The sequence below is a fragment of the Cololabis saira genome, chromosome 3 (assembly GCF_033807715.1).
Source record: "Cololabis saira isolate AMF1-May2022 chromosome 3, fColSai1.1, whole genome shotgun sequence".
NCBI lineage: Eukaryota > Metazoa > Chordata > Actinopteri > Beloniformes > Belonidae > Cololabis > Cololabis saira.
Genome location: NC_084589.1, coordinates 46,815,310 through 46,887,398, shown reverse-complemented (window position 1 = coordinate 46,887,398; position 72,089 = coordinate 46,815,310). Strand labels below are relative to the sequence as shown.

Genomic DNA, 72,089 nt, shown 5'->3' with positions numbered 1-72,089 from the left:
CCGGCGCGGACCCCGTCTTTCCCCGGCGCGGACCCCGTCTCTCCCCGGCGCGGACCCCGTCTCTCCCCGGCGCGGACCCCGTCTCTCCCCGGCGCGGACCCCGTCTCTCCCCGGCGCGGACCCCCTCTTTCCCTGGCGCGGACCCCGTCTTTCCCCGGCGCGGACCCCCTCTTTCCCTGGCGCGGATCCCGTCTTTCCCCGGCGCTGGCACCATTTCATGAAGCGAAAGCACCAAGACAGACCTCCATGAAAATATTCAATTTTAATTTCTTCCGCCAACGCTACTGCTTTCAGTTTGAGGATGGTCTCATTCACGTCCGCAACTCACAGGGGCTTCACACGCCCCCTTCTCCCTTTACCGTTCTCATGGTGGCCGTCCACCTTACATTACCGTAATACAGGTAATAGATACGGCGCACCGTTTCATTGGGTGGCCCGCACATTTATAAAAGTAAACAAGAATTTTATGTGCGCCTTATGGTCGCGAAAATATGGTACATAGATGAAGGGGAAGACCAAAGATTCAGGACAAAGTTTAAACCTCACAAAAACAATCAACAATGGGAAGCACTTTAGACTTGTTAAAATCCAATCGTTTTGTCCCTTTTTGTAATTCCAGAACTCCCACAAGAAAATGTTTGTAAGGTGGAGGAGGACGGGGTTTTCAGTGACCAGCACCTGGATAACCTGGAGAGGATCTGCAGCCCGGACCAGGAGGAACCAGGGCATCCACAGACTACAGAACTGGAGGAAGACTCCAGCGGTCAGGAGATGAAGCAGGAGGACGTAGAGGTGGATGTCTCATTGGTCAATGTCGCTGATGTGAAAGTTGAAAATGGTGAGCCAGGACCAAACTGTGGCCAGCTGCTGTTGCACACTTCTATTGAAGCTCAAAACAAAGATGAGGAAGGGACTGAACGTTTACGCTCAGACTTCAGTAAAACTGCAGATCCAGAGCCAATGAGACGACACGGTGACCACGAAGATGCTGCTGTCCTATCAGACAGTAACTGTAAATCAAAGCTGACCAGGACCCACACGGGGAAAAAGTTATTTTCTTGCAGAACTTGCAGGAAAGAGTTTAGTAGAAGTAGTACTTTAGTGGATCACATGAAGATCCACACCAGCGAAAGGCCGTACCTGTGCAACACCTGCGGAAAATCGTTTACTAAATCATCAGATCTTAAACGCCACATAACCACGCACACGGGCGAGAGGCCCTACATCTGCAAAACCTGTGGAAAAAGTTACAGGCTACGTTCCACCTTGGTGGTTCACTTGAGGATCCACACTGGCGAAAGGCCGTACCTGTGCAACACCTGCGGCACGAGCTTTATTAGCTTATCAAATCTTAAAAGCCACATAGCCACGCACATGAACCAGAGGCCCTACATCTGCAAAACATGTGGAAAAAGTTACAGACTATCTTCCCACCTGGTGGTTCACTCGAGGATCCACGTGAGTGAGAAGCCCTACAACTGCAAAACATGTGGAAAAGGTTTCACACAAAGTGCCAGCCTGGTGATTCACTCGAGGACCCACACCGGTGAAAGGCCGTACCTGTGCAACACCTGCGGAAAAACCTTTAATAGATCATCAAGTCTTAAACGGCACATAACCACGCACACGGGCGAGAAGCCATATTTGTGCAAGACGTGCAACAAAGGTTTTAGCCGCAGAATTGATTTGCTGAGTCACATGAAAAATCACCCGGAGGAGAAGTCTGGTGACTCGTGACAAATGAAGCTCATGTTCTCGTCCTCCGGGGGCAGCTGTCCACTCCTGTCTGACCCACAGAAGAAGAACCCGCAGAAGTCCAACCACCACCTCCTGTGGCTGATGAGCCTAATCCCCTCCCCACAAGGGTTGCAGGTTCATCCCGGATTTATGCTTCTCCGTCAACTTGCCGCAGAGGGAACGATGTGGTTGTGTACTTTTTTTTAAAGTTCTGCATTGAGTTTGTGTGAATCCCTGTTCCTTCTTAAAATTGTATTATTTGTTGCTGTTGGTAACTTGCCGTCTCCACGGTGCAAATAAAGAGCTGTTAGTATTTGCTGAAGTTTCTTTAAACGTGACAGTTTATTTCGTTCATCTACAAAGCCTCTCTCACACGCCCTTTTTCCCGTCTGTTTCTTCTTCACTCACATTCTCTTTGTAAAGTTAATCTGCAGCTCCATGTTGTTAAACTCTCTCCATCTGCTCCGTTCAGAGGTTAGTCCAAGTTTGATATTTTTACGTGTTGAGTTTTTACAACATTCCTCTGAAAAACATGAAGAAACTTCATAGAAACGAGGACAAAAGAAGAAACGTAACCATCAACACGTCAGAAACCGAACAGCCAACCATCTGTCACCATTTTCTAAACTTTAATATCTGCAGCATTAAACAAAAAAAAAAAAAATGAGACGACACGGTGACCGCAAAGATGCTGCTGTCCCGTCAGACAGCAACTGTAAATCAAAGCTGACCAGGACCCACACGGGGAAGAAGGCGTTTTCTTGCAGAACTTGCAGGAAAGAGTTCAGTAAAAGTTGTAATTTAATGGATCACATGAAGATCCACACTGGTGAAAGGCCGTACCTGTGCAGCACCTGCGGAAACACCTTTACTAGATTACCAGATCCTACTTTTTTTTAAAGTTCTGCATTGAGTTTGTTTGAATCCCTGTTCCTTCTTAAAATTGTATTATTTGTTGCTGTTGGTAACTTGCCGTCTCCACGGTGCAAATAAAGAGCTGTTAGTCTGTGCTGAAGTTTCTTTAAACGTGACAGTTTATTTCGTTCATCTACAAAGCTTCTCTCACACGTCTTTTTTCCCGTCTGTTTCTTCTTCACTCACATTCTCTTTGTAAAGTTAATCTGCAGCTCCATGTTGTTAAACTCTCTCCATCTACTCCGTTCAAAGGTTATATATTGTGATGTTATACATAGTTCGCTGAAAACTGTAAAAGGCTTTATACATTTTAAAATCTGAGCTGCGTGTACATCAGATTATCGTGATAATTCATGGGAAAAACTAAGTCAAAACAATGTAATTCAAATGATCCATGCTGTGTTATTGTAACTATACAAGCTAAAGTTACAACATATTTGTGTATGTTTTTCATATTATTTAAATATGAAATTAACATTATTATTTAATCACATGTATAAAATCAAGTTGTTCTAGATTTACAACTCGTCTGACACATGATTTATTATAAAGCTGATGTTGAGATCCGTGTTGAAGCTGCAGATCTGCAGGTTGGAGAGCAGGAAGAAGAGGGAGGATCATCGGGATCAGATTCCAGGAAGAGGACACACTTTGGATTTAACCCTTTTATATCAGACATCCGTTTAGGAGTAAATGTCTTTTTACCTCAACTCATATTTAGTCAGAAGTAATCATGAAAATTTCATTTTAGATGGATGACTTATATTGTTTATAATTCTGGAATATTACACTCTCCATATGTAGAAAGAGCAGCAGTGCCCCCTGGTGGTGAGTTATAAAAGCTCAACATAAACCCAAGAGTGAACAATCTATCGTAATAATAATCATAAAAACACAAATAAAAAAAGACTTGAGTGCATCAACAAGAGGAAAGTTGTCAGTGACGCAGATTATTGGTACAGCGTGATCAGTACAACCAGCCTTTAGCTCAGTGGAGATGCCCTTTTGTCCTTTCTCCCCAACTTCCTCAATCACGTCATTTTGATCCAGTTTGTTATTTCACTGGTCTTGGCTTCATCAAATGACACATCCAGGGACAGAAGCCGTGCATAGGTGTTCATCCTGTCCAGGTGTTGGAAGGTGAAGTGAAGCCGAAGCCATCGCTTCATCCACTGATCTGTTGGCACGGTAGGAAAACTGATAGGAATCCACTGTGTCAGGAACCATGGAGTTGATGTGGGTTAAAAAAAGATGATCTGCTCTGTTGGTCTCTGGAGAAGGTTTAATGAAAATGTTTCTCCATGAATAAGGACTAAAAATAACGTAAAAGTTTAAGACAGACTAATTATCCACAATATTTAACCAATAACGATGAAGTCATTAATGATATGAATGAGGTGGTTAATCATTTTAACAGGTATTTTGTGAGTGTTGGACCAAAGCTGGCAGAAAAATGTGTGATCCTGGATCAGCTGATGGATGGAAGGAAACATTAATAAGTAGAAATCCAGATTCAATGTTTCTCACAGCTGTGGAGGAGAGAGAAATCATAGATATTGTAAGTAAATGTAAAAACAAGGTGTCAACTGACTGTGGTGATATGACAATAGTCAAAAAGGTTATTGATGGATTCTTAACTGACATACAGCTGTAATCAGTCGCTCAGAACTGGGACATTTACAAAAAAAAAAGAAAACTGCAAAAGTCATCCCACTGTACAGAACTGGAGACAGACACCAATTCACTAATTACAGGCCTGATTCTTTACTCCCAACATTTTCTAAGATCGTAGAAAAAGTATTTATTTACAGGTTGGACAAATTAATTCCAATCAAAAGGCCACGCCCCTAATTACGCATTAAACTTCTTGCTTTATATAATTCCAACCTGCCACAATACGAGGAAAAAGAGGCTTCAAACCCCTGCAGAAAACCTGTGGGTGATTCATGCAGGAATGAACCGTCATTCTGAGTTTGGGGGTTAGTTTGGGATCTTTATTCCCTCTAGTGGTTAAATGTTGGAAACTGCAGCTTTAAAGGAGCTTGAGGCTGGATTGTGGCAGGATTTATGAAAAAAATCCGTATACATTTTAAGTTTTCTAGTAATAATGTCAGATGAAGCGTTCCAAACCCAAAAGAATGAGCCCTCTAGTGTATCTGTCCTTTGCCTTGAACAAGCTGTGTGCTGCAAAATGTGCTGCAATTCGGTCCCGAATTTCCCGCGCTGGGCTGCGGATGTGACGTCACATGACGCTGCATGTGCGTTCTCCCCGTTCTCCCGTGCCGGCTTCACTGTTGGCTGCAGTACCCCCGATGGCCGTCGTGGTGAAGGGTGGCGCTAGAGAGTCTCATTTCTTAAAAGGAGCCTCAAGCTCCTTTAAATGTGTCTTGTATATCTATATATTTCACACCAAAATCAGTTTGATAGTTTGATCAGTTTGATATTTAAATGTTTTAATGTCTCAAAGACTTACCATGTGTATTATTTTGAAGCCCATTGCAATAAAAGTTTCATAAAATCATAAACGCTTTATGACAAATAAAAATATTTTTATTTTATATATTGATATTAACAATCAGAAGCTTATCATATAAATTGCGTCAGCTCTCATTGTGTCAGAAAAAATAAAACTCTTTCTAAACCTTCTTGCTTGTGTTGTTTTCTCAGATGTAAATCACTTTGGATAAAAGCGTCTGCTAAATGACAGAAGTCGTAGTAAACCAGTGATGAAAAGAATGTTGTATGCATTTTGTTCTAATTATTTTCGTTGGTAAATGAAATACTTACTGTAACTGCGAGAAGGAACTATGTCATTTGTTCAGACTCCACTGCAGCCCTTCAGAGTTTGACTTCAAAGAAAACAACAAGAGAAGATCTAGTGTTGGAAATATTAATGGTATTGTGGAGGTTATGCAGAACTGGAATTACTGTGCAGTTTTGTTGGGTTCCTGCCCACATGGGTGTTGATGGCAATGAGAAAGCAGACAATATTGCTAAAAGAGCATTGAAATTGAGTAGTGAGGTAATTATGGAAATTCCTTTTGGTAAAGGTGAAGCAAAATCATGAATTAGAAAGGCAGTGAGGGATTCATGGCAGAAGGTGTGGGACAACGGTGTAAAAGGGAGACATTTTTATAACATACAGAAGTCAATTAACGTGAAAGTTTTCAAAGGAAAGTGTAGGAGAGAGGAAGTCATCATTTCTAGATTAAGATTAGGTCATACTAGTTTAAAATCAACTCTGTATTTAATGTCAAAGTCCGTGTGTGATAAATGTGATGAGTGTGATGTCACAGAGAATGTAGAGCATGTGATTCTTAAATGTGGCAAGTATGAGGTAGAAAGGAACGCTTTAAGAGACAGGATGTACGAGCTGGGACGGGAATGGAGTTTAGTAGGTTATTAGGGAGGAGTGAGGTGATGAGGGATTGTTATAAGGAAATCCTTGTCTTTCTTAAAGATGCAGGGATAGATAATAAGATTTAAATGTGGTTATCTTATTTTATTTAGGTATTTCCTTTCCCCCCCCTTTAAGTTAGACTGTAACCTGGTGTAATGATGATCCTGATGTTACACACTCCGGTACAGCAGGTGGCGGTAGAACCTAATAACGTTGGTTGTGATCCGCCATTAAACCTAGAGAAGAAGAAGGAGAGGACGGTTCTGTTGTTTCCTTTCTTTTTCCTCTTCAACAATGTCTAAGGTGAATCATCTGAGAGAGTTTATCGGTCAGCGACTAACAGCAGCTGCTGTAGAAATATTGTCAGTGTTTGAAAAAAGCATCTTGGAGTATGAAGAAGAGCTCGACCGTCAGCGCAGACTGTTGGACCTCGCCTGGAAACCTGAAATCAGACTCCACAGAGTCGGTACGTAACCCTGGAAAGTTGAATGAATGAACACATGAGTATGACTCCTACAAGATCCCTTTGTTTCCAGTTCAAAGCCGTGGTGATGAAGCAAACCAACTAAATGGGAAACTCCCCAGCTCAAGCAGCTGCTGATGTGGGATTCGGAAACATCCCGAACTAACTTGTTGTTCTGTTTACTTGGTGCTGCCTTTCATGCTCCATTCACACTCTGGACCAGACTCATATTTCACACTTTATGCATGAATGAATGAATGAATGAATGAATGAATGAATGAATGAATGAATGAATGAATGAATGTTTATTTCGAACATACAAAATAAACAGTTAAATCTTCATATTCACATATGTTGGAAAAAAGGAGTAGGAAGAAGTCTACACTTTTTCCTAGTTCCTACCCCTTTATAACTCTATGAATTTACATTATTGCTATTATTATATCTACACAATATCCATATAAATATAGTCTATATAAATACTATGTAAAACATGCCTATTACCACATAATTATCCATATAAGTATATAGAAAATATAAATATTACATGAAAATTATATCAATATATAGAAAATACAAATATTTTATACATCTATATAAATATACACTATATAACTACATAAATATCCCTATAAATATATATATGCTACATACCTAATAAATAAATAACATATATTACATAATTATAACTATCCCTCTCAACATATAATATATACTACATAAATATCCACATAAATATCTAAACATATCTTAAGCAAGTATAATATACAATTTTTTCTCTATTTTATTTGTTTCTCACACTCGTTACCCCATTTCCTCTTCCATATACCTGTTTATAAATAATTGTTTGTATCTCTTTTTAAACAGATTTATGTTAGTACTTTTTCATTTCCAGCTCCAAACTGTTCCACAGAGTCTCCACAGTTCCATATGCACATGCTGCACATTGTTGTTCCTACTTTATGTTTTCTAAAATTAGATGGTAGTAGATTATTCCTTGCTTTGAACATTATTTGCGCTGTTTTGTATTTAACCAGATCCATACATTTCTTAACCAGATTCATACATTTCTTTAGACTTAATCGTTTATTTAGTAGAAAAGATGCAGATCACAGTGGCTCCGTGTAAGATGTGAGATGACACTGGCAAAAAACCTGTTTGAGCTCATTGTAATAAGCAACAAAAGAGGGTTTTCTATGTGTGAATTTACATTTGTGAATGTGAAATTTTGCCAACAGTATGACGAGGTTAATAATGAATGTTTCATTGGGTTTTGCCTTAATCCTGTCAAAGTCATAGAGTCCAAACAGCACATCCCTCCAAAACAACTTAAATTCTTCTTCAATATTGTTAACAATAAAATTACATATATCAATCCAGAGGTTTTGGACAATGGGGCAGAGCCAAAATAAATGAGTAATTGTTTCAATATTTACAGAACAGAAAGCACATTTCACATCAATGTCTATTTTAAACCTTTTAACAATATGATCATTAGAAGGATAAAATCTATGAATTATTTTAAACAATATTTCTCTAACTTTGTTGGTCAACAGGTATCGGTTGGGTAAGAGCCAGACCTTTTTCCAGCCAATATGATCCATGTACCTATTCCAGTGTGAGACCACATAAGGAACTGTGGTGACATCCTGTCTAAACAAGAATCTAATCAACTTATTGTTCTTACCACGGTTACAGGACAAACAGATTTGGCCAATTGGAGTATCAGTCAATGATAACAGGGATAATTGTTGGGTTTCCACTCTTGGTTGAGATCTAAAAAACATGCAAACACCAGAAGGGATTGCTCCAAATACTTTTGCAAAGTCGCCAGGTGACACAGGAATATTGTATTCTGCTAGAAACTCATTATAGGAGTAGAGAAGACCGTCCCTGTTAAACAACTGAGCTACATATACAATGTTGTTATTAAACCAGTACTCAATAAATAGAGATTTATGTTTAAACAATATGTCTTTGTTGTTCCATATGAGGTATTTGTGGGGTGAAAAGTTGTGTTTGAAAATAAGAGACCATGACAGGAAGGCCTGATGGTGAAAGGGAGACATTTTTATCAGGATTTTATCAATATTGTAGTTACAGGTAAAAAAAAAAGTTTAATCCACCCAGTTTTGACAGAATATGGAAGGATATGACATTCCAGATAGAGTTAGGATTTTTGAAGAATTGTTTCAACCAATTTTATCTTAAATGTGTTATTTAGGGTGCAGAAATTTAGAAAATGTAGTCCACCATTTTCATAGTCATTCATTAGAACAGATTTTTTTCAGATGAAGAGTTCTATTTTTCCACAAGAAGTTGAGAAGCAGCCTGTCAATCTGAGTAATATGTTTGTTGTCCACGAACAAAGACAGAGATGCATATGTTAAGCGTGATATTCCTTCCGGCTTGGTGGGTAGAACTCTACCTCTAAGAGAGAGATCCCGTAATAGCCACTGGTTTAACTTTTTTTGAGTTCTTTGTATAATAGGATTGAAATTCAGTTCTTTTTTGTTGGTCTTTAGTTATTGTAATACCCAAGTAAACAACTTCATTTTTAACTGGGATACTACAAATTGATGTTTTTTCAGAATCCTTAATGGAAATAATTTCGCATTTATTAAGATTCAGATTTAGGCGAGAGGCCTTGGAAAACTCATTTATGGTGTTTATTGCAATAGAAACTTGATTTTCATCCCGGAGAAAGAGTGTGGTGTCATCTGCTAGTAGGTCAGACTTGTTCCCGGTGCATGTTGGACTCCGGCAGGGCTGCCCTTTGTCACCGGTCCTGTTTATTTTTATGGACAGGATTTCTAGGCGTAGCCAGGGGCCGGAGGGGATCCGGTTTGGGAACCTCAGGATTTAATCTCTGCTTTTTGCGGATTATGTTGTCTTGTTGGCTTCATCGGACCGGGATCTTCAGCATGTGCTGGGGCGTTTTGAGGCCAAGTGCGACGTGGCAGGGATGGGAATCAGCAACTCCAAAACCGAGGCCATGGTTCTCCACCGGGAAAGGGTGGCATGCCTTCTCCGGGTGGGTGGAGAAGTCCTGCCTCAGGTGGAGGAGTTCAAGTATCTTGGGGTCTTGTTCCCGAGTGAGGGAACGATGGAGCGGGAGATTGACAGACGGATCGGTGCAGCGTCCGCAGTTATGCGGTCGATGTACCGGACCGTCGTGGTGAAGAGGGAGCTGAGTCGAAAGGCGAAGCTCTCGATTTACCGGTCAATCTACGCACCTACCCTCACCTATGGTCATGAACTTTGGGTAGTGACCGAAAGGACGAGATCGCGGATACAAGTGGCCGAGATGAGTTTCCTCCGCAGGGTGGCTGGACGCTCCCTTAGAGATAGGGTGAGGAGTTCGGTCACCGGGAGGAGCTCGGAGTCGAGCCGCTACTCCTTCACATTGAGAAGAGTCAGCTGAGGTGGCTTGGACATCTGCACCGGATGCCTCCTGGACACCTCCCTAGGGAGGTGTTCCAGGCATGTCCCTCCGGGAGGAGACCCCGGGGAAGACCCAGGACACGCTGGAGAGACTATGTCTCTCGGCTGGCCTGGGAACGCCTCGGACTCCCCTCGGAAGAGCTGGAGGAAGTGTCTGGGGTGAAGGAAGTCTGGGCATCTCTGCTGAGACTGCTGCCCCCGCGACCCGGGAACGGATAAAGCGGCAGACGATGGATGGATGGATGGATGGATGGATGGATGGATGGATGGATGGATGGATGGATGGATGGATGGATGGATGGATGGATGGATCAATCAACCTGAAATGCAATAACTTTATTCTTCAACTGTCTCGACACCAACGCAGTAACACAAGAGTACAGTCACAGTGCCACCTAATGGTCACACAGAGTAATGCACTTGTTTTCAAATATACTACATAGATGAAGGGGAAGACCGAAGATTCAGGATAAAGTTTAAACCTCACAAATACAATAAACAATGGGAAGCACTTTTGACTTGTTAAAATCCTATCTTTTTGTCCCTTTTTGTAATTCCAGAACTCCCACAAGAAAATGTTTGTAAGGTGGAGGAGGACGGGGTTTTCAGTGACCAGCACCTTGATAACCTGGAGAGGAGCTGCAGCCCGGACCAGGAGGAACCAGGGCATCCACAGACTACAGAACCTGAGGAAAACTCCAGCGGTCAGGAGATGAAGCACGAGGACGTAGAGGTGGATGTCTCATTGGTCAATGTCGCTTATGTGAAAGTTGAAAATGGTGAACCAGGACCAAACTGTGGCAAGCTGCTGTTGCACACTTCTCCTGAAGCTCAAAACAAAAATGAGGAAGGGACTGAAAGTTTACGCTCAGACTCCAGTAAAACTGCAGATCCGGAGCCAATGAGACGACACGGTGACCACGAAGATGCTGCTGTCCCGTCAGACAGCAACTGTAAATCAAAGCTGACCAGGAACCACATGGGGAAGAAGGTATTTTCTTGCAGCACTTGCAGGAAAGAGTTCAGTAAAAGTTGTAATTTAATGGCTCACATGAAGATCCACACTGACGAAAGGCCATACCTGTGCAACACCTGCGGAAAATCGTTTACTAAATCATCAGATCTTAAACGCCACATAACCACGCACACGGGCGACAAGCCCTACATCTGCAAAATATGTGGTAAAAGTTACAGGCTACGTTCCCACCTGCTGGTTCACTCAAGGATCCACACGGGCGAGAAGCCGTACCTGTGCAACACCTGCGGAAAAACCTTTACTCAATTATCAGCTCTTAAAAGCCACATAACCACGCACACGGGCGAGAAGCCCTACATGTGCAAAACATGTGGTAAAAGTTTCAGGCTACGTTCCCACCTGCTGGTTCACTCGAGGATCCACACGGGCGAGAAACCGTACCTGTGCAACACCTGCGGAAAAACCTTTACTCAATTATCAGCTCTTAAGAGCCACATAACCACGCACACGGGTGAGAAGCCCTACATCTGCAAAACATGTGGAAAAAGTTACAAGCAACTTTCCCACCTAGTGGTTCACTCGAGGATCCACACCGGTGAAAGGCCGTACGTGTGCAACACCTGCAGCAAAACCTTTACTAGATCATCATCTCTTAAAAGCCACATAACCACGCACACAGGCGAGAAGTGATATTTGTGCGAGATGTGCAACAAAGGTTTTAGCCGCAGAATTGATTTGCTGAGTCACATGAAAAATCACCCGGAGGAGAAGTCTGGTGACTCGTGACAAATGAAGCTCATGTTGTCGTCCTCCGGGGGCAGCTGTCCACTCCTGTCTGACCCACAGAAGAAGAACCCGCAGAAGTCCAACCACCACCTCCTGTGGCTGATGAGCCTAATCCCCTCCCCACAAGGGTTGCAGGTTCAACCCGGATTTATGCTTCTCCGTCAACTTGACCCAGAGGGGAACGATGTGGTTGTGTACTTTTTTTTTTAAAGTTCTGTATTGAGTTTGTTTGAATCCCTGTTCCTTCTTAAAATTGTTATTTGTTGCTGTTGACAACTTGCCGTCTCCACGGTTTAATAAAGAGCTGTTAGCGTTTGCTGAAGTTTCTTTAAACGTGACAGTTTATTTAGTTCCTCTACAAAGCCTCTCTCACACGTCCTTTTTCCCGTCTGTTTCTTCTTCACTCACATTCTCTTTGTAAAGCTAATCTGCAGCTCCATGTTGTTAAACTCTCTCCATCTACTCCGTTCAGAGGTTAGTCCAAGTTTGATATATTTACGTGTTCAGTTTTTATAACGTTCCTCTGAAAAACAGGAAGAAACAAAAGAACAAAAGAAGAAACGCAACCATCAACACGTCAGAAACAGAACAGCCAACCATCTGTCACATTTTTATAAACTTTAATGTCTGCAGCATTAAACAAAAAACCTTGAAGATTTCAGAAGTCAGTGCAGTCAGATGCGGTTTGCTTTTATTTCCCCTTTAAAATGTTTTTATGATTTAGAAAAACAAGAACATTTGGTTTGCAAATGAATGAGGAAATGAGTGTAATGTGAGATACACATCACGATACTTGAGTCACGATACAATACGATATTGCAGTATCCAAATTTTGCGATATATTGTGATGTTATACACAGTTCGCTGAAAACTGTAAAATACTTTATGCATTTTAAATCTGAGCTGCACGTACATCAGATTATCGTGATAATTCATGGGACAAACTAAGTCAAAACAATGTAATTAAAATAATCCATGCTGTGTTATTGTAACTATATAAACTAAAGTTACAAGATATTTATGTACGTCTTTCATATTATTTACATAATATGAAATTAACAATATTATTGAATCACATGTATAAAATCAAGTTGTACTAGATTTACAACTCGTCTGACATATGATTTCTTCTAAAGCTGATGTTGAGATCCGTGTTGAAGCTGCAGATCTGCAGGTTGGAGAGCAGGAAGAAGAGGGAGGATCATCGGGATCAGATTCCAGGAAGAGGACAGACTTTGGATTTAACCCTTTTATATCAGACATCCGTTTAGGAGTAAATGTCTTTTTACCTCAACTCATAAATAGTCAATAAAAAATAAATAACAAAATAATCATGAAAAATGTAATTAAGTTTTCATTTTAGATGGATGAATCATTATATTGTTTATAATTCTGGAATATTACACTCTCCATATGTAGAAAGAGCAGCAGTGCCCCCTGGTGGTGAGTTATAAAAGCTCAACATAAAGCCAAGAGTGAACAATCTCGTAATAATAATAAAAACACAAATAAAAAAAGACTTTAGTCCATCAACAAGAGGAAAGTTGTCAGTGACGCAGATTATTGGTACAGCGTGATCAGTACAACCAGCATTTAGCTCAGAAAACAATGTGGAAAGAGAAATGTCATCAAATGAAGTTGAAAAGTGGAGATGCGCTTTTGTCCTTTATCCTCAACTTCCTCAATCACGTCATTTTGATCCAGTTTGTTATTTCACTGGTCTTGGCTTCATCAAATGACACATCCAGGGACAGAAGCCGTGCATAGGTGTTCATCCTGTCCAGGTGTTGGAAGGTGAAGTGAAGCCGAAGCCATCGCTTCATCCACTGATCTGTTGGCACGGTAGGAAAACTGATAGGAATCCACTGTGTCAGGAACCATGGAGTTGATGTGGGTTAAAAAAAGATGATCTGCTCTGTTGGTCTCTGGAGAAGGTTTAATGTAAATGTCTCTCCACATTTCTAGTCCATGAAAGAAGCAGATTTTATGTCCATCAAATGCAGTGTCCATTGTTTTTGATAACTTCCTGCCACAAGGAGCCTCAGAGACTGAAGCACAGGTTGGAGATTCCTTCTGTAGCAGAAACTTGCAGTTCCTCAAAACCTTGTGCAACAAGCCTGGCTTTTGGTACCAGTCCATTTTCCATCTCTGGAGTGGAGATGCACTTTTGTAATAATAATAATAATAATAATAATAATAATAATAATAATAATAATAATAATAATAATAATAATTATTATTATTATTATTATTATTATTATTATTATAAAATAATATGATAATGGAGGGAGGACTTTGAATGAATGAATGAAATGAAAACTGCAAAAGTCATCCCACTGTACAGAACTGGAGACAGACACCAATTCACTAATTACAGGCCTGATTCTTTACTCCCAACATTTTCTAAGATTTTAGAAAAAGTATTTATTTACAGGTTGGACAAATTAATGCCAATCAAAAGGCCACGCCACTAATTACACATTAAACTTCTTGCTTTATATAATTCCAGTTTCTTAGTCTTGTTTTTAGTCTTCTTTGTAAAGCACTCTGAGATCTGTCGCTTCAGGTGAAAAGCGCTATATAAATTGAAATTATTGTTATTAGCTGATGGATGGAAGGAAACATTAATAAGTAGAAATCCAGATTCAAAGTTTCTCACAGCTGTGGAGGAGAGAGAAATCATAGATATTGTAAGTAAATGTAAAAACAAGCAGTTACTTACTGTAACTGCGAGAAGGAACTATCCGTAGAACCGTGATCTCTACCGGAACTCCAGATTGTAACACCCGGCGGAAGGTCGGAAGTTTGGAGCGAACGGAACACGTGAGCAGTGATTCCTTTGAGGAGGACGGTTCTGTTGTTTCCTTTCTTTTTCCTCTTCAACAATGTCTAAGGTGAATCATCTGAGAGAGTTTATCGGTCAGCGACTAACAGCAGCTGCTGTAGAAATATTGTCAGTGTTTGAAAAAAGCATCTTGGAGTATGAAGAAGAGCTCGACCGTCAGCGCAGACTGTTGGACCTCGCCTGGAAACCTGAAATCAGACTCCACAGAGTCGGTACGTAACCCTGGAAAGTTGAATGAATGAACACATGACTCCTACAAGATCTCTTTGTTTCCAGTTAAAAGCCGTGGTGATGAAGCAAACCAACTAAATGGGAAACTCCCCAGCTCAAGCAGCTGCGGTCAAATCAGCCGCTCCTAAATGTTCATGTGCTCCTATTTCAGCCTTTACGGTAAATGAATGAACGCGGCTCAGAAACGGAAATATATGAAGTTCTGAGTTTGAGATAATGCAGATTTGTTTTTTTCATATACCCAAACTTCCACCGTGATATTAACACGCTCTTACTGTAAAAGAAAAGGAAGAGGAAAACACTTCTTTTTTTTTTTTTGCTTCAGGTTCTGTTTTTCAGAGACTATAAAAATTAATTCTCCCATAATTTCACCCAATGCCTCATATAGCCCTTGTCACAACTACAATTACTACAAGCATGCTTAATTTCAAACAATTTTACTGTGGAAAAATTGAAATATTAACATCTAAACAGGCACAGTGAATTTCAAACAATTTTACTGTACAATTATTTAAATATTAAGGTGTAAACTTCAAACAATTTACTTTTCTACAAAAGTCAATCGCCTTTTTTGCTTCAGGTTCTGTTTTGCAGAGACTATAAAAATGAATTCTCCCATAACTTCACGCAATACCTCATATAGCCTTCTTCATAGCTACAATCACTACAAGCATGCTTAATTTCAAACTATTTTTCTTTACAAATATTGAAATATTAAGGTGTAAACTTCAAACACTACTTTTCTACAAAGGTCAGTTGCCTTTGTTGCAGAGACTGTAAAAATGAATTCTAAAACTAAATCAAATATCCACATAGTGTGCTTAAGGATGATTATAAAACAATGAGGCGATTGTGGTGACGGGACTGAGCCTGTGATTCTGTGTGGATTATAAAAGTACAGTGAATGTGAAATTGAGCAGACCTGTAGTGAAAAGTTTGAAGTTCAGATCTTAATATTTGTACAGTAAAATTGTTTGAAATTAAGCATACCGTATTTTCGCGACCATATGGCGCACTGTGTGGAAAGGCGCACCCTCAGTTTTGTGTGTCATTTTTGGTTTTAAAACACACATATGGCGCACCGACCCAAAAGGCGCCGTCTAAGGAGACGGAGCTGCACACACGTGCACTGCAAAACACACACACGCTGTAGGAGCCATTGTTTGTCTGCTTATTTCAGTCTTTTTGTTTATTTACAAGTTGTCACTTGGTGGCAGGTTAGATGGTGGTTTGGGTCCACGTCACTACCGGTGCAATTGGTATTTAGGTGCAGGTGTTCTGGGCGGCCAATTAATGCATGGGTGACGGGGAGACCGCACGTTTTTTACCGCTCTTTAAAGACAGCTTTTCTACCAGCCAGAACCATCACAATTAATTCAGATCACTCCATAAACAGTTTTTCCATACTCTAAACATGCTTTGAAATATACAGTAACGATAATAAATGGGAACCTCACCCGACAGTGGACGTTGCAGTGTACCTTTCATTCATTCACTCATCCATCAGCTGAGCGCGTCAAAAAAGAAGTCCCGTCCCGCACCCAGCCGAGTGGCTAATTGTTTGACAGGATAGTCGCTATACAAGTAAAAAACCCTGATCTCACTTGGATTATTGGAGCATTTGGAAATGCGGATTGCAGAGCTGCTAACCTCATCTGTTATCCCTGGCCGGTAAATGTTCATCAACCTCATCTGCGAAAGGTAGGAAAAGTTTCCTGTCATAACGCGCCTGGAGGTCCCCAGTTTGCATGTAAGCAAGTATAAGTGTAATGGATTCATGGACTGGAAACGGCGAAGCGCTGTATGCGGCAGTGGGCTGCTATGAACATGAGGTCCTGCATTAACGGCCAGATCTGATGACTTTCAATGCAAAGTGGTGGAGGATTGAGGCATTGTTCAACGGGAGTGTGTTGTCTAGACAGACTGGATGCGCAAACGCTCTGCGCAGCTGGCAAAGGGCGCAACATTGATCCGTGAAACTTCTCAAAATACACATCTGTTGAAATGAGTGATTTGCGCATTAATATTGATGAAAGTGAGACTAAGGAAATTGAATGTGATGTGGAAAAAAGAATAAGAAAGCATACTGTCAAAGGGCTCATGATGGAGATTGAAAGGCTTCAAAAAGAAAGGAATGTGAAGTTTAAAGAAGCAAGCAAATTAAAAGCACAAATCACTGCTCTCTTGACTTCCAGTGAAAATGTTTCTGTTATTAAACAAAACCTAAAAAGTTTTGAAACACTGTGTCAAAAGGCTTCTGATCTCCACAACACATTGCTTACTGAGTTTTCTCTCCCAGAGGAGGAGCAGAGAAAACAGGAAACATGGTTTCACACCAAGAGGTCCTGCAATGAGGTTTTTGTGGAAGAAATATCAACATGGTTGAAGGAAAATGGAGTTGATTGTGATGAAAATGCAACTGATGATGAAAATGCTGCTGCTGCTAATTGTGGTGAAAATGAAAATGCTGGTGGTGATAAAAATGCAAAATTTAAATGCTGTGATGACATCAATCCGGGTGACAGTGTGTCTAATGTGTCAAGTAAAAGGTCGAGCAGAAAAGACCACTCTCTCAGATCATATGCTTCCAGTGTTTCATCTGCACGTTTAAGGGCAAAGGCAGAGAAAGCGGCTTTAGAAGAGAAAGCTGCTGCTCTGCAAAGGAAACATGATTTGGAGGAACAAGAGGAAAAACTCAGACAAGAAACAATCAAATTAAAGAAAAGGAAGGAACAACTGGAGCTTGATGCACAAATAGCCATTGCTGCTGCAAGACTTTCTGTGCTGGAAGGCAGTGATGTTGGCAGATGTTCGGATGGCATGAATTCTTACGTGAGCAGAGCACTTAACGTACCAAGCCATGAATTCAACCCAAAGGCCAGTGAGTTCGTGCCGAAAAGAAACACCACAGCTTTGCATCTAAGCCCGACTCTGCCACCCATTACTCCAATAGGTGACGTGCGACCTAAAGTTTACATTAAAACACGCCTAAAGGAGGAAGAGGAGAAATCACTAAAAAGGGATATCACTCTAAGGCCACAGTTGCAACCAAACACAGGAATGTCTCATGCCCTACATCATCAGTCTGCACAGAGCAGATCATCAGTGCAAAATACAGTGGACCAGGATGCTATTTGTGGAATTATGCAGAGGCAGAATGAAATCACCAACATGCTCGTACAACAACAACTGTCAGCTACTTTACCACAAAGAGACATTATCATATTTGATGGTGACCCATTGCAGTTTGTCTCCTTTATGAGAACGTTTGAGCATTGCATTGAAGAGAGAACTAGCAGTTACCAAGACTGTTTGTATTTCCTGGAACAGTACACCAGGGGGCAGCCCCGGGAGCTGGTGCGAAGCTGCCTTCACATGACACCGCAACAAGGGTATCAAACAGCAAAATGTCTTTTAAAGGAACATTTCGGCAATGAGCACAGAATAGCAACAGCATACATGAACAAAGCATTTGGATGGCCTGTAATTAAAACAGAAGACATACAGGCACTGAAGGAGTTTGCGCTGTTCCTAAGAGGTTGCTGCAACGCTATGACAGAGTTACAATATATGGAGGAGTTGAACGTTCCATCTCACATGAGGCATGTCTTAATGAAGTGGCCATACAAGCTGCGGGAAAAATGGAGGTCCACAGCTTGTGACATACAGGAGCGACGAGGCTACAGAGCTACATTCCTTGACATGGTGTGCTTTCTGGAGAAGCAAGTCAAAGTCTTGTCTCATCCACTGTTTGGTGATATTTCAGATGTTCGACCAAACACCTCGAAGTCTGTAAATGCAAGCAAACTGCTACCCAGGAGCAACATCAAAGGAAGCAGTTTTGCAACCACCATTTCAGCAACCGACCATGCTGTAACCAAACCCCCAGTGCACAAGATTCCCAGACAGTCAATAGCATCAAAGGAGTCATCCTCAGAATCTTGTCTCTACTGTCAGGAGTCACACCCATTGCTCAATTGTTCAAGGCTGAACAAGCTTTCTCAAAGGGAGAAGATTGAGTTCCTGAGAGGAAAAGGAATGTGCTTTGGATGCTTGAAGGCTGGCCACATGAGTAAGGAGTGCAGGAACCGTCTGACCTGCAGTGAGTGCAGTCTAAAGCACCCTACTATATTGCACATCCACAGCAAAGACAAGAACAAGGAATTAGAAACACCTGTCAGCAGTGCCCTTGTCTCCTTAAAGGCATGTGGTTGTACTGGGGCCGGAGATGACAACTGTACTCTTTCCATCGTGCCAGTACAGATAAAATCTAAAAAGGGAGATAAGGTGCTGCGGACATATGCCTTCTTGGATCCTGGAAGTACATCTACCTTTTGTACTAAAACTTTCGTGAAGAAGCTGAACCTACAAGGCAAAACAACCAACATCCTACTGCGCACTATGGGCCAAGAAAAGGTTGTGGAAAGTCAAGTGATCTCAGGACTGGAAGTATCCAAGTTGGATGGAAATCAATTTGTGGAGCTCCCAGAGACCTACACGCAGGAAACAATCCCTGTGTCAAGGTGCAACATTCCCACTCAGCAAGACATTAAAAAATGGAAATATCTGCGAGATATCAGGATCCCAGACTTGGATGCTGAGGTGGAAGTCTTAATTGGGACTAATGCGCCAAAGCTTATGGAGCCCTGGGAGATCATCAACAGCGAAGGTGATGGACCATATGCCGTGAGGACCCTATTGGGGTGGGTCATCAACGGTCCTGCAAGGAGCAATAATGGTTGTTGTCAGAGAAGCTGCTCAACCATTTGTGCCAACAGGATATCCGTCGCCAGGCTCGAGGAGCTGTTGATCTCTCAATACAATCAGGACTTCAATGAGAAGACGTTGGAGAAGCATGAGATGTCGAGGGAAGATCTGAGGTTTATGGAGACCTTAGAAAAGTCCACTTGCATGCAGGATGGTCATTACTGTATGGACTTACCCTTTAAGGTGGATGACATCACCATGCCCAACAACAGGTGCATAGTTGAACAGCGCATTCAAAGTCTCAAGAGGAAGTTTGAACGGAATAAGACCTACCAGGAGGAGTACACAGCATTTCTTACTGGCATGATTGACAATGAATATGCGGAAGTGGTGCCTCAGGACCAGTTGGATGGTAAAGATGGCAGTGTGTGGTATCTCCCTCATCACGGGGTGTACCACCCAAAAAAGAAAACTCTGAGGGTTGTTTTTGACTGTGGGGCGAGATTCAAAGGAACTTCATTAAACTGTCAGCTGTTGCAAGGTCCCGACCTCGCTAACTCTCTCTTTGGTGTCTTAACAAGATTCAGAGAAGAACATGTTGCTCTGATGACGGATATCCAAGCTATGTTCCATCAAGTAAGAGTGTCAGAAAAGCATGTGGATTTTCTTCGTTTTCTGTGGTGGCCAAACGGAGACACCTCAATGCGTCCAGTAGAACATAGAATGAGAGTGCACATCTTTGGGGCAGTTTCCTCCCCGAGTTGCGCCAACTATGCTTTGAGGAGGACTGCAGTGGACAATAAGGCTGACTTCCCAGAGAAGGTGACAGATACCATCTGCAATAACTTCTACGTGGATGATTGTCTGAAGTCTTTGCCCACAGAGGAAGAAGCAATGCAGCTCGTTGAGGATCTCACTAGCTTGTGCTCAAAAGGAGGATTTCAGCTGTTAAAGTGGACAAGCAACAGTCGGGCTGTATTGTCATCCATTTCTGAGTCAAAGCGCTCAAAACCAACCAGGCAGCTACATCTGGAGCACGACACTCTGCCTGTGGAGATGGCACTCGGATTGAGTTGGTGTGCGGAAAGTGACAGTTTCACATTCAAACCCGCAGTTGAAATACGGCCACACACCAGACGTGGAATCCTTTCAATCATTAGTTCCATCTACGACCCATTAGGATTTCTATCACCTTTTACCTTGTTACCAAAGCTATTGTTGCAAGAAATGTGCCGAAAAAACATGTCCTGGGATGACCCTATACCCCAGATATTCTCGCAACGATGGACAGGATGGCTGCTGGACTTGGGAAGGATGGCAGAGTTTAAGATGGATCGTTGCATCAAGCCGATGGATTTTAGAGGACCCCTACATGCACAGTTGCATCATTTTGCAGATGCAAGTGACCATGGTTATGGCACAGTATCCTACCTTAGGCTGGAGAGCCAGGAGAAAGTGCATCTTGCATTTATGTTGGGCAAGGCTAGAGTTGCACCATTAAAACAGACGACAATTCCTCGCCTTGAACTTACCGCTGCTGTGCTGGCTGTCAAAGTAGACAGGATGCTGAGGAAAGAGCTATCACTGCAGTTGGAGGACTCATGTTTTTGGACTGACAGTCAGACGGTGCTGAAATACATAAGTAACGAAACCAAACGATTTCATACCTTTGTAGCAAACAGAGTGGCTTCTATAAGAGAAGCTACAAAGGTTGTTCAGTGGCGGCATATCAGCTCTAGGGATAATCCTGCTGACGAAGCCTCCAGAGGTCTGACTGCAAATAGCTTTCTAGCATGCACAAGGTGGATTGAGGGCCCTGATTTTCTGCGACACCCCGAAGTTGATTGGCCAAGACCCTTTGATCCACAGCCCATTTCCTCACAAGATCCAGAGGTCAAAAGGAATGTTATTGTAAATGTCATCAATACACACTCTGAGGATGCAACTGCTAAGCTCATGAGTTTCTTTTCAGAGTGGACAAAGCTCAAGACCACTGTTGCTTGGTTCCTTCGGCTCAAAACAACCCTCCTGGAGCTAAGGAGAAAGAGGAAGGAAATGGTTGCTTCTTTTACTGCTACAGGCTCACTTGTGCAACCTGAAAGGGTGGAAGAGGAGATGAAAAAGGTCAGAGATGCAGTTGGCAATCAGTTTCTGTCTGTAAGTGACCTCACCAGAGCAGAATCTGCCATTATCCACTTCAGTCAGCACGCAGCCTTCAAGGATGAAATCTCTGCATTGAAGAGTGGAGCATCTGGTGTGAAGAGAACGAGTGACATTTACAGGTTGGATCCTGTGTGGAAGGATGGGTTGTTGAGAGTGGGTGGAAGACTCAGTCGGGCAGCTTTACCTGAGGAACTAAAACACCCTGTAATACTGTCTAAGAGTCAACATGTATCCAATCTAATTCTACGATCCATACATCAGCAGCTTGGACATGCCGGAAGAAACCATATGCTCTCAACTTTGCGGCGTAGATACTGGATCACAAATGCTAACTCTGCCTGTCGAAGAATAATATCGGACTGTGTGATCTGTCGACGGCATCGAGGACAGCCCAGTGAACAGAAAATGGCTGACATGCCAAAGGAAAGAATCAGGCCAGATTTGCCTCCTTTCACACATGTAGGAGTGGATTATTTCGGCCCCATAGATGTCAAGAGAGGACGTGCTGTGGTCAAACGGTATGGCGTCATCTTTACCTGTATGGCTAGCAGGGCTGTACATTTGGAGATTGCCTATTCTCTGAATACAGATTCCTGCATTAACGCCATAAGGAGGTTCACGTGCCGCAGAGGTCAAGTCACTAGTTTGAGGTCGGATAACGGCACAAACTTTGTTGGAGCTGAGCGAGAGTTGCGAGAGGCCTTGGCTGCCATAGATCACAGCAAGATTCACAGTGCTCTTCTGCAAAAAGGTATTGATTGGAGCTTTAACACCCCCGCTGCTTCTCACCATGGTGGTGTGTGGGAGCGGCTCATCAGAATGGTCCGAAACATCTTGTGTTCTGTTCTACACCAACAATCTTTGGACGATGAAAGCCTCCATACCATCCTGTGTGAGGTAGAGGCCATTCTGAATGACCGCCCCATTACTAAAGTATCTGATGAGGCCAATGACTTGGAAGCACTCACGCCAAATCACATCCTCCTGCTCAAAGGAAAGCCTATTCTTGCACCTGGACTCTTTCAAGAGGATGACGTTTACATCAAGAGACGGTGGAGGCAGGTTCAGTACCTGTCGGACCTGTTCTGGAAGAGGTGGACAAGAGAGTACTTGCCGCTACTGCAAGAACGGCAAAGGTGGACAAAGCCTCGAAGAAGTTTTGTGATAGGTGACGTTGTCATTGTCATGGATCATACTGCACCTCGTGGATCATGGATTATGGGAAGAGTAACAAAGACATATCCGGACAAGGGAGGACTTGTACGTTCCGTACAGCTGAAGACAAAGACAGGGCATTTGGAGCGGCCCATATCCAAGCTTTTTCTGCTACAGGAGGCAGTATAAAGTTTTTGCATGGTCATGACCCAACGTTGAGTCTAGTGTCTGTAACGCCAGACTCAGAAGAAGGAAGAAAGAAGACAGAGGAAGATTGGACTATTTATGGCTCCCTTTTTTTCTTGAATTTAATTGTTCACCCAGTCACAATTAAGGGGCCGGTGTGTAGGAGCCATTGTTTGTCTGCTTATTTCAGTCTTTTTGTTTATTTACAAGTTGTCACTTGGTGGCAGGTTAGATGGTGGTTTGGGTCCACGTCACTACCGGTGCAATTGGTATTTAGGTGCAGGTGTTCTGGGCGGCCAATTAATGCATGGGTGACGGGGAGACCGCACGGTTTTTTACCGCTCTTTAAAGACAGCTTTTCTACCAGCCAGAACCATCACAATTAATTCAGATCACTCCATAAACAGTTTTTCCATACTCTAAACATGCTTTGAAATATACAGTAACGATAATAAATGGGAACCTCACCCGACAGTGGACGTTGCAGTGTACCTTTCATTCATTCACTCATCCATCAGCTGAGCGCGTCAAAAAAGAAGTCCCGTCCCGCACCCAGCCGAGTGGCTAATTGTTTGACAGGATAGTCGCTATACACGCTAAAAATAGAGCGGAAGCAAAACTTATTTGATATTTTATTTCACTTTTCACATCAATCAAACCCTTCAAAGGTTCATATTCTGTTTCTGCATTAAAGAATTTTAAAAAACCACCGGGGCGCTGCACATAAACCTGTCTCAGCCACCCGATCATCTCCTCATCCATCCAGCCCTTTTCATTTCACTCTGGCTGGAAAAGTCTGTTTAGGCAACGCTTTTCTTTTAAAAATCACCATAGCCGGCAGTTTGTCCATCAGCGTGGCAGCCAAGCACAAGAGTAAATAAACTTTTCATACCCTGTTGTGCTGCGGATCCCCCCCGCGCTGGACCGGGTCCGCTCCCCGTCTGCTCCCCCGCGCTGGACCGGGTCCCGGGTCCCGGGTCCCGGGTCCCGGTCCGCCCCCCCGCGCTGGTCCCGCGGCGGTCCCGGGTCCCACGTCCCGGGACCCTCGCGCTGGACCCGCTCACACACGCGCTGTCGGGGATCCAGTACCGGGTTGTATTCCGACAGGAGCTCCGCTCCGCTAATTCAGCTGCGCCAGTCCGAATTTCCAGACCTGTCTCGGCCACATGATCATCATCATCCCTTCATCCAGCCACCCCTTTTCATTCGCCCTTATAATGACTCCGGCTGGAAACGTCTTATGCAAAGTTTTTCTTTTAAAAATCACCACAGTTTCTGTCCATCAGCTGCGCCAGTCAAGCGCCACATACATGAGAATCTGTGTGTTTGCGCCGCGAATACACACACACACACACACACCCGCGCATGTCGGGATCTGGTACCGGGTTTGTAACCGACAGATTTGTCTGCAAATCTCGGAGTGTGAAGCTGATCTGACCTGACACAGACCCCAGAAATCTCTGCTCATAAAGCGGCCGTGAACCAGGTCGAACGGACCCGCTTTGGGAACCAGGAAGTCGGCTGCAGCAGCGCCCATCACTGCGGCTTTAACCGGGGAAAGTGACCGGTTCCGACCGGCCGGGACCGGAGGAGCCCACATGGACTGGTAGTAGGGGCTCCCGGGGAAAGAGCACCGGCATTTCAGCCGGATCTGCCCCGGGGAACCGGCGATCGGACCCGCAAACCCACGGCAGGTGCATGCTCGGTTCCCGACATGCAAAACACACGCGCGCTGCAGAACACACACACACAAGTGTGCTTATTTAAATAGAGCGGAGCAAAACTTAGTTTGACTGTATTTTATTTCACTTTACACATCAAGCAAATCCTTAAAAGTTTTCATCATCTGTTTCGCATTAATCAGCTCAGTGGAGTCTCATTCACGTCGCAACTCACGGGGGCTTCACCCGCCCCCTTCTCCCTTTACCGTTCTCATGGCCTTACATTACCGTAATTCAGGTAATAGACACGGCGCACCGTTTCTTAAGCCGCCCGGCACATTTTAAAAAAAAAAAAAAAAAAAAAAAAAAAGTTGCGCCTTATGGTCGCGAAAATACGGTACTTGTAGTGACTGCAGTTGTGAAGAGAGGTATATGAGGTATTAGCTGAAATTATGGGTGAATTCATTTTTATAGTGTCTGCAAAACAGAACCTGAAGCAAAAAAGGCGATTGACTTTTGTAGAAAAGTAAATTGTTTGAAGTTTACACCTTAATATTTCAATAATTGTACAGTAAAATTGTTTGAAGTTAATTGTGCCTGTAGTGATTGTAGCTATGAAGAGGGCTATATGGGGTATTGGGTGAAATTATGGGTGAATTCATTTTTATAGTCTCTGCAAAACAGAACCTGAAGCAAAAAAGGCGATTGACTTTTGTAGAAAAGTAAATTGTTTGAAGTTTACACCTTAATATTTCAATAATTGTACAGTAAAATTGTTTGAAGTTAATTGTGCCTGTAGTGATTCAAGTTATGAAGAGGGCTATATGGGGTATTGGGTGAAATTATGGGAGAATTCATTTTTATAGTCTCTGAAAAAACAGAACCTGAAGCAAAAAAGGCAAATGACTTTTTTAGAAAAGTAAGGTGTTTGAAGTTTAGATGTTAATATTTCTATTTTTCCACAGTAAAATTGTTTGAAATTCACTGTGCCTGTAGTGATTGTAGTTGTGACGAGGGCTATATGGGGTATTGGGTGAAATTATGGGAGAATTCATTGTTATAGTCCCTGCAACACAGAACCTTAAGCGAAAAATAAGACTGACCTTTTTAGAAAAGGTGTTTGAAGTTTAGATCTTAAAAGAAAAGTGTTTCATCCTTTTCTTTTACAGTAATAGTAAATATTACAGTGGAAGTATGGGTATATGAAAAAAACACATCTGCATTATCTCAAACTCAGAACTTCATATCTTTCCGTTTTTGAGCCGCGTTCATTCATTTACCGTAAAGGCTGAAATAGGAGGCCCTTTCACACAGCCAGTTTGAGGCGGGAACGTTGCGCCTTTAAGCCGCCTCGCTGTTCTGTGTGAAAGTCACGGAGGCGGAATGGGGGGGCCAAGTGGCCCCACCAATAAGCCGGCAGCGGAGGTAGTCACAGAGCCGTCACAGAGACGAAACGGGGTCTGTGTGAATGACACAGCCGGCATGCCGGCATGCCACTAGACGCTGACGCTGTCGTCACGCCTTTGATTGCGGAACGCCGGCATGCTGTGTGAATTTACAGACGGGAGCGGCGTTATGCCGGCGTTGTATGGTTCTGTGTGAACCAACAAAGGCGGCGTATTGGCAGGACTTCTTTACACCAATATTGCGGAATCTCTAGCCCCTTTCACACAGAGATTCCGCAATATTGGTGTAAAGAAGTCCTGCCAATACGCCGCCTTTGTTGGTTCACACAGAACCATACAACGCCGGCATAACGCTGCTCCCGTCTGTAAATTCACACAGCATGCCGGCGTTCCGCAATCAGAGGCGTGACGACAGCGTCAGCGCTGGCCCCGGCTGGCCCCGGCATGCCGGCTGTGTCATTCACACAGACCCCGTTTCGTCTCTGTGACGGCTCTGTGACTACCTCCGCTGCCGGCTTATTGGTGGGGCCACTTGGCCCCCCCATTCCGCCTCCGTGACTTTCACACAGAACAGCGAGACGGCTTAAAGGCGCAACGTTCCCGCCTCGAACTGGCTGTGTGAAAGGGGCTTCTGTGTGAAAGGGGCTAGAAGCACATGAACATTTAGGAGCGGCTGATTTGACCGTAAATACGAATGACGGCTGGCTGGACCGCAGTAGTGCTCAGTTGAGGCAAAAAGCCCAAGGGGTTTATACGAGGCCTCTACCTGTAAAATACAGCAAAATATTGTACAAAGATTTAAAATATGCAGAATACATGATTGCAGTCTAAAAACAAAGACAAAGCAAATAAACAGCAGCATAAATAGAATACATGGTATCTACATGATTAAAGAAAAAAATAACAAATCTAGAAATATCATTAGATAATCTGATCAATTAAATGTGTCCTGAGTTTTTGTTTAAAATGATTGAATGAAGTAGAGGTAGACGAGATTGCTGTAGGTGTTCCATAACTGTATCTGATGGAGAACTGACACAAACCAGTACGGAACTTCAGGAGATTTAAATGATTAGCCTGTCTTGTATTAAAATGGTTCATATCACTGTTGAACTGAAAAAAATCTTTACATGGCAAAGAAAATGAAACTGGCAGGAACAATACTTTGAAAATAAAATTGCAGGTTTGATATGTATTTAACTTAAAGGAGCTTGAGGCCGGATTGTGGCAGGATTTATGAAAAAAATCTGTATACATTTTAAGTTTTCTATTAATAATGTCAGATGAAGCGTTCCAAACCCAAAAGAATGATTCCTCTAGTGTATCTCTCCTTTGCCTTGAACAGGCTGTGTGCTGCAAAATGTGCTGCAATTCGGTCCCGATTTTCCCGCGCTGTCCTGCGGATGTGACGTCACATGACGCTGCATGCACGTTCTCCCCGTTCTCCCGTGCCGGCTTCACTGTTGGCTGCAGTACCCCCAACGGCCGTCGTGGTGAAGGGTGGCGCTAGAGAGTCTCATTTCTTAAAAGGAGCCTCAAGCTCCTTTAAAGTTGGGTAAAATATTGAATTGTTGTTGAGTTGAGAATGAGCAGACCAATTACTGTGAATGAATGAATGAATGAATTGTTGTTTATTAATGTGTCATACACCTCTAAGGTTCCAGCCTATAAGGCCTTACAAGACACAGATACTACGCCAGCAAACAAACATCAGCTGCGTACAAACACAAAATTATAAATTCCACGTATACATTACAGATCAAATTACAGATCCTTTCTCAGTTTCCATATAATTTGTCCTTTCTCTGTTTCCAGGCTCTCTTTATAACGGTAGCTATAGAGAAAACCTCCTCTGAAAAACCATTCCAACTTAGCATCATCCTCAGTCCAAAACAACTCAGGTTTCAAGTCTTGCATTTTCTGATGCAAATTAATTACTTAAAAATCATACAATGTGATTTTCTTGATTTTTTTTTTTTAGATTCCATCACTCACAGTTCAGTTGAAGAGTACCTATGATAAAAATGACAGACTTCTACATGCTTTTCAAGTGGGAAAACCTGCAAAATCGGCAGTGTATCAAATACTTGTTCTCCCCACTGTACTGTTTATACTTTTACTGTGACCACCAAATACTGTGGTTTTCCTGCCTCCACCTCATCAACAACATCTCCATCTCAGTCTCTGTGAAATTTAGTGGCACGGTGGCTCGACACGTCTCATTCATCCTGACGCGCAAACAGCAGGAAGCTGTTGCGCGTGCTCAGCAGGCTCATTCATATGCAAATATAATCATCATGTAGTTTGCATTGCCCATTTATGGTATCAAGCAGGTGTGTAGAGGGCGGGGTATGAGGTGAATTCACGTGCGCAACCTTCCAGCTGGACTGTGATTTATAAAGAGAACATTGCGTGCAAGCGTGCGTGCACACGGTTTTATGAATCCAGATTTTTTTTTTGTGCGCACGCCATTTTCGGCTTTTGGTTGCATGTGCACTTTTAGTATGGATCCTACACACTGGTTATTATGTACTCTGCTACTAGGGATCACAGAATATGTAAATGAAAGGCAGGTTTTGCGAGTAAAGATATGTTTTATTTTGACCCATGGTTCTTTTGTTCAAGGTGAAAATGATGCAAGTGATTATTTACAACAGTATGGAAAGCAGTTTACAAATTAAACCAAAGAACTAAAGTTTATATAAAGAAAATGACTACAACGTAAACCAAAGAAACAAGCATAAAAAACTGGACCCTAACCTTAAAACAATAAATCCACTAACTAAACCTAACCTTTAACCAAAACAAAATTACAACAAAATTAACTATACTAAACTAACGACTCTAAATCAATCCTCAACAAATTAGGCTTTTACATCACTCAGGCGTTGGAGCCATCTAATATTTACCTTACTGCTCCCATTACTTTTGTAAATCATTCAACCAACAAGATTTAGCAGGAACCAACAAGATTTAGCAGGAACCAAACTGCTTGGGCAGAAAGGCTGAGGGAAACCAAACATTTGGCCCCAAAGCTCTCACAACAGCCAGAACGGACAGCACGTCTTCACACATGGGTGGTGTGAGACGACTGCCTAAGCGCACTGCTCCAGCAGCAGCTTTGTAGGGGGAGAGGTTCCCTCTGGTTGGCTCCGGTAGAGGTGGGCGTCGCTCTCCATCAGCACACCTGCAGCAGCTCCAACTCCTCCCACACCAGTGGACCTGAGCTGACAGGTGAATTGGTAAAGGCCACCTCCAACAGGAAACACTCTCCCAACCAAACCTCTGCACCCCAGTACCAGATACTCACAAATAATAAATAAACAAAAACAGTAAATTTACAGGGATGTAACACTGCTTTGTAAAATAAACCGTTAAACCCAGCCAACACAAGTTTAAACTCCAACAAATCTCTGTGCACACAATGAAAAGCTTTTTGAAAATCAATAAAACAAACAAAAGACTTTCCTTCAAAAGTTCTAGCTCGTATTACAGTACACAGGTTATAAATATGATCTAGACAGGATCTATGTTTTCTGAACCCATTCTGCTCCTCCACTAAAATGTTTTCCAACTCTAGGTACTGAAAATTATTTAAAATATTAGAAAACAGTTTATGAACTGTACTTAAAAGGCTGATTCCTCTATAATTAAGAGGGACCCTAGGGTCATTTTTAGTTGACTTTGGAATATGTTTAATAAGTGATTTATACCAATCAGAGGGAACAGTAGCAGATTTAAAACATACTTGTAACAGAGAGGTCAGAAACTGTAACAATTTAGTACTTTTAAAACTTCATTAGTGTGTGGCAATCCTGCAGAATCTTTTTTTGCAACATATGAAGTTTATGAAGATGTGTGTTGTAGGTAGCTCCCCAAATAATATTACAGTAAATGAGATATGGATATATCAAGCTATAGTAAAGAGTTTGGGAGACAATTTTCATTCACCAACCAACGGAATTTGCCAATAATACCAATAGATTTAGATATTTTTTACAGACATGGTTGATGTGGTTTTTCCAGCTTAAACTTTCATGGATAATTACACCAAGGAAGGTTGTTGATGTAACCTGGGTGAGCGGGTCATCTCCTATAGACAGACCGGTGTTAGATTTACAATATATTTTGTATTTTGATGGAAATATAATAAAATTAGATTTTTTATATTCAGTGATAGTTTGTTAATTTTAATTCAATTTTTATTTATATAGCGTCTAATACAACAGATGTTGTCTCTAGACGCTTTCCAGAGATCCAGAACATGAACATAAACATAAACGCCTTTTAAACCATTTTGAAATGTTTTGTAAATCATGGTTAGCCTTTCCCATTAGAGATGAAAAATCATTATGTGAAATAAATATCTTTGTATCATTGGCAAAAAGTACAGGAATCAAGGAGGACAATGCTGCGGCCAAATCATTTATATGAATCAAAAACAACAGGGGCCCTAGTATAGATCCCTGGGGGACCCCGCATTTTAAGGTGGCCCTCTCTGATGATTTAACATCAATGATAACAAATTGCTGACAGTTATGAATATAATTCAAAATCCACACATGAGTGATCCCAGCAAATCCATGGTGTAATAATTTTTGAAGAAGAATATCAAAATTAACTGTGTCAAAAGCTTTGGATAAATCAAGAAAGATTCCCAAAGTGTATTCATTATTATTGATTGCAGTGTGAATTTTATCAAGCAATTGAATTATAGCCATTTCTGTTGAAGGATTTTTCCTAAATCCATATTGGTGTTTATACAGTATATTACAGTCGTGCAAATGTTTCATCATTCTGTTATAGTCCAATTTCTCCAGGATCTCTGAGAAACATGGGAGAACAGAAATGGGCCGGTAGTTTCTAAATACACTATGGTCTCCAGATTTGTAAACAGGGACTACATTTGGTGAAAATATGGGTCAAAGGCTTAGCAATTGAATGTCTAGTTTTCATAATTAAGTTAGATCTGACCTCATCATGACTAGCAGCAGAGTCTTTCAGGCACATAATTATGTCCAAGATTTCCTTCTCTGTAGGAGGCTTGAAGCTCTGAATAGAAGGATGGAAATGTGTCAGAAACCAATATTACCAATATTAACAAAATAATTGTATGCAATGTCAGATGGGTCAGAGTAGACTCTATTTTCATCACCAAATTGAGATGGAAGAGTGGCTATAGACTTATCCATATTTAGAAGCTGGTTAATGACTCCCCAGGTAGTTTTATGTTATTAGAAGCCTCATTGAATTTGTCGGAAAAGTTATTTTTCTTGGCAGTTCTAACAAGATGATTATAATTGTTACGAAATGTCTTATAATTTTCTATATTAATTGGGGATGGATTACTGATGAATTTCTTATACAATCTATTCTTAGCTTTCAGAGACTTATGGAGATCTGGTGTAAACCAGGGTTTTCTAAATGCAGAGATAGGGCTGGGTGATATGGACCAAAAGTCATATCTCAATATTTTCTAGCTGAATGGCGATACTCGATATATATTGATATTTTTTCTGTGCCATAATTGGGGTTTCCCCCAAAACATTATAGCATAGCATCTCTGTTAGCTTCATTTTTTTCTGAGGCAAACCCTTAAAAAAACAGTCAGTTTTAATACAAAGCCTCGTGCCAAATGTCACACAGGTTCCTTTTATTAACAGAGGTCTGCACAATATCAAAATGTATAAAACAAATGAAATAAAAATAAACTGCCTGCATATATAGAATAAAAATGCTTCTTGAATAAAATAAAACAAATATCCCTTTCCTGCATAACAATTAAATTGAAATACACTGTGCAATTAATAAAATGTAGACAGTAACAGGCAGACTTTTCCACTGAGGTTGACAGTTGTGCAAATAACAAAACATTTGTGCAAATCTCAAATAAAACATTAAATTTTTTCAAAATCCAAAAAAAAAAAAAAAAAATTTAATAATCGATATAAACGATATTGTCTCGTACCATATCGCGTTTGAAAATATATCGATACATATTAAAATCTCGATATATCACCCAGCCCTATGCGGAGACTTTGTTTGCTTTTTTGCTGACAAGAGGAAAGCACCTGTTGAATACAGAGTTGAAAGACTTGAAAAATGACTGATATGCTTGTTCAACATCATCATGGGTGTATCCATCATCACATAGATTGTCATCAACCTGCATCTCAAACCGGTCAACATTTCTGTTGTTATACACTATACCGTAGAACTAGAACTTGTAAGATGTGAGATGACAATGGCAATAAACACGATGCTTGGAGGATGCTCATATAGGTGTTCATATGCAGGACTTGTAGTTAGATCGTTATGTATGACGCGAAGAAGCCATTTCTAGAACAACAACTTTATTCTTCAACTGTCTTGATACCAACGCACTAACACAAGAGTACAGTCACAGTGCCGCATAATGGTCACACAGAGTAATGCACTTGTTTTCAATAAACTACACCTCCCTTTCTCAAGTTTGTTTTCCTCATAACAGTTTCTATTTATTATATGGACATGACAGTTATGAAAACAGCATTACAACATTTAACCAAGTTTACACTAAAGGCACTGTAAATAACATAATACGGTCCTCATGAGACTAAATTTACCAACCAAAATTGCCATCCAATATCACAGATCCGTATTAACTCTGCATATTTCTTTGAAGCTGGAAAAACAATTGACTTAAGCATAACAATATAACTTTCAATTCAAACAAAACATTAATGCCTAAATCTTGTGACTGAATTTGAAAAGATCACAATTAGCGCATAACAGCTTGATCGCTAACATTTACATCATACTTGTTCCATTCTTTTTTTTTTCTTTTCTGTTTTTTATTCCAGATAACACCATGGCACTCTTAACAGGCCTTCCACAGCGAGTTGTTCTCACAGGGTTGTTCTTGGATACAGCATTGTCAGTCGCTACTCTTGGACTATGCAGTACAGCGGAACAGTATGCAGTAGAGCTAGTTGGATCAGCACTTGTTAGAGTGTCTTGCTCCACGTGATACGAGTGCTCTGGTGTGATGTCACTAGGTGGCACTGGAAATGAAGTCTCTCTAGTTTTGAGCAGGTGTCTGCGATTTCTCCTGTACATTTCTCCTCTTGTGGTTTTGATAATGTTTGATCTGGGCTGAATGAGTTTCTCTACCACAGTGGCTGGTTCCCACTTGTTGCCTTGTGTAACCCGCACATTTTCACCAACTTGGAGGTCAGACATGACCTCTTCATGTAGACTTTTTAGCTGACTCCGACTCAACTCACTGGCTCTGCAAATGTCTATTGCTTTATTTAGCGTGAGGTCCGGTTCTCTCAGTAGTCGCCCTCTCACTTGGTCATCTGTGATTCCACACACGATTCTATCTCGTATCAGTGAGTCGGTGAGGTGCTCAAACTCGCAGTCTTTCACTTTGTTTTTTAAATCAGTCACATATGCATCAACAGTCTCTGATTTTCCTTGCACTTGAATAAAGAACAGGTGCCTCAAATACGTCACATTTTTCCTTGGCTCACAATGTTGGCGGAAAAGTTATTTCAATGTATCATAGTCATCTACGTCTTCATCAAAGTCAAAAGTTTTATATACCTGTAATTGCTTTGTCCCCGGCCACATGTAGGAACGTGGCTCTTTTCACTGCATCAGACTTTTCGTCGATTCCGCTGGCGACAAGAAACAGTTAAAAATCTCTGGATCCAGACTCTCCAATTTTCCGCTAGATTTCCTTCTATACTTAATGAGGTCGGATGTTTCATCTGCTTCATTTTGTCTTCCTATCTTTGTTTTATTTCAAGTTTTTATTCTGATGCCATGTTATATATGACGCGAAATAAGCTATTTCTAGAACAACAACTTTATTCTTCAACTGTCTCGATACCAACGCAGTAACACAAGAGTACAGTCACAGTGCCGCCTAATGGTCACACAGAGTAATGCACTTGTTTTCAAATATACTACATAGATGAAGGGGAAGACCGACGGTTCAGGACAAACTTTAAACCTCACAAATACAACCAAACAATCAACACTGGGAAGCACTTTTGACTTGTTAAAATCCTATCTTTTTGTCCATTTTTGTAATTCCAGACCCCCCACAAGAAAATGTTTGTAAGGTGGAGGAGGACGGGGTTTTCAGTGACCAGCACCTGGATAACCTGGAGAGGAGCTGCAGCCCGGACCAGGAGGAACCAGGGCATCCACAGACTACAGAACTGGAGGAAGACTCCAGCGGTCAGGAGATGAAGCACGAGGACGTAGAGGTGGATGTCTCATTGGTCAATGTCGCTGATGTGAATGTTGAAAATGGTGAACCAGGACCAAACTGTGGCCAGCTGCTGTTGCACACTTCTCCTGAAGCTCAAAACAAAGATGAGGAAGGGACTGAAAGTTTACGCTCAGACTCCAGTAAAACTGCAGATCGGGAGCCAATGAGACGACACGTTGACCACGAAGATGCTGCTGTCCCGTCAGACAGCAACTGTAAACCAAAGCTGACAAGGACCCACACGGGGAAGAAGGTATTTTCTTGCAGCACTTGCAGGAAAGAGTTCAGTAAAAGTTGTATTTTAATAGCTCACATGAAGATCCACACTGGCGAAAGGCCGTACCTGTGCAACACCTGCGGCAAATCGTTTAGAAAATCATCACATCTTAAAAGCCACATAACCACGCACACAGGCGAGAAGCCCTACATCTGCAAAACATGTGGAAAAAGTTACAGGCAAAATTCCGACCTGGTGATTCACTCGAGGATCCACACGAGCGAGAAGCCCTACATCTGTAAAACATGTGGAAAAAGTTACACACAACGTTCTAACCTGGTGATTCACTCGAGGACCCACACCGGCGAAAGGCCGTACCTGTGCAACACCTGCAACAAAACCTTTACTAGATTATCAGATCTTAAAAGCCACATATACACGCACACGGGCGAGAGGCCCTACATCTGCAAAACATGTGGAAAGAGTTACACGCGAAGTTCCCACCTGGTGATTCACTCGAGGACCCACACCGGCGAAAGGCCGTACCTGTGCAACACCTGCGGAAAAACCTTTATTCAATTGTCAAATCTTAAAAGCCACATAACCATGCACACGGGCGAGAAAACAATATTAGTGCAAGACGTGCAACAAAGGTTTTGGCCGCAGAATGGATTTCCTGAGTCACATGAAAAATCACCCGGAGGAGAAGTCTGGTGACTCGTGACAAATGAAGCTCATGTTGTCGTCCTCCGGGGGCAGCTGTCCACTCCTGTCTGACCCACAGAAGAAGAACCCGCAGAAGTCCAACCACCACCTCCTGTGGCTGATGAGCCTAATCCCCTCCCCACAAGGGTTGCAGGTTCAACCCGGATTTATGTTTCTCCGTCAACTTGATGCAGAGGGATCGATGTGGTTGTGTACTTTTTATTTAAAGTTCTGCATTGAGTTTGTTTGAATCCCTGTTCCTTCTTAAAACTGTGTTATTTGTTGCTGTTGGTAACTTGCCGTCTCTACGGTGCAAATAAAGGTTTGTTAGTATTTGCTGAAGGTTCTTTAAACGTGGCAGTTTATTTTGTTCATCTACAAAGCCTCTCTCACACGCCCTTTTTCCCGTCTGTTTCTTCTTCACTCACATTCTCTTTGTAAAGTTAATCTGCAGCTCCATGTTGTTGAACTGAAAACCATGAAGAAACTTCAGAGAATCAAGGACAAAAGAAGAAACGCAACCATCAACACGTCAGAATCAGAACAGCCAACCATCTGTCACCATTTTCTAGTACAACCAGCATTTAGCTCAGAAAACAATGTTGAAAGAGAAATGTCATCAAATGAAGTTGAAAAGTGGAGATGCACTTTTGTCTTTTATCCTCAACTTCCTCAATCACGTCATTTTGATCCAGTTTGTTATTTCACTGTTCTTGGCTTCATCAAGAATCATCATGAATTGAACTGAAAAAAGTTTAGTGAACTAATTAGTATTTTGAGTTGTGGAGATTAATGATATTAAGAAATTTTACTAAATGCCTAAAACCTAATTAGAATGTAAGATAAATGTATAAGAATTTGAATAAATGCAATGTCAAATGTAAGATCTTAAACACATCTGACTTAATTTAAATAAGTATAATTTTGAAAAATAATTTAGATTTCTATAAAAGAAAATACAAAATCATGTCTCCGTTTTTATTTTCATTAATTCTTTTATGATTCTACACATTTACCGTAATGTTAAATGTAAAATTTAGACCAGTATCTTTGAACATATACTGAATTCTTTTATTTTTTTTTAACCACACAGTTGCAATAAATAATGGTGTGCATTCATGTCCATCTATGGGAAGAATAAACCCAAACCTTTGATTTAAGCTTTAAAAGTGCAGTTTAATGGGCAGCTCGGTGGCGTAGTGGGTTAAGTAGCAGCTCATGTACTGAGGCTACAGTCCTCCTGCAGCGGTCCTAGGTTTAAATCCCGGCCTGCACCTTTGCTGTACGTCATCCCCATTCTCTCTCTCTACCCCCTTCCTGTCTGCAACTTGAATAAAGGGCCACTAGAGCCATAAAAAAAATTAAATGCAGTTTAATGAAACCTTCACAGTATCAAGTGCAAATCTTGAACATGAAACTTTGCTCATATCAACTAATTCAGCATTTGACGTTAGAAACAGCCAATCATACCTGCCCTAGAAACAGAATATTTGCAACAGCTGCCAGCCTGTTTCATCAACTCTCTCTCTGATACAGGTACAGTTAAAAGTGATGACATTCCCCTTCAAAATATTAACATGGACAACATCATAAAGTGCATCCTAAAAACACCTTCACGATACTTTGTTTGGGTGGAGAGGCTGAAACACACTGAGATATAACAGCCATCATTTCTTAACTAGCCAGAAATCCTGAGAGGGAAGCTTGATTTTGAGAGTCAAACCTAACGTTTAGTTTTGGGAAATTCCTGCAAAAAAAACTTTGGAAGTCTCCAAAAATGTTTTCATATGTATTATTTTGAAGCCCATTGCAATAAAAGTTTCTTAACAACATAAATATTTTATGACAAACAATAAAGTAGACATGAATTAAAAAATATTTTTCATTTTATTTATTGATATTAACAATCAGAAGCTTATCATATAAATTGCGTCAGCTGTCATTGTGTCGGAAAAAATAAAACTCTTTCTAAACCTTCTTGCTTGTGTTGTTTTCTCAGATAAATCACTTTGGATAAAAGCGTCTGCTAAATGACAGAAGTCGTAGTAAACCAGTGATGAAAAATGTTGTATGCATTTTGTTCTAATTATTTTCGTTGCTAAATGAAATACTTACTGTAACTGCGAGAAGGAACTATCCGTAGAACCGTGATTTCTACCGGAAATCCAGATTGTAACACCCGGCGGAAGGTCGGAAGTTTGGAGCGAACGGAACACGTGAGCAGTGATTCCTTTGAGGAGGACGGTTCTGTTGTTTCCTTTCTTTTTCCTCTTCAACAATGTCTAAGGTGAATCATCTGAGAGAGTTTATCGGTCAGCGACTAACAGCAGCTGCTGTAGAAATATTGTCAGTGTTTGAAAAAAGCATCTTGGAGTATGAAGAAGAGCTCGACCGTCAGCGCAGACTGTTGGACCTCGCCTGGAAACCTGAAATCAGACTCCACAGAGTCGGTACGTAACCCTGGAAAGTTGAATGAATGAACACATGAGTATGACTCCTACAAGATCCCTTTTGTTTCCAGTTAAAAGCCGTGGTGATGAAGCAAACCAACTAAATGGGAAACTCCCCAGCTCAAGCAGCTGCTGATGTGGGATTCGGAAACATCCCGAACTAACTTGTTGTTCTGTTTACTTGGTGCTGCCTTTCATGCTCCATTCAGACTCTGGACCAGACTCATATTTCACACTTTAAACTTAATCCTTTATTTAGTAGAAAAGATATAGATCACCGTTTTTTTTTAGATGTATTTATTCAGCACAGTATAAAAACAGAACAAGTAACATACAAATGTAAAAGAGAGATTGGTAATGTGCTAGGCTGAGGCAAAAAGCCCAAGGGGCTTATACGAGGCCTCTACCTGTAAAATACAGCAAAAGATTGTACAAAGATTTAAAAAATGGAGAATACATGATTGCAGTCTAAAGACAAAGCAAATAAACAGCAGCATGAATAGAATACATGGTATCTACATGATTAAAGAAAAAAATAACAAATCTAGAAATATCATGAGGCAATCTGATCAATTAAATGTGTCCTGAGTTTATGTTTAAAATGATTGAATGAAGTAGAGGTAGACGAGATTGCTGTAGGTGTTCCATAACTGTATCTGATGGAGAACTGACACAAACCAGTACGGAACTTCAGGAGATTTAAATTATTAGCCTGTCTTGTATTAAAATGGTGCATATCACTGTTGAACTGAAAACAATCTTTACATGGCAAAGAAAATGAAACTGGAAGGAACAATACTTTAAAATAAAATTGCAGGTTTGATATGTATTTAACTTAAAGATTATGGGCTCAAATTAATGCCATAAGTATTTTGTATCTGTAAATAAACTTTGTACTTGTAGAAATAATTTGTGCGTGTGCAAAAAATATTTGTACTTGCAAAAAATATTTGTACTTGTAAAAATATTTTGTGCGTGTGAAAAAAATATTTGTACTTGTAGAAATATTTTGTGCATGTGCAAAAAGTATTTGTACTTGCAAAACATATTTGTACTTCTAGATACAAAGCTACAAACTTTTTTTACAAAGCTACAAACTTTTTTTTACGAAAGCTACAAACCTTTTTTCAAAAGCTACAAACTTTTTTTACAAAGCTACAAACTTTTTTTTACAACTACGAGTTTTGGCAGTGTTTTGACGTGCCAAAACTAACAGCCAATCAGCGATCTTTGGCACGGGTTTCAAAGGGTTTCTGGAGAGCCAATCAGATCATTGCATCGCCTACTGACGTCGCCGCCATATTGGATGTGGCAAGACTGGGCTGCAAACTAATACAAGTAAATGGACTTATTTTCATAAAGCACCTTTCTACAAAGAAATTTACGTTTTACGTCTCATTTATTCATTCACACGCGCACTAGTATACTTGGGAAACAGTTAGGCACCAAATATAATATATTTAATTTTCTCAGACGGCAAAAATAAGAACTTTATTGATCCCACATAGGAGTAATTCATGTTATATCAGCTATAGAGAACAAGGTAGTGCCGAAAAACAATATATATCCCCCCTCACAAAAATATAGACATATTTTTTTATCAACAAAACGAATAAAAAAAATATATATATTATATTTGGTGCCTAATTGTTTCCCAAGTATATTAGTGCGTGTGTGAATGAATAAATGAGACGTAAAACGTAAATTTCTTTGTAGAAAGGTGCTTTATGAAAATAAGTCAATTTACTTGTATTAGTTTGCAGCGCAGTCTTGAACATCCAATATGGCGGCGACGTCAGTCGGCGATGCAATGATCTGATTGGCTCTCCAGAAACCCTTTGAAACCCGTGCCAAAGATCGCTGATTGGCTGTTAGTTTTGGCACGTCAAAACACTGCCAAAACTCGTAGTTGTAAAAAACGTTTGTAGCTTTGTAAAAAAAGTTTGTAGCTTTTGTAAAAAAAAGTTTGTAGCTTTGTAAAATGTTTGTAGCTTTTGTAAAAAAAGTTTGTAGCTTTGTATCTACAAGTACAATTTTTTTTTTTGCAAGTACAAACATTTTTTGCAAGTACAAATATTTTTTGCACACGCACAAAATATTACAAGTACAAAGTTTATTTACAGATACAAAATACTTATGGCATTAATTTGAGCCCATACAAGATGGGTAAAATATTGAGTTGTTTGAAAAGAGAGGCAGAATGAGCAGACCAATTACTGTGTGTGGCAATCCCGCAGAATCTTTTTTACAACATATGAAGTTTATGAAGATGTGTGTTGTAGCTAGCTCCCCAAATAATATTACAGTAAATGAGATATGGATATATCAACCTATAATAAAGAGTTGGGAGACAATTTTCATTCACCAAACAACGGAATTTGCCAATAATACCAATAGATTTAGATATTTTTTACAGACATGGTTGATGTGGTTTTTCCAGCTTAAACTTTCATTGATAATTACACCAAGGAAGGTTGTTAACCTGAGTGAGCGGGTCATCTCCTATAGACAGACCGGTGTTAGATTTACAATATATTTTATTTTTTGATGCAAATATAATAAAATTAGATTTTTTTTATATTCAGTGATTTTTGTTAATATTAAACCATTTTGAAATGTTTTGTAAATCATGGTTGGCCTTTCCCATTAGAGATGAAAATCATTATGTGAAATAAATAAGTTTGTATCATCGGCAAAAAGTACAGGAAACAAGGAGGACGAGGCTGCGGCCAAATCATTTATATGAATCAAAAACAACAGGGGCCCTAGTATAGACCTCTGCGGGACCCCGCATTTTAAGGTGGCCCTCTCTGATGATTTACCATCAATGATAACAAATTGCTGACGGTTATGCATATAATTGAAAAGCCACACGTGAGTGATTCCAGCAATTTCATAGTGTAATAATTTTTGAAGAAGAATATCAAAATTAACTGTGTCAAAAGCTTTGGATAAATCAAGAAAGATTCCTAAAGTGTATTCATTTTTATTGATTGCAGTGTGAATTTTATCAACCAATTGAAGTAAAGCCATTTCTGTAGAATAATTTTTCCTAAATCCATATTGTTGTTTATACAGTATATTACAGTCCTGCAAATGTTTCATCATTCTGTTATAGACCAATTTCTCCAGGATCTTTGAGAAACATGGGAGAACAGAAATGGGCCGGTAGTTACTAAATACACTATGGTCTCCAGATTTGTAAACAGGGACTACTTTGGCAATTTTGAAGTCATTGGATATTATTCCAGTTTCTAGAGATTTGGTGAAAATATGGGTCAAAGGCTTAGGCTGCGTCCCACTTGACCCACTCGCCCTCGTTTTCTTCACTACCCCTAAATTTTGCGCGTTCCCGTTAGGGTAGTGGTGTCCCAATTCCTCTTTTCACCTAGGGGGAGTGGGCATAACGAGGGCTAGGGGCTGAGAATAGCCTCTACGGATCGAGTGATTTCAGATGCTGACTTCGCGAGTGAGGGGCTATGAAAATTTCCCAGAATGCTTTTCGTCGTCATTTGTGGACTGAATCCAAAAAAAAAAAAAAATGGCGGACATTTCTTAGTGAATAAATCAATATTTTGAGTTAGTTTCTGCATAAAAATGCGTTTTGATTACATTTCTAGCGACAAATGTATATTTTAATTTCATAATATTCAATCAGTGAATGTACATAATCCCTTTTTTGTCCGTTGTTCGCGAAGAATCGCGCCGGAGTAAAGGCTGTTAGGTTACGCCATAGGCTACGTAACCTACGCCGTAGGCTACGTAAGCTATGCCGTAGACTACGTAACCTACGCCGTAGGCTCTGCGTCGATTTGACTCGCCGACTGAAGGCAAACAGGCAGACTCGTCTCAGATTGTGACCAAGGGAGATATTTTGTGAGAAATAGAGAGAAATAATCCTGTGACTCGTCAGATTTGTTTTAGATGTTTCTGATATAATCTGGGTAATTTACACACTTTCAGATAAAGTTGCCGAAGATCACGCCAGAATAAAGGGATTTATGGTTCCGCGTTACACCAACGCAGAGCATACGGCGTAGGTTACGTAACCTACGCCTAACCTACGGAATGGACAGATTAATCGTTGTTCAGTCTTCCCACTGGGACAAAACCTACGCCATAGGCTCTGCGTTGGTGTAACGCCGAGGGCTCTGCGTCAATGAACGCGGCGACGCACGCCGTACGCCGTACCCTACGCCGTAGGCTCTGCGTCGATTTAACGCGGACCCAAGCTCCGGAGCCAGCAGACAGAAATCTCGAAATTTCGGAGCAAATTTCTTAACAGGCGTAGCTACAACTGTAAGATTTCATCTATTAAACCAATATCTTCCTAAATGATTTATTTCAGCCAGTGTAATTCTCAACAGAGCTGCAGGTTTCTCTCCCGGGACGACGGCGCTGGGTTGACCCGGCGGACACGTCTGTTCTCGGGCTGTGAGCTGCTGCTGCTCCCCGGGGCCAGGGGCTCTTCTCATCTCCGAAAACATTGAGTCAAATTTCTTAACAGGCGTTTTTTGGATAAACTGAGCCCAGGTTGGGGATCTTAACGGTTACTTTTATGCCTGAAAAAATATTAAAACTTAATAAAGTGCCATATTAACAGCGCTACAGCTGAAATTAAAACAGCTTTTGGCTCTCTGCTTCCTGATCAGGGTAGGGATGAAAATAAGGGGGAGTAGGAGAATGGGACAGGCACCTGGGCCAAGTGCCCTAGATTTTAAGTGCCCTAAAATCTCCCCCTTCTTTTTTAGGGGGTAGGGAAGAAAAGAAGGGCAAGTGAAGAAAAGAAGGGCGAGTGAAGGGGAATTGGGATTGGGCCTTAGCAATAACATAAGTAAGTTAGATCTGACCTCATCATGACCAGCAGCGGAGTCTTTCAGGCACATAATTATTATTATTAAGATTTCCTTCTCTGTAGGAGGCTTGAAGCTCTGAATAGAAGAACCTGTCAGACCCGGCTATAGGAGATAACCTTTCTGAAAGAACTGTACCAATATTAACAAAATAATTGTTAAAAACATATGCAATGTCAGATGGGTCAAAGTAGACTCAATTTTCCTCACCAAATTGAGATGGAAGAGTAGTTGTAGACTAATTCATATTTAGAAGCTGGTTAATGACTCCCCAGGTAGTTTTTATGTTATTAGAAGCCTCATTGAATTTGTTGGAAAAGTACTTTTTCTTGGCAGTTCTAACAAGATGATTATAATTGTTACGAAATGTCTTAGAATTTTCTATATTAATTGGGGATGGATTACTGAGGATTTTTTTGTAATTCCAGAACTCCCACAAGAAAATGTTTGTAAGGTGGAGGAGGACGGGGTTTTCAGTGACCAGCACCTGGATAACCTGGAGAGGAGCTGCAGCCCGGACCAGGAGGAACCAGGGCATCCACAGACTACAGAACTGGAGGAAGACTCCAGCGGTCAGGAGATGAAGCACGAGGACGTAGAGGTGGATGTTTCATTGGTCAATGTCGCTGATGTGAAAGTTGAAAATGGTGAACCAGGACCAAACTGTGGCCAGCTGCTGTTGCACACTTCTCCTGAAGCTCAAAACAAAGATGAGGAAGGGACTGAAAATTTACGCTCAGACTCCAGTAAAACTGCAGATCCGGAGCCAATGAGACGAAATGGTGACCACAAAGATGCTGCTTTCCCGTCAGACAGCAACGGGTTCATTGAAAGTAATATTTTAATGGATCACATGAAGATCCACACCGGCGAAAGGCCGTACCTGTGCAACACCTGCAACAAAACCTTTACTAGATCATCAGATCTTAAACGCCACATAATCACGCACACGGGCGAGAAGCCCTACATCTGCAAAACATGTGGAAAAAGTTACAAGCTACGTTTCCACCTGGTGGATCACTCGAGGACCCACACCGGTGAAAAGCCGTACCTGTGCAACACCTGTGGAAAAACCTTTACTCAATCATCAAATCTTAAAAGCCACATAACCATGCACACGGGCGAGAAGCCCTACATCTGCAAAACATGTGGAAAAAGTTACAGGCTACGTTCCACCCTGGTGGTTCACTCGAGGACACACACTGGCGAAAAGCCGTACCTGTGCAACACCTGCGGAAAAACCTTTACTGAATCATCAACTCTTAAACGGCACATAACCACGCACATGGGCGAGAAGCTATATTTGTGCAAGACGTGCAACAAAGATTTTAGCCGCAAAATTGATTTGCTGAGTCACATGAAAAATCACCCGGAGGAGAAGTCTGGTGACTCGTGACAAATGAAGCTCATGTTGTCGTCCTCCGGGGGCAGCTGTCCACTCCTGTCTGACCCACAGAAGAAGAACCCGCAGAAGTCCAACCACCACCTCCTGTGGCTGATGAGCCTAATCCCCTCCCCACAAGGGTTGCAGGTTCAACCCGGATTTATGCTTCTCCGTCAACTTGACGCAGAGGGAACGATGTGGTCGTGTACTTTTTTTTTAAAGTTCTGCATTGAGTTTGTTTGAATCCCTGTTCCTTCTTAAAATCATATTATTTGTTGCTTTTGGTAACTTGCCATCTCCACGGTGCAAATAAAGAGCTGTTAATGTGCTGAAGTTTCTTTATACGTGACAGTTTATTTCGTTCATCTACAAAGCCTCTCTCACACGTTCTTTTTCCCGTCTGTTTCTTCTTCACTCACATTCTCTTTGTAAAGTGAATCTGCAGCTCCATGTTGTTAAATTCTCTCCATCTACTCCGTTCAGAGGTTATATATTGTGATGTTATACATAGTTCGCTGAAAACTGTAAAAGGCTTTATACATTTTAAAATCTGAGCTGCGCGTACATCAGATTATTGTGATAATTCATGGGAAAAAACTCAAAGTCAAAACAATGTAATTCAAATGATCCATGCTGTGTTATTGTAACAATAAGTTACAACATATTTGTGTACGTTTTTCATATTATTTAAATATGAAATTAACAATATTTAATCACATGTATAAATTCAAGTTGTACTAGATTTACAACTCGTCTGACACATGATTTCTTCTAAAGCTGATGTTGAGATCCGTGTTGAAGCTGCAGATCTGCAGGTTGGAGAGCAGGAAGAAGAGGGAGGATCATCGGGATCAGATTCCAGGAAGAGGACAGACTTTGGATTTAACCCTTTTATATCAGACATCCGTTTAGGAGTAAATGTCTTTTTACTTCAACTCATATTTAGTCAGAAATAATCATGAAAAATGTAATTAAGTTTTCATTTTAGATGGATGAATTATTTTATTGTTTATAATTCTGGAATATTACACTCTCCATATGTAGAAAGAGCAGCAGTGCCCCCTGGTGGTGAGTTATAAAAGCTCAACATAAACCCAAGAGTGAACAATCTATCGTAATAATAATAAAAACACAAATAGAAAAAGACTTTAGTTCATCAAGAGGAAAGTTGTCAGTGATGCAGATTATTGGTACAGCGTGATCAGTACAACCAGCATTTAGCTCAGAAAACAATGTCGAAAGAGAAATGTCATCAAATGAAGTTGCGATTCCTCTCCAGGGTTCTGATGGAGCTCTAAAGGGTTCTGATGGAGCTCTCCAGGGTTCTGACAGTCTCATGAAGGGGGTGGGAGACATTGTCCATGATGGAGGACAGCTTAGCCACCATCCTCCTCTCCCCCACCACCTCCACCGGGTCCAGACTGCAGCCCAGGACAGAGCCGGCTTTCCTCACCACCTTGTCCAGTCTCTTCCTCTCTGCTGCAGCGATGCTGCTGCTCCAGCAGACACACCATAAAAGATGGCCGACGCCACCACAGAGTCATAGAAGGTCCTCAGGAGGCCGTCCCTCACTCCGAAGGACCTCAGTCTGCGCAGCAGGTGGAGTCGGCTTTGGCCCTTCTTGTAGAGAGCCTGAGTGTTAACAGGTCGTTTAGTAAGGATAAAAGCGTCTGCTAAATGACAGAAGTAGTAGTAAACCAGTGATGAAAAAAATGTTGTATGCATTTCGTTCTAATTATTTTCGTTGGTAAATTAAATATTTACTGTAACTGTGAGAAGGAACTCTCCGTAGAACCGTGAGCTCTACCGGAACTCCAGATTGTAACACCCGGCAGAAGGTCGGAAGTTTTGAGTGTACGGAACACGTGAGCAGTGATTCCCATCCTGCTAAAGCCATCCTGGAGGACTGTTGGGAACATAATAAATCAAATATTATGAGTTTTGGGTGGGTAGGAAACATAAAAGCAGTACAAGCAGGTTTAGGTCATATACACTTCAGTCCGACAGTCCCATATTCGTGTACTCCTCCCTGGGTATTCATAGAACCGTCAGTAAACTTTGACATACAGCAACAATTGAAGAAAAGGAAGAGGCAGATTTCCGAGGGAAGGGTAGCTGAAAGTTATCTGGAACAACACTTTTCAGACTAAATATTAATTTTCACTGATGGGTCAAAGGACCCTGATACTGGAAGAACAGGAGCTGCAGTTTTCATTCCACACTACAAAACACATATCAAGAAAAGAACCACAGACCATTTATCAGTATATACAGTTGAACTTGCAGCTATCATTTTAGGCTTGGAATGGATAGAAGAAAACAACCATAACAAAACAGCAATAGCATCAGACAGTTGGGCAGCTCTTACAAGTATTAAAACCATGAAGTCATGTAGGCAAGATCTCATATATAAAATACATAATCTACTTCACAGAATGCACAAGAGGGGGTTGACAGTTTGCTTCATTTGGGTTCCTGCCCATGTAGGGGTAGAAGGGAATGAAGGAGTGGATATTCTGGCCAAACAAACACCCAAATCACACACTGTAGATACAGAAATTCCATTATGTAGGGCAGAGGGTAAATCAATAATCAAGAAACATGTGGGCAAAGTGTGGCAAGAATACTGGGACATCCAAGACACGGGAAGACACCTTTACAATATACAGAAAACAGTTGGGTTGGGAAGAAGGAGGGGCAGGAACCGGAGGGAAGAGGCAATCATTACACGACTCAGGATAGGGCACACAGGACTGAACAATACACTGCACAAAATAGGAAAACCCCCTGATGGCAGATGTGACCAATGTGGGCAGGCTGAATGTGTTCAGCATGTGTTGTTGGATTGTGGAGGATATGAGGTGGAAAGAAGGACATTAGCAGCAGCAGCAGAGGAAGCCAGGATGGCTTTAAATGTGGGGAACTTGCTAGGAGCAGAGTCAGGAGTTATGCTCAAGCATTTGATGGCATATCTGAAAGATACAGGGCTACTGGAGAGGATTTGATTTCCTTATTTAGTTTTTGTTTTATTTTATTTGTTTATTTTTATTTTTTACTTTTTTATTATTTTGTCTGCTAGTCTACTGTTCCACACTCCAGTCCAGTAGGTGGCGGTAATGCATCTTCAAGTTGGTTTGCCAACCGCCAATAAACACCATTGAAGAAGAAGAAGAAGAAGGAGAAGAAGAAGAAGAAGAAGAGGAAGAGCAGTGATTCCTTTGAGGAGGACGGTTCTGTTGTTTCCTTTCTTTTTCCTCTTCAACAATGTCTAAGGTGAATCATCTGAGAGAGTTTATCGGTCAGCGACTAACAGCAGCTGCTGTAGAAATATTGTCAGTGTTTGAAAAAAGCATCTTGGAGTATGAAGAAGAGCTCGACCGTCAGCGCAGACTGTTGGACCTCGCCTGGAAACCTGAAATCAGACTCCACAGAGTCGGTACGTAACCCTGGAAAGTTGAATGAATGAACACATGAGTATGACTCCTACAAGATCCCTTTGTTTCCAGTTAAAAGCCGTGGTGATGAAGCAAACCAACTAAATGGGAAACTCCCCAGCTCAAGCAGCTGCTGATGTGGGATTCGGAAACATCCCGAACTAACTTGTTGTTCTGTTTACTTGGTGCTGCCTTTCATGCTCCATTCACACTCTGGACCAGACTCATATTTCACACTTTATGAATGAATGAATGAATGAATGAATGAATTTTTATTTCGAACATGTATATAAAAAATACACATTAACATCTTCATATTCACATATGTTGGAAAAAAGGAGTAGGAAGAAGTCTACACTTTTTCCTAGTTCCTACCCCTTTATAACTCTATGAATTTACATTATTGCTATTATTATATCTACACAATATCCATATAAATATAGTCTATATAAATACTATGTAAAACATGCCTATTACTATAAAATCTGTTGTCAAATATCTTGGCATTTCCATCTCTAAAGATTCAGCAGAACGTGAAAATAAAAATGTGTGGAGGGTAATTAATGAATGCCAAACCAAACTTAACTCCTGGTTATTAAGAGACATCAGTTTATTAGGTCGTATCTTCTTAACCAAAATGGAAAGTCTCTCCAGATGTATTTATCCAGCAAACACGTTGTCTATTCCCAATAACGTAATCAAAAAGATTAATCAGGTTAACTTTGATTATATATGGAGAAAGAAAAATAATTACATTAGGAAAACTGAACTGACCAAAGAATTCAAAGATGGAGGCCTGCAAGTTATAGATTTAGATTTTATTAATGGAAACCTAAAATGAACTGGTTGAAATCTTTTCTACACAATAAGAGCTTTTGGTATCATATCCCCAGAGTCATTTTTTTGTATAGATATCTTTATTGAGGGCATTAAAAAAAAAAGAAAAAAAGAAGATTTACAATAACAATATAATTATCAATATTTCCCCCCCTTTTTTTACTTTTCATAACATTAATTAAACCAAAATAAATAACTAATAAGAGAAAAAAGAAAAATAAGAAAAAGAAAAAATAAATTAAAAAAAGGAATAAGTAAATAAAAACAACAGAACACCCTCTCCCCTTCCCTCCGTCACATGGTCAATAAATTACATCATTCAAAATCATTTAATATATGTCTATTAATACTAGAACAAAAATGAATAATAAATATAATCAAGTCCTGTGTAAACACATTCATTAATACAGTAGATGATTCAGATCATTTCAGTTCCGAGTCATTTTTAATAAACTGGGAGGCATTGAACTGTTACTAAGATGCAACTTTACAGTTCAAATTTCATGCTTTAGACTTAGTCGTTTATTTTGTAGAAAAGATGCAGGTCACAGTGTGAGATGTGAGATGACACTGGCAAAAAACGTGATGGTTGGAGGATGTTCATATATGTGTTGATATGCTGTACTAGTTAGATCATTATTCATGACGCGGAAGAAGCCATTTCTAGAACAACAACTTTATTCTTCAACTGTCTCGATACCAACGCAGTAACACAAGAGTACAGTCACAGTGCCGCCTAATGGTCACACAGAGTAATGCACTTGTTTTCAAATATACTACCGTATTTTCACGACCATTCGGCGCACCGTGTGAAAAGGCGCAGCCTCATTTTTGTCTCTCATTTTTAGATTTAAAACACACATACGGCGCACCGACCCAAAAGGCGGAGTCTACAGACACGGAGCTGCACACACGCGCGCCGCAAAACACACACACAAGCACACAAGTGTGCTTATTTAAAAATAGAGCAGGAGCAAAACTTAGTTGGATTGTATTTTATTTCAGTTTTTACATTAATCAAACCCTTCAAAGTCCCGTCTTTCCCCGGCGCGGACCCCGTCTTTCCCCGGCGCAGATCCCATCTTTCCCCTGCGCGGATCCCGTCTTTCCCCGGCGCGGACCCCGTCTTTCCCCGGCGCGGATCCCGTCTTTCCCCGGCGCTGGCACCATTTCATGAAGCGAAAGCACCAAGACAGACCTCCATGACAATGTTCAATTTTAATTTCTTCCGCCAGCGCTACTGCTTTCGGTTTGAGGATGGTCTCATTCACGTCCGCAACTCATAGGTGCTTCACACGCCCCCTTCTCCCTTTACCGTTCTCATGGTGGCCGTCCGCCTTACATTACCGTAATACAGGTAATAGATACGGCGCACCGTTTCATTGGGTGCGCAGCACATTTATAAAAGGGAAAAATAATTTTATGTGCGCCTTATGGTCGGGAAAATACGGTACATAGATGAAGGGGAAGACCAAAGATTCAGGACAAAGTTTAAACCTCACAAATACAATAAACAATGGGAAGCACTTTTGACTTGTTAAAATCCAATCGTTTTGTCCCTTTTTGTAATTCCAGACCCCCCACAAGAAAATGTTTGTAAGGTGGAGGAGGACGGGGTTTTCAGTGACCAGCACCTGGATAACCTGGAGAGGAGCTGCAGCCCGGACCAGGAGGAACCAGGGCATCCACAGACTACAGAAATGGAGGAACACTCCAGCGGTCAGGAGATGAAGCACGAGGACGTAGAGGTGGAAGTCTCATTGGTCAATGTCGCTGATGTGAAAGTTGAAAATGGTGAACCAGGACCAAACTGTGGCCAGCTGCTGTTGCACACTTCTCCTGAAGCTCAAAACAAAGATGAGGAAGGGACTGAAAGTTTACGCTCAGACTCCAGTAAAACTGCAGATCAGGAGCCAATGAGACGACATGGTGACCACGAAGATGCTGCTGTCTCGTCAGACAGCAACTGTAAATCAAAGCTGACCAGGGCCCACGTGGAGAAGAAGGCCTTTTCTTGCAGCACTTGCAGGAAAGAGTTCAGTAAAAGTTGTAATTTAATGGATCACTTGAAGATCCACACTGGCGAAAGGCCGTACCTGTGCAACACCTGCGGAAGAACCTTTACTCAATTATCAGCTCTTAAAAGCCACATAACCACGCACACGGGCGAGAAGCCCTACATCTGCAAAACATGTGGAAAAAGCTACACAGAACGTTGTAACCTGGTGGTTCACTCGAGGACTCACACCGGCGAAAGGCCGTACCTGTGCAACACCTGCAACAAAACCTTTACTAAATCATCAACTCTTAATCAGCACATAACCACACACACGGGTGAGAAGCCATATTTGTGCGAGACGTGCAACAAAGGTTTTAGCCGCAGAAGTAATTTGCTGAATCACATGAAAAATCACCCGGAGGAGAAGTCTGGTGACTCGTGACAAATGAAGCTCATGTTGTCGTCCTCCGGGGGCAGCTGTCCACTCCTGTCTGACCCACAGAAGAAGAACCCGCAGAAGTCCAACCACCACCTCCTGTGGCTGATGAGCCTAATCCCCTCCCCACAAGGGTTGCAGGTTCAACCCGGATTTATGCTTCTCCGTCAACTTGACGCAGAGGGAACGATGTGGTTGTGTACATTTTTTAAAGTTCTGCATTAAGTTTGTTTGAATCCCTGTTCCTTCTTAAAACTGTGTTATTTGTTGCTGTTGGTAACTTGCCGTCTCCACGGTGCAAATAAAGAGCTGTTAGTATGTGCTGAAGTTTCTTTAAACGTGACAGTTTATTTCGTTCATCTACAAAGCCTCTCTCACACGTCCTTTTTCCCGTCTGTTTCTTCTTCACTCACATTCTTTGTAAAGTTAATCTGCAGCTCCATGTTGTTAAATTCTCTCCATCCACGTCGGGATCATATTCCAGGAAGAGGACAGACTTTGGATTTAACCCTTTTATATCAGACATCTGTTTAGAAGTAAATGTCTTTTTACCTCAACTCATATTTAGTCAGAAATAATCATGACAAATCTAATTAAGTTTTCATTTTAGATGGATGAATCATTTTATTGTTTATAATTCTGGAATATTACACTCTCCATATGTAGAAAGAGCAGCAGTGCCCCCTGGTGGTGAGTTATAAAAGCTCAACATAAACCCAAGAGTGAACAATCTAACTCAATAATAAAAACACAAATAAAAAAAGACTTTAGTGCATCAACAAGAGGAAAGTTGTCAGTGATGCAGATTATTGGTACAGCGTGATCAGTACAACCAGCATTTAGCTCAGAAAACAATGTTGAAAGAGAAATATCATCAAATGAAGTTGAAAAGTGGAGATGCACTTTTGTCCTTTATCCTAAACTTCCTCAATCACGTCATTTTGATCCAGTTTGTTATTTCACTGGTCTTGGCTTCATCAAGAATCATGAATTGAACTGAAAAAAAGTTTATTGAACCAATTAGTATTTTGAGTTGTGGAGATTAATGATATTAAAACATTTTACTAAATACCTAAAACTTAATTAGAATGTAAGATAAATGTATAAGAATATGAATAAATGCAATGTAAAATTAAGATCTTAAACACATCTGACTTCACTTAAATAAGTATAATTTTGAAAAATAATTTTGATTTCTATAAAAGAAAATACAAAATCATGACTCAGTTTTTATTTTCATTAATTCTTTTATGATTCTACACATTTACCGTAATGTTAAATGTAAAATTTAGACCAGTATCTACTTTGAACATATACTGAATTCTTTTATTTTTTTTAACCACACAGTTGCAATAAATAATGGTGTCCATTCATGTCCATCTATGGGAAGAATAAACCCAAACCTTTGATTTAAGCTTTAAAAGTGCAGTTTAATGGGCAGCTCGGTGGCGTAGTGGGTTAAGTAGCGGCTCATGTACTGAGGCTACAGTCCTCCTGCAGCGGTCCTAGGTTCAAATCCCGGCCTGCACCTTTGCTGCACGTCATCCCCATTCTCTCTCTCTACCCCCTTCCTGTCTGCAACTTGAATAAAGGGCCACTAGAGACACAAAAAAATTAAATGCAGTTTAATGAAATCTTCACAGTATCAAGTGCAAATCTTGAACATGAAACTTTGCTCATATCAACTAATTCAGCATTTGACGTTAGAAACAGCCAATCATACCTGTCCTAGAAACAGAATATTTGCAACAGCTGCCAGCCTGTTTCATCAACTCTTTCTCTGATACAGGTACAGTTAAAAGTGATGACATTCCCCTTCAAAATATGAACATGGACAACATCATAAAGTGCATCCTAAAAACACCTTCACGATACTTTGTTTGGGTGGAGAGGCTGAAACACACTGAGATATAACAGCCATCATTTCTTAACTAGCCAGAAATCCTGAGAGGGAAGCTTGATTTTGAGAGTCAAACATAATGTTTAGTTTTGGGAAATTCCTGCAAAAAAAACTTTGGAAGTTCCAAAAATGTTTTCATATGTATTATTTTGAAGCCCATTGCAATAAAAGTTTCTTAACAACATAAATGTTTTATGACAAATAATAAAGAAAACATGAATTAAAAAATATTTTTCTTTTATTTATTGATATTAACAATCAGAAGCTTATCATATAAATTGCGTCAGCTCTCATTGTGTTAGAAAAAATAAAACTCTTTCTAAACCTTCTTGCTTGTGTGGTTTTCTCAGATGTAAATCACTTTGGATAAAAGCGTCTGCTAAATGACAGAAGTAGTAGTAAACCAGTGATGAAAAATGTTGTATGCATTTTGTTGTAATTACTTTCGTTGGTAAATGAAATACTTACTGTAACTGCGAGAAGGAACTATCCGTAGAACCGTGATTTCTACCGGAACTCCAGATTGTAACACCTGGCGGAAGGTCGGAAGTTTGGAGCGAACGGAAGACGAGAGCAGTGATTCCTTTGAGGAGGACGGTGTTGTTTCCTTTCTTTTTCCTCTTCAACAATGTCTAAGGTGAATCATCTGAGAGAGTTTATCGGTCAGCGACTAACAGCAGCTGCTGTAGAAATATTGTCAGTGTTTGAAAAAAGCATCTTGGAGTATGAAGAAGAGCTCGACCGTCAGCGCAGACTGTTGGACCTCGCCTGGAAACCTGAAATCAGACTCCACAGAGTCGGTACGTAACCCTGGAAAGTTGAATGAATGAACACATGAGTATGACTCCTACAAGATCCCTTTTGTTTCCAGTTAAAAGCCGTGGTGATGAAGCAAACGAACTAAATGGGAAACTCCCCAGCTCAAGCAGCTGCTGATGTGGGATTCGGAAACATCCCGAACTAACTTGTTGTTCTGTTTACTTGGTGCTGCCTTTCATGCTCCATTCAGACTCTGGACCAGACTCATATTTCACACTTTATCAATGAATGAATGAATTAATTTTTATTTCGAACATTTATATAAAAAATAAACATTAACATCTTCATATTCACATATGTTGGAAAAAAGGAGTAGGAAGAAGTCTACACTTTTTCCTAGTTCCTACCCCTTTATAACTCTATGAATTTACATTATTGCTGTTATTATATCTACACAATATCCATATAAATATCGTCTATATAAATACTATGTAAAACATGCCTATTACCTCATAATTATCCATATAAGTATATAGAAAATATAAATATTACATGAATATTATATCAATATATAGAAAATACAAATATTTTATAAATCTATATAAATATACACTATATAACTACATAAATATCCCTATAAATATATACATTTTTTTCATTTCGTTTATTCCATTCATGGTATATATTCTTAATAATGTTGTACAAAATTCCATGAAGTACACATTATCACCATGAAAGAAAAGGAGCAGGAAGAAGAAAACTTAATATATGTTGCATACCTAATAAATATATAACATATATTTCATAATTATAACTATCCCTCTCAACATATAATATATACTACATAAATATCCACATAAATATCTAAACATATCTTAAGCAAGTATAATATACCATTTTTCCCTATTTTATTTGTTTCTCACACTCGTTACCCCATTTCCTCTTCCATATACCTGTTTATAAATCATTTTTTGTATCTCTTTTTAAACAGATTTATGTTCGTACTTTTTCATTTCCAGCTCCAAACTGTTCCACAGAGTCTCCACAGTTCCATATGCACATGCTGCACATTGTTGTTCCTACTTTATGTTTTCTAAAATTTAGTTTTCCCCTTAGATTATAGCCCCTTTCTCTCTCAGTGAACATTCCTCTGATATTTTTTGGTAGTAGATTATTCCTTGCTTTGAACATTATTTGCGCTGTTTTGTATTTCACCAGATCCATACATTTCTTAACCAGATCCATACATTTCTTTAGACTTAATCGTTTATTTAGTAGAAAAGATGCAGATCACAGTGGCTCCGTGTAAGATGTGAGATGACACTGGCAAAAAACCTGATCGTTGGAGGATGTTCATGTAGAAGTTCATATGCAGGACTTGTAGTAGTGGTACTACAACTGGTACTACTGGTACTATAATAGTACTACAACTGGTACTACTGGTACTATAACTGGTACTACTGGTACTATAACTGGTACTTTTATCTTTTATGTTGTGATCTGCTGGAGCAGCAGCATCACAGCAGTAGAAAGGAACAGACTGGAAAAGGTGAACGCGGGCTCTGTCCTGTACTGTAGTAGTAGTACTAGCTCTGTCCTGTACTGTAGTAGTAGTACTAGCTCTGTCCTGTACTGTAGTAGTAGTACTAGTCGTCCATCAGCACCATGGACAGCTCCATCAGCACAATGGAGAGCTCCATCAGTGACCAGCTTCGTCACCCGCCATGCATCACTGAGAGGCATCATCATCATCATCATCATCATCATCAAATCAAATCAAATCAAACTTTATTTGTACAGCACATTTCATACAAAAAGTGTAACACAAAGTGCTTTTCATAAAACATAAACATAAAATGTATTAATGCCCCCCCCCCCCCCCATTCATTGTTCTTTATGACCTCAAACTCCATGTCATACTTTTTTATCTTTGTACTAACATGTCAACATGATTTTACCTTAAGCTGGAATGTGGTGTCCTGCATAAGCAACAAGCTTGGAGTGAGATTTGCTCACCTTTTTATCCAGTCTCAGCTTTCTGAGGTCTTTCATAGAAATTACGTTGCAATCAGTCCCTATGGAAGCCCATAGGGGACTTTATTCAAATGCAAATGTAATTCCACAATAGCATTATAATTTTCCACATATGCATGAGTTATTTGGGACAAAAATGAAATTAAAATGCAATAATTCAATTTGAATTTTCATTTTCACATACTTGTATGGGCATTCTATGACAATATTATAATGAAAATGGAAAAGCTGTTTCACATTTCATTTTGAAAGATTTAACCTGATTTACAGAGGACAATATTCAAATGCAATAAGAAAAACAGCGCCCCCAGGCTAATGCATTTACATTTAAATGTCACCAAGCTCTTTTCTGGACAAAATTTAAATTAAAATGCAATTTTCTAACAACTTGCAAATTAAAATGAAAACAGCATTTCACATTTCATTTTGAAAGATTTAACCTGATTTACAGAGGACAATATTCAAATGCAATAAGAGAAACAGCGCCCCCAGGCTATTGCATTTACATTTACATATTACAACGCACTTTTAGGGACAATATTCAATTGGAAAATGCAAAAACTCAGTTTTATTTCCTTTGCCCTGAGCTCGGACTCACAGGCTCACGCCAGGCTACAGTAGCAATACAGCCTTCACCCCACTAGTCGGCGCGTAGCTCTCACAGACAGCAGAATTTGGGGTACAACTTTTTTATTTACATACAAATGTTTATCATTACGAACTGCTGCATGTAAACGTACTGACTGAGAGCTACGCGCCGACTAGTGGGGTGAAGGCTGTATTGCTACTGTAGCCTGGCGTGAGCCTGTGAGTCCGAGCTCAGGGCAAAGGAAATAAAACTGAGTTTTTGCATTTTCAAATTGAATATTGTCCCTAAAAGTGCGTTGTAATATGTAAATGTAAATGCAATAGCCTGGGGGCGCTGTTTCTCTTATTGCATTTGAATATTGTCCTCTGTAAATCAGGTTAAATCTTTCAAAATGAAATGTGAAACAGCTTTTCCATTTTCATTTTAATATTGTCATAGAATGCCCATACAAGTATGTGAAAATGAAAATTCAAATTGAATTATTGCATTTTAATTTCATTTTTGTCCCAAATAACTCATGCATATGTGGAAAATTATAATGCTATTGTGGAATACATTTGCATTTGAATAAAGTCCCCTATGGGCTTCCATAAGTCCCAGTGTCCAGCCTGACTTTCAAAACTTTCTTGTTGACAATCAGATCTTCACGCCACTTTTCTTTCTTTGCATCCACTGCATCCATTTGTGGGACTTGTTTTTCTGCTTTGATTGTGCCAACAAAGAAGTCCTGATCATCTGCCTCGGCTTTGTTTATATGTTGCACTTTATGATTATTTGTGTGCTTGCGTCAGTTGCACATTTTGGCATAGTGATTTTTCCTGCTGGGTGTAATTATTGACTCAGACCTGAACTTCAACAGCCATCTAAAGTTTATCACTAAATCTGCCTGTTACCACCTGAAAAACATTGTTAGAATTAATTCAATTCAATTCAATTTTATTTATATAGCGTCTAATACAACAGATGTTGTCTCTAGACGCTTTCCAGAGAACCAGAACATGAACATAAACATAAATATAAACATAAACATAAACCCCCGAGCAATTATTACATAAACAATGGCAGGTAAAAACTCCCATAGTGGGAGAAAAACCTTAAGCCAAACAGTGGCAAGGAAAAACTCCCCTTTAGGAGGGAAGAAACCTTGAGCAGGACCAGGCTCATAAGGGGGGACCCTCCTGCCGAAGGCCAGAGTGGGGGAGTCGCGGACGTCAACAGCACACAGCAGTCATGTGGAAGCAGCAACGGGATGACCAGGGGGGGGGGGGGGGGGGGGGCGCAGGCAGTATGTATGATAATGAGGCTCTGTGCTGATTGGCTCCCTGAATGACGTGTAGCAGGGGAGGAGAATAAACCTTGCTCCGCCAGAGCAGCCCGAACCTGTAAATTATCACAACACTGAATTTTCACAAATGGAAACTTTATTGTTAAAAAAATAAAATATGAGTTGTATATAAATAACATTTATGCACTATTTAAGCCGGATCTACCCGGCGGATTCTGAACGCTGGCCCCGGAGCCACGCCGGGCGCCCGGGAGCAGCGCTGCTGGAGCGCGCATCACCGCGGCTTTAACGGGGGAATCTGGCCGGTTCCGACCGGCCGGGACCGCAGGAACCGGCCTGGACTGGTAGCAGGGACTCCCGGGGACCGACCAGCGGAATTTCAGCCGGATCTGCCCGGCGAATGCTGTGCGACGGGCGCTGCAACCCCACGGCGGGCGCACAGATCGCCTCCGGAGCGCATCCTGTGCGCATCGCCCGTTACCGGTGATCAAACCGACAGATTTGCCTGAAAATCTTTGAGGGTGAAGCTGGTCCGACCTGGGACAGACCCCCGAGGACCCAGCTCCCAAACCACCCGGGAACCTGGATGATTTAACCTGGATCCGCTCCACCGCGGCGCCGCGTCCTACTGGCTGAAGGAAGCACCGCTCCAGCAGCGGAGAGAGCTGGTTGTGGGCGTGGTTTCAGCAGCGGAGGCTGAACCTGTGGAAATCTGCTCCCGTCGTTACGTCACGACGGGAGCAGATTTTAATCGGCTCAAAAAAAACCACGTGACACTGGGGGATTCTGTCCGGCGGGGGTCAGAGAGCTTGCAGAAATTCATGGTATTTTGTCTCCCCTGTGCTGGCAGGGTGAGGGGAGACCACTTTATATATGTTAAAACAAGAAAAAACCTGTTTTTCATAATAGGTCCCCTTTAACAAGAAATCTATCAGGCAGCTGCAGCTGATCCAGAACGCTGCTGCCAGAGTCCTTACAAACACCAGGAAACTGGACCATATTACACTGGTCATGAAATCACTACACTGACTTCCAGTGAGTCAAAGGATAGAGTTTAAAATCTTACTGCTGGTCTACAAAGCACTGAATGGCCTTGGACAAAAATACATGGTTGATCTGTTAGTTCCTTATGAAGTCCCAGACCCCTGAGGTTCATCTGGATCTGGTTTGTTGTGGTTCCCAAGAACCAGAGCCAAGCAAGGTGAGGCAGCGTTCAGTTTTTCTGCTCCTCACCGGTGGAACAAACTTCCTGTAGACCTGAGGTCTACAGGAACTGTAGACTGTAGACTGCTCTTTTAGCTCCTTCAAATCAGGGCTAAAAACTTTACTGTTTACTCAAGCGTACTCCTAAATTAAATACTTATCTGCTGGACTCTACTGCCCTTATTTTTAACAGCTTGTGCTTTTTATTATTTTACTTCTTTTCTTATCATCTTATTCATAATTTTATTCAATCTTATTTGTTATTTACTTTCTAATTATGTCTTGCCGCTTTTAATGTCAATGTAAAGCACTTTGAATTACCTTGTGTTGAATTGTGCTATATAAATAAACTTGCATTGCCTTGCCTTGTTAAAATCCTATCTTTTTGTCCCTTTTTGTAATTCCAGAACTCCCACAAGAAAATGTTTGTAAGGTGGAGGAGGATGGGGTTTTCATTGACCAGCACATCGATAATCTGGAGAGGAGCTGCAGCCCGGACCAGGAGGAACCAGGGCATCCACAGACTACAGAACTGGAGGAAGACTCCAGCGGTCAGGAGATGAAGCACGAAGACGTAGAGGTGGATGTCTCATTGGTCAATGTCGCTGATGTGAAAGTTGAAAATGGTGAACCAGGACCAAACTGTGGCCAGCTGCTGTTGCACACTTCTCCTGAAGCTCAAAACAAAGATGAGGAAGGAACTGAAAGTGTACGCTCAGACTCCAACAAAACTGCATATCCGGAGCCAATGAGACGACACGGTGACCACGAAGATGCTGCTGTCCCGTCAGACAGCAACTGTAAATCAAAGCTGACCAGGACCCACACGGGGAAGAAGGCGTTTTCTTGCAGAACTTGCGGGAAAGAGTTCAGTAAAAGTTGTAATTTAAAGAATCACATGATGATCCACACTGGTGAAAGGCCGTACCTGTGCAACAACTGCGGAAAATCGTTTACTAAATCATCAGATCTTAAACGCCACATAATCACGCACACGGATGAGAAGCCCTACATCTGCGAAACATGTGGAAAAAGTTACAGAGAACGTTCCAAACTGGTGGTTCACTCGAGGATCCACGCGGGCGAAAAGCCGTACCTGTGCAACATCTGCAACAAAGCCTTTACTAATTTATTACATCTTAAATGCCACAAAACCATGCACACGGACGAAAGGCCGTACCTGTGCAACATCTGCAACAAAGCCTTTACTAATTTATTTCATCTTAAATGCCACAAAACCATGCACACGGGCGAGAAGCCCTACATCTGCAAAACATGTGGAAAACGTTACAGGCTACGTACCACCCTGGTGGTTCACTGGAGGACCCACACCGGCGAAAGGCCGTACCTGTGCAACACCTGCAACAAAACCTTTACTAGATCAGCACATCTTAAACGCCATATAACCACGCACACGGGCGATGAGCGATAATTGTGCAAGACGTGCAACAAAGGTTTAAGCCGCAGAATTGATTTGCTGAGTCACATGAGTTCTGCATTGATGTTGTTTAGGGCTGCAGCTATCGAATATTTTAGTAATCGAGTATTCTACTGAAAATTCCATTGATTAATCGAGTAATCGGATAAAACATATTTTTGTTTAGTTAAAGAGCAATTATAAGATATTAGATGTTAATTGACATTACTAAGACTAAATTATATAATACAGTCGGTTCATGGCTGTGCATTTAAAAACCCTGAACTTACACCAGTCGACCAAATTCACTGCCTTCACTCAAATAACTAAGGATCTTACCAAGAAATGTTCTTATTTCTAAACTAAAAATGCCATTACACTTGATATCACACATAACTTAAAAGGTTAGGTGTTTTTCCCACGTGTTTCAATTGAACTTTCGTTTGTGTCAAGCAAATTTGAAGTTCTAGTTAAGTTTTAAGTTAGAGTTTTGGCAGTGTTCAAAATAAACTTCTGAGAGCTGCTGTATTAGAGCACATTTGGCACCAGTGCTGCTTGTTTTATCCATGAATGACTACAGACCTAAAATTGAAAACTACCCAGTTAGCTTTATTACGTTTTTATTTTTCTGACATTTTCTGCCTTTTCTTTTAGTGAGAACTGTAGCGGGAACAGAGGTTTATGTACCGGGTAAAGGCTTATTTATGGTTCCGCATTACAACAACGCAGAATGGTGCGCGTCGCTGCGTACCCTACGCCGTAGGCTACGGCGTAGCCGTGGCAACAGAGCCTGCATGGCAGCGCAGCACCGCCAGACGGACCGCCGCTCTGCGCCCTCGCCGGAGAGCAGCATAGGCTCTGCGTCGATTTAACGCGGAACAATACTTTTGGCTTTAGAGGGGGAACATGGGAGAACGGACCGGAAGAATATAGCGTGGATTCAAAATAAAAGTTAAGCACTGAACTACATGTGTCTCCCGTCTGGGCCATTGCAGACTGCCTGAGCATGGCATGTTACAAAACAAACGTATCCGCCGCCTCTTTCTTCCCCCTTTAACGTGCGCAGCGCATGGATATATGGCGCAGCGTCAGCGCGTTGTGTCGCATTAAATGTGGTCCGGGCGTAATACGAGGCTTTGAGCTGGTGAAATTAAACGAAAAAAATAAATAAATAAATAAATTAAACGATTCCTTGAGGCAGAAAATTCCTCGATCATTTTTTGTAATCGAATTACTCGAATTATTCGAGGAATCGTTTCAGCCCTAATGTTGTTTGAATCCCTGTTCCTTCTTAAAATCGTATTATTTGTTGCTGTTGGTAACTTGCTGTCTCCACGGTGTAAATAAAAAGCTGTTAGTATTTGCTGAAGTTTCTTTAAACGCGACAGTTTATTTCGTTCATCTACAAAGCCTCTCTCACACGTCTTTTTTCCCATCTGTTTCTTCTTCACTCACATTCTCTTTGTAAAGTTAATCTCCAGCTCCATGTTGTTAAACTGAAAAACATGAAGAAACTTCAGAGAAACGAGGACAAAAGAAGAAACGCAACCATCAACACGTCAGAAACAGAACAGCCAACCATCTGTCAACCCTTTATACATTTTAATGTCTGCAGCATTAAAAAAAAAACCTTGATGATTTCAGAAGTCAGTGCAGTCAGATACGGTTTGCTTTTATTTCCCCTTTAAATTGTTTGTATTGATTTAGATAAAACATTTGGTTTGCAAATGAATGAGGAAATGAGTGTGATGTGGGATACACATTACGATACAATACGATATTGCGGTATCCAAATTTTGCGATATATTGTATTGTTATACATTGTTCGCTCTCATGCATTTTAAGATCTGAGCTGCGCGTACATCAGATTATCGTGATAATTCATGGGACAAACTAAGTCAAAACATGCAATTCAAATGATCCGTGCTGTGTTATTGTAATTACGCAAGCTGAAGTTACGACATATTTGTGTACGTTTTTCATATTATTTATATAATATGAAATTTTAACAATATTTAATCAAATGTGTAGATGACCTTTAAAGCAGCACAATGTAACTTTCAGCTTTTGTTGAGTTTGGCGGCTCCTTTGGACAAAAGCGGTAGTGCTTTACCAGTAGTGTGGCAGGGTTCCTACCATGCTCCTCAAAGTTACATAATGCCAGTGAAGGCGATACAGACCCCTCAGACCATGACAGAGGTTCATTAAACCTGTTGGAAGTTGATGTACCATCACAATGACTCTGGAAATATGATATTAAGGTGGAAAAGTTACGTAGTGTCGCTTTAATATGAGTATTTCTGTAAATGTGTTTTTGTGTTTGTTTTCTTATTGGCATTGTTTGGAGCCAGGCTTTTATTTTGTTATATTTAGTGCTTTTATTTCGAAGGCATCTCTTGTAAACTTGTAAACATCAGCGCTCAGGTCTTTAACGGTTAATGTTTAAAGGCTGTAGAAACGTTTTCTGCAAGACTAAACTAGTGTCGGGAGTGCTAAAGTGTGCCTAACCGACACAAAAAACACCTGGCTGATAAGGGGCACAAGGTTTGTTTTCTTTGTAAATGATATACAGTATTTATGTATATATTGAGTTTGGTTGTCTGTTACTGTCATGTATTGTGGTTAACGGTTTGGCCGACCCAGCGAGCTGCTGTGTTGGCCTGTATCTTTTTTGTCTTTTTTGAAAACCTATTTATTTTCTTTGGTTTTTAGTGTACGATAAATAAGTTGCCTACATCTGTGAGAAGTGATTGTGCACTAGGGCTGCACGATTCTGGACAAAATGAGAATCACGATTTTTTTGCTTAGAATTGAGATCACGATTCTCTCACGATTTTTTTCCAATATAAAATTTACTGCACTTATTACTTTAACTTTGCAACAGCTGAACAAAAATATAATAACAACAAACATCTCTTGTCTTCTTTACACAAACCTTTTAATAATTAAAACAATAATAACAATTTTGAACAATATTTGGCAACAAATTATTCCTCTGGCTGCTTTTTGCTGTAACAGCTGACATTGAACATAAAAAAAAATAAACATCTCTCTTTAAATAATTTTTAACAATAACAATGTTAACAATATTTATGTGCAATATATCAAACATGACAACATGACAACATGATAGTTGACAGGACTACAACAACCTAGAACATAGGCCTAGTCCTTTTTTTATGCAGCCAGCTGCTTAAAGGTTCTTTGCCAAGAACACAAGGTGGTCGACATTTTGAGGCTTCAGTGATGAGCGGAGACATGTTACAATGTTCCCCCCTGTGCTGAACACCCTCTCGGAAGGGGAACTTGTGGCAGGAATGCAGAGGTATTTCCTAGCCAGTACAGACAGTTTTGGAAATTCTCCCTTATGTTCCTTCCACCAGACTAAGGGGTCAGCTTCACTGTCAATCTTGCTTGAGAGCAGATATGACAGTAGTTCTGAGGCAACATCTTGCTCAGGCTGGGATGGTGCCTCACTGCCTTTTGCTGCTTTGAGGAAGCTGCCTAAGGTATTTTGGCTCTTCTTCATGGGGGCAGCCGGGGGTGTAGTTGAGGGGGGAGTTTGCTTTAAAGGAGAGAAGATAATTAACAAAGCTCATCTTAATATTCTATTTCGCACACACCAATGCAATATCACTTAAACACACACTTAAACATTAAAGTACACTGTCACATTTTTCCAACCATTTAAAATGTGTAAATATCATTTTGAGTATGATGTGATGTAAACATAATTACCGTAACTGAAGGTATGTCGTCGGTCATCTCACGTGTCAGTCTGGCCTTGACAGTGGTTTTATTGTCCTCACTGATGTACTCCATCTTGAATCTCGGATCAAGAGATGTGGCCATGTCCAGCAGTCCCTGTGTGTTTGGATGACTGTATTTTTCCTGAAGGTACCCCAGGATTTTTGACTTAATTGATCGTGTGAGATCCGAGTCATCTTCCTGCATGGCCACAACTGATGTTTCAAAGAGGTGGAGAACTGGTTTCACTGAGGAGACGCTCACATATTGCTCTCCTGACAGGGCATCAGTGAAGTCTGTCAGTGGGCTGAGTGCATTGTTGATTGCCTCGAGAACTTCAACATCCTGCCATGTGGGAATCAGGTGTCTAGCCTTCCGATCAGAGGAGAGAACATGTGAAATAGCAGGTAGCTGTTCAAGTACCCTCTGGATCATGGCTTGTCTCGAACCCCATCTCGTTGGACACTCAGTTTTAAGCTTGTGTTCGGGTAGCTTGAGCTCCTTTTGGGCCTCAGCAAGGTCCCTCTTCCGTCTCCAACTGTAACTGAAGCAGCCCACAAGCTTTTTGCACAGACCTACAGCGCGGTCAATTCTTGGATCTTTCATTGCATTCTCTAGAGAGGAAAATAGAAAAAAAATCAAATCAATTCTTGTCCACCATTTTATTATTATATTTATTATAACTATTTTATAGTATCATTATTACTATTATCATTACTGCTGCTATTAATATTGTTGCTTATAACATACAGCTTTTGTTATTTACTATTTTATAGTATTATTATTGCTGATATTAGCCTATTGTTGTTGTTTTTTAAAAAAAAACTATATGCTATTTAGCTGTATATTATAAATAACAGAAAATTATCAACTTTAATACACAACTTACCTATAGCTAGATGTAGCCGGTGCCCAAAACACTGAAGCCTTGTCCAGTTGTTAAGGGATGCTGCTTTCACAATGTTGGCTCCACTGTCTGTTGTTATGCACACCATTTTTTCCTCCTCCAAACTCCAAGAGATCAGAGCCTCCTTCAGTCCTTGTGCTATATTCTCTCCTGTGTGATCCTCGGGGAAAAACTCAGTCTGCACGCACCGACTTTTCATGGTGAAGTCACTGGTAACATAATGGACCGTCAGGCTCATGTATGGCTCCATAGTTCGGCTGGACCATAAATCTGTGGTTGCTGCAAAATAATTAACTGCTTGCGAGTTCTGTCTCCACTGTTGCTCGACACTGAGTGTATAGAGCAGGTGGTGCAACGTTTGAAAAATAATTGCGGGACGGTACTGTGTAGCGCTTGTCTAGGGTGTTTATCATTTTCCGAAATCCCTCGTTTTGCACAGTGTTGATTGGAGCCATATCTTTAGCCAGGTGATACGCGATAGCATCTGTAATTTTGTTGTGTCTGCGGGAGCTTGACGCGTATGGAGATGCACTGTACAAGGTTCCCGTTATCGATGTCTGGGTGGTTGACCGGGAGGGATTTTCTCCGGTCGTTTTCTTGGTCTTTGTAGCTTCGTCATATTGCACTTTATGGTGACGTTTAAGGTGGTTGTACAAGTTCGTGGTGTTACCCTGCGGTGCTGCTACTGTGGCAAAACACTGACGACAAGTTACGTGTTTTTGGTCTTCATCGTCTTGTTTGAACCCAAAAAACTTCCACACCACAGAATGAGAACCATTTTTAGGAAGTAACGTTACCGGCGTGGGGTTGTCATTACCGCCGTTGGCTGGGTTTTCCTCAACGCTCATTTTCTTATTTTCTATTAACTCCTAACACGACTCTCTCACATGCACCTTTTGTTTACTAGCCGGCTGCGTGTATCACGTGGTATAAGGCTCCGCCGTTTTCATTTGTTGAGGGAGAAAGAGGGAGCGCTTGTTTTCATGCAGGTGATGTCCTGGATCAAAATGCGGTGCAATTGTCGTCTTTTATTATTATTTTTAAATCGCAAGTGCATCTCAGTAAAATGAGATGGAAGAAGGGAGTAAATGGAAACCAAACTTCCATGTGTGGTTATTTTGGTTTGTTTTAGTGAAATATGAGTTTGCCAACAGAGAATGACATGGAAACAGTTCATAACATGATGCATTTCAGCTCCACAGCTGCAAGCGGGCGATAACAAACTACATGTTATATTACTAAGATAAAAATTTTGAGGTATTAAAATAAACACGCTCTTTTATAAAAATCTGTTTACAATTTAAATATCACTCTGTAGTCCAAGGTGGACATTTTATTTTAAAATGTCTTTTTTCTTTTTCCTTTTTTTTTTCTTTTTTTCTCAAATACCTTGGCAAAAATTTAACACCAAGAACAGTTGTCAGAACAGCAGAATTAGGAGTTATTTGGGAATGAAAAATGTTTTCACAGAAATCAAAATGTTATTTTTGTACAATATCACTTAGACTACTGTATAAATACCATTTGCTTGTACTCAGTTTTTAAGTCGGAAGAAAAGTGCAACTGAAGTCCTAGAAAATAGAAATGTAATTTCAAACTATCAATAAAGCTGGAGGAGCACGGGGAAAGAAAAGAAAAAAAAAAAAATCAAAAAAAAAAATCGTAAATGCGAAAAATGAGATCGCGTTCCAGCATGAATCGAGATCGCGATTTTTTAACGATTAATCGTGCAGCCCTATTGTGCACTGTGTCTGTTCTTTGCCGTCTATTTTCTATTTTTTATTGCTATTTTATTGATCATTCTAACATGTTAGTGATTTTATTATTTCTACACTTTGTACTGTATTTTCTTTTGGTATTGTTTCATTTTACTGTATACTGTACACCACTTTGGTCGACCTTGTCGTTTTTAAATGTGCTATATAAATAAAATTGACATTGACATTGTATTTGAGTTGGATGAAACTTGTATGTATGTAGTAAGAGTAACATTGTTTTATTTTATTCCTTTATAGCTCTTACAGTGTGTTTGCAGTGATTTTACATTGAAGGAATAAAAACATCCATGAACCATCAGTTAAATAGTCAAACGTCATCAGTCGGGGATTCTACAAAATGTATAAAATCAGGAAGAAGAGGGAGGATCATCGGGATCAGATTCCAGGAAGAGGACAGACTTTGGATTTAACCCTTTTATATCAGACATCCGTTTAGAAGTAAATGTCTTTTTTACCTAAACTCATATTTAGTCAGAATTAATCATAAAAAATGTAATAAAGTTTTCATTTTAGATGGATGAATTATTATATTGTTTATAATTCTGGAATATTACACTCTCCATATGTAGAAAGAGCAGCAGTGCCCCCTGGTGGTGAGTTATAAAAGCTCAACATAAACCCAGGAGTGAACAATCTATCGTAATAATAATAAAAACACAAATAAAAAAAGACTTTAGTGCATCAACAAGAGGAAAGTTGTCAGTGACCCAGATTATTGGTACAGTGTGATCAGTACAACCAGCATTTAGCTCAGAAAACAATGTGGAAAGAGAAATGTCATCAAATGAAGTTGAAAAGTGGAGATGCACTTTTGTCCTTTATCCTCAACTTCCTCAATCACGTCATTTTGATCCAGTTTGTTATTTCACTGGTCTTGGCTTCATCAAATGACACATCCAGGGACAGAAGCCGTGCATAGGTGTTCATCCTGTCCAGGTGTTGGAAGGTGAAGTGAAGCCGAAGCCATCGCTTCATCCACTGATCTGTTGGCACGGTAGGAAAACTGATAGGAATCCACTGTGTCAGGAACCATGGAGTTGATGTGGGTTAAAAAAAGATGATCTGCTCTGTTGGTCTCTGGAGAAGGTTTAATGAAAATGTCTCTCCATGAATAAGGACTAAAAATAACGTAAAAGTTCAAGACAGACTAATTATCCACAATATTTAACCAATAACGATGAAGTCATTAATGATATGAATGAGGTGGTTAATCATTTTAACAGGTATTTTGTGAGTGTTGGACCAAAGCTGGCAGAAAAATGTGTGATCCTGGATCAGCTGATGGATGGAAGGAAACATTAATAAGTAGAAATCCAGATTCAATGTTTCTCACAGCTGTGGAGGAGAGAGAAATCATAGATATTGTAAGTAAATGTAAAAACAAGGTGTCAACTGACTGTGGTGATATGACAATAGTCAAAAAGGTTATTGATGGATTGTTAACTGACATACAGCTGTAATCAGTCACTCAGAACTGGGACATTTCCAAAAAAAAAAATGAAAACTGCAAAAGTCATCCCACTGTACAGAACTGGAGACAGACACCAATTCACTAATTACAGGCCTGATTCTTTACTCCCAACATTTTCTAAGATCTTAGAAAAAGTATTTATTTACAGGTTGGACAAATTAATGCCAATCAAAAGGCCACGCCACTAATTACGCATTAAACTTCTTGCTTTATATAATTCCAACCTGCCACAATACGAGGAAAAAGAGGCTTCAAACCCCTGCAGAAAACCTGTGGGTGATTCATGCATGAATGAACCGTCATTCTGAGTTTGGGGGTTAGTTTGGGATCTTTATTCCCTCTAGTGGTTAAATGTTGGAAACTGCAGCTTTAAATGTGTCTTGTATATCTATATATTTCACACCAAAATCAGTTTGATAGTTTGATCAGTTTGATATTTAAATGTTTTAATGTCTCAAAGACTTACCATGTGTATTATTTTGAAGCCAATTGCAATAAAAGTTTCTTAAAAGCATAAACGCTTTATGACAATAAAAATATTTTTATTTTATATATTGATATTAACAATCAGAAGCTTATCATATAAATTGTGTCAGCTCTCGTTGTGTCGGAAAAAATAAAACTCTTTCTAAACCTTCTTGCTTGTGTTGTTTTCTCAGATGTAAATCACTTTGGATAAAAGCGTCTGCTAAATGACAGAAGTCGTAGTAAACCAGTGATGAAAAGAATGTTGTATGCATTTTGTTCTAATTACTTTAGTTGGTAAATGAAATACTTACTGTAACTGCGAGAAGGAACTATGTCATTTGTTCAGACTCCACTGCAGCCCTTCAAAGTTTAATTTAAAAGAAAACAATAAGAGAAGATGTTGGAAATATCAGAATCAGAATCAGAATCAGAAAGGGGTTTATTGCCAAGTTTTCACACGAGGAATTTGTTATGGGGATTGGTGCAACCCAATACAAATATAAAAACAAATATATAAGAGATAAAATAAAATAGAATGAAATGTATAAACAATAAAAAGTATAAACAATAAAATAAAATAAAATGTAGACCAGAAATGTAATGGGAACAAGATGGCCGCCGCTGCATGTGGAGGTGCTGCAGGCAGGAGTAAAATTCGAACAAAACCTGAAATCTACCGCACAGATACAGGGAAAATGATTGTGGAAGATGAGTTTTTAAACTTTCTTTTTATCAAGATCAAAACTGTGAAACAGGACGAGATTGTTTTGATGGCTGTGGACCATTTTGGATCAGAATGGATTGCAAACTCCACCAAACTGCTGTTTGAACTGTGCCCAGGTACTACTCGCAGGCTGGTGGCTCACACTGGGCCGCAAAAAGACTCAAAGAACGTCAGAAGTTGCCTTAAGCTTCTCAATGAAGCTGGTGAAAATGTTCCTCGGTTTGTTTCCCACCATCTTGATGAACTACCACCTGTGACTTTTAACAGCCTTGATGTTTCCTGTTTGCTTGGTAAGATTGAACAACTAGGTGCCGATATTACCACCATGAAACAGGCTGTATCTCTGCAGACAAACACCTGTAACGATCTGCGGATTATCACCACAGACATAAACCAACGTCTGGGTGTTATTGAGCAGCCTAGAACAAATCTGGAAAGAGGGCCTGTTTTTAAAACAAACAAGCCAGGAACGAGCCAGAGAGCGTCCACTCCTCAAGCCTGTGAGGAGACCCAAGATGGCATGGAGGGCCAGACCAGCGAGGGGGACTCAAGCCAGAAGGTGGAGAGTTCTGCCTCGGGCCTGGGCGGGCCAACCAGCACCGCAAAGGGAGACCCTCATGTGAAGTGGAGTGACATGGCAGCTACTCCACCCTGGAACCTGGTCCAGGACAAGAGGAGCAACAAACGTCGGCAACAGGTCCCCGAAAATGCTTCAGTTAAGGCCAAACCTCGCCTGAATCCTCCCAAAGGGAAGAAAACTGGCGGCATTGTTGGGACTGGTACTGGTGGAGACATCCAAGTCATAAAGTCTAAGCTGGTGAGTGTATTTGCAACAAAATTCTCACCTGATTTAGACACTGAGACTTTGACTAGTTACATGAAAGATAAACTTGGGCGTGATGTAACCTGTCAAAAGATAGAAACTGTACAAAGCCGGTTCAGTTCATTTAAAATAACTGCAGAGTGCAAAGAAGTGGATGAAATGTACAACCCAGAGCTGTGGCCTGAAGGCACTTTTGTGCGCCGATTCTATGAGGCACGCAAACCCAAGTCTACTGTGGGGCCAATGTCAGTGATGAATGTGCCTGTAATGGGGGCTGGGGTACATGATGCCTAGTTCTAGCCACAGTGATGGTGGTCAGAGTGGTGTCATACAACTCACGAGGCTTGCGCCTAGGACAGAGTGCTGGGGACAGAGCGCATCGTGTTGTTGTTGACCAGCTACTGGAGACCACAGACATTCTCTGCCTGCAAGAGACATTTTTAGCCAAACAGGACCTTGATAAACTTAATTCTGTCCACACTGATTTCCATGGAGCAGGAGAGTCCACAACGGATCTAAGCACCAGAATGGTGCGTGGTAGAATACCTGGAGGTGTGGCCATTTTGTGGCGCAAGAAATATGATCCAATGATCAGTATTATCAGATTAGAGGTGGACTGGTGTATTGCAATTAAAGTTGTGCATGATATGAATGTTTTTATCATTTTAAATGTTTATACCCCATATGACTGATATAAAAATGAAGATGAATATATGAATAGATTGGCATTTTTAAACTCTTATACTAAGGAATGTACATATGCAAATATATTTGTGATGGGTGATTTGAATGCAGACATCTCTGATGAAAAATCTCTCTTTGGTCAGCACTTGAAGCAGTTCTGTCATGACAGTAATCTGGTTCTCTCCAGCATGGAATTCCTGCCTGTAGATAGTTATACTTATATCAGTGAAGCATGGCACACAACATCCTGGCTGGATCATGTAATCTGTACAGCTGATGCTCATGAAAGTCTGGAAAAAGTTGAAATATTGTATGGGTTGACTACCACTGATCACTTACCTGTCTCTATGATGATAAATGTTGATAACCTACCTGACTGCAGCAGTTCAACAGAAGATGGTGCCAACGGGGTCAAAGTGAATTGGGTTAAACTATCTAGAGAGGATGTCTTGTATTATTGTGGGAGGACAGATGTTCTCTTAAGGGAAGTACAGCTACCCATGGATGCTATTTTATGTTCAAATATTAACTGTGATGATGTCACTCACTCTAATGGCCTATGTGAAATGTATAATAGTATTGTGAGCGCTATACATGAGGCCAGTAGACCTCTACACACTCACCTCAGAAAGGCTAAGAATACCAAGCCTGGTTGGAACAAGCATGTAGCTGACCACCAAGAAGCCGCTAAGACAGCTCATCGGGCCTGGGTTATAGCTGGTAGACCCAGACAGGGGCCAGAGTTGGAGCACAAGAAGCTTACCAATGCTAAATATAAATATGCAGTGCGCTTTGTTGGGAAGCATGAGCAAGCCTTAAGAGCTCATTCTATGGCTGAAAACTTGCTTGGTAATAATGTCACTGAGTTTTGGAAAGAGGTAAAAGCTACAAATAGGGCCAAAGCAGTATTGCCATGCTACATTGAAGGTGTATCTGGTGCAGACAATATAGCAGAGCGGTGGAGGCAGCACTATGCAGCTCTGTTTAATTGTATCAAAAGTGAGCCCTATTGTGTGGGCAAGCTAAATGCGGAAGTGATTTTTTTTATCCCCAATGAGGTTTATCATGCTATAGAGCGACTAGCTGATAACAAAGCTAGTGGCAAGGATAACATCACTGCGGAGCATCTTAAGTTAGCCAGCCCCAGAGTAGCAGCACTGCTGTCCATCTGCCTCACAGGGCTGATGACACATGGTATTCTGCCAGACACCATGCTGACCGTCACATTAGTGCCCGTCATTAAGGACAAGGCAGGTAAAATAGGGAGTTTGGAGAACTATAGACCCATCGCCTTAGCCAGCATTCTTTCAAAGGTTCTAGAAAAGATGCTACTAGATAGACTGAGTGAGTTCATTTACACCACAGAACATCAATTTGGTTTTAAGCCTAAGCATAGTACAGATCTATGTATCTATGCCTTGAAAGAAGCTGTTGAATCTTACAGAAGTCAGGGCTCTACAATGCTTTTAGGATTTATTGATGCTTCCAAGGCATTTGATAGAGTAAATCACCATAAGCTTTTTACTAAACTCATGCTTAGGGGTGTGCCTGGATGCATCATACGTATCCGGGTTTACTGGTATGGCAAGCAAAGTATGCAGGTTAAATGGGGAAACAGTCTATCCTCACCCTTCAGTGTAGGCAATG

The 72,089-nt window shown here is 40.7% G+C and overlaps 1 protein-coding gene and 2 pseudogenes across 1 annotated transcript; all 3 read left to right on the top strand.

Moving 5' to 3' along the window:
* The first annotated feature begins 10,538 nt into the window (after nucleotides 1-10,538).
* LOC133440416 (zinc finger protein 239-like) lies at nucleotides 10,539-11,880 on the top strand (annotated as a pseudogene).
* A 22,285-nt stretch (nucleotides 11,881-34,165) lies between these two features.
* LOC133440702 (zinc finger protein 41-like) lies at nucleotides 34,166-44,189 on the top strand. The gene is made up of 2 exons (XM_061718019.1): nucleotides 34,166-35,266; nucleotides 43,018-44,189. The coding sequence occupies exons 1-2, from the start codon at nucleotides 34,313-34,315 to the stop codon at nucleotides 43,957-43,959; spliced, it is 1,896 nt and encodes a 631-aa protein (XP_061574003.1). The 5' UTR covers nucleotides 34,166-34,312; the 3' UTR covers nucleotides 43,960-44,189.
* A 25,071-nt stretch (nucleotides 44,190-69,260) lies between these two features.
* LOC133440701 (uncharacterized protein DDB_G0271670-like) overlaps nucleotides 69,261-72,089 on the top strand; it is an 8,039-nt pseudogene continuing 5,210 nt past the window's right edge.

Excerpts from the sequence above, each read along its gene's own strand:
- LOC133440702 (XM_061718019.1), top strand. The coding sequence starts at position 34,313 with ATGAAGCACGAGGACGTAGAGGTGGATGTCTCATTGGTCAATGTCGCT. Across the intron at positions 35,267-43,017 it reads AATCACCCGGAGGAGAAGTC|GTGGAGGAGGACGGGGTTTT; the intron begins TGGTGACTCGTG and ends AATGTTTGTAAG.